General features: G+C 38.3%; 2 protein-coding genes and 1 long non-coding RNA gene across 19 annotated transcripts; 1 reads left to right on the top strand and 2 right to left on the bottom strand.

Annotated features, from left to right (window-relative positions):
- Positions 1-1376: 1376 nt before the first annotated feature.
- Positions 1377-10190, bottom strand: Eny2 (ENY2, transcription and export complex 2 subunit). 2 transcript variants are annotated; one of them, NM_001130580.1, is made up of 5 exons: positions 10040-10175; positions 8693-8769; positions 5826-5896; positions 4516-4590; positions 1377-3065 (listed from the first exon to the last, which is right to left on the bottom strand). In NM_001130580.1, the coding sequence occupies exons 1-5, from the start codon at positions 10043-10045 to the stop codon at positions 2989-2991; spliced, it is 306 nt and encodes a 101-aa protein (NP_001124052.1). In that variant the 5' UTR covers positions 10046-10175; the 3' UTR covers positions 1377-2988. The 2 variants fall into 2 exon arrangements, with proteins under 2 accessions (NP_001124052.1, XP_087415189.1); XM_087559063.1 differs by having other exon boundaries at positions 2806-3065; positions 10112-10190.
- A 243-nt stretch (positions 10191-10433) lies between these two features.
- Positions 10434-57426, top strand: Nudcd1 (NudC domain containing 1). 8 transcript variants are annotated; one of them, NM_001439945.1, is given in 10 exon segments: positions 10434-10619; positions 17700-17854; positions 33223-33405; positions 33674-33854; positions 37270-37446; positions 38512-38716; positions 41514-41658; positions 44273-44398; positions 50326-50485; positions 54362-57426. In NM_001439945.1, coding segments are annotated over 10 exon segments (1740 nt in total). In that variant the 5' UTR covers positions 10434-10504; the 3' UTR covers positions 54655-57426.
- Positions 11900-25107, bottom strand: LOC148004784 (uncharacterized). Of its 9 annotated transcripts, none has more exons than XR_015624794.1 (3): positions 25025-25107; positions 24139-24412; positions 11900-12136 (listed from the first exon to the last, which is right to left on the bottom strand). It is a non-coding gene; the product is annotated as an uncharacterized LOC148004784 (long non-coding RNA). The 9 variants fall into 9 exon arrangements; XR_015624788.1 differs by having other exon boundaries at positions 11900-12139; positions 24804-25096; XR_015624795.1 differs by having other exon boundaries at positions 11900-12139; positions 25025-25086.
- Positions 57427-60948: the final 3522 nt, after the last annotated feature.

Here is a 60948-nt window from a genome sequence, read left to right as displayed (position 1 = left end):
TTTTGCTTAATACAAAATATGTAGGATTTTATAAAGTCAAATTAACACAAGCTAGGCTTCTGCAAAGGTTAGACATGTGCAGGTAAATGTCACAACACACGCACACTCTCAGGATCAATTCCAACAGCAGCTATCAAGCAGCTGTCACGGTTCTCTTGTGTTGGGTGGTACTTTCTATCAAGTTATGTAAAGTCCTATATCCAGTTACCAACCAGTCCCTGGCTTGGCACTGCTTAACCAAATGATACACTTGTAATGCCTAAAGTGATTGTATAAATGATTTAGTCGGGTCTTCTTTCTCACTATAACAGATACAGTGATGATTATATGGACCCAGTATAGGCATGGAACAAGTGTATTATGTTTCCAACACTAAGTGTGAAAGAGTGGAAACATTTCAGTGTATTCCTACTTTATATAAATCAATGAGAGCCACAAATGTTCACAAAGTTGATTTATTTACAAATACCAACGATTCTAGATTCAATCTACAAGACATTTATAAGATGCCAAAGAGAAAGGTGGTAGGGGAGTCTTAGCAGTGTTTTAAATCTAGGCTGTTATGGGCCCCAGAGGTGGCACACACCTGTCATCCCAGCACTTGGGAGGTAGAGGTAGGAGGATCAGGAATTCAAGGCTTACCTAGGCTACATAGCAAGTACAGGGAAGCCTGGACTACATGTGACCCTGTCTCAAAATGAACCAAAAACCAAAACCCAAAACAACACCCCGCCCCAATAATACTAAAAGAAAAAAAAAATATGCTCTTACCTTAAATTTCTACAAAGTATTTTCAACTTAGCTATTTTTCTCATTGTCAAGGAATTTCCAAATGTCATTTTTAAATCTTTTGGGGTATTAAAATAGTATCTTTATAAGCCTTTTTGGTTTGTTTCTATGTACAGAATTATGAAGAACTACCCCTTATTTTTACTATTTTCTGTGTACCATGTAAGAGTAATTTTTTCATAATTGGCAACAAAATGAAAATTCTTATCAATATTTTAGAACATTATAAAACTGAAACAAAATATTACCTTGGGCAAGATTTTGTGTACATATCTAGAGACCCAAATATAGTTATGTAAATGACTCAATGACATTTAAACTGATGACATTGTGTGGACAATGAACCCTTTTCTCAACTGTACCCATTTAGTAGGACTTTTGTCACGTGATCTTGTAATCCTCCCTTAGTTCATTCATTGCCTTACCCATCTTTCAGAAATGAGAACCATATAATGAACTTGTTTCCTTTCCTCCGGATGTATTAATATCCCTGTACTCCCCACTCTCAGGATACATGCTCAAGGCCATTGTGGGCTACACAGAGACAGACTTTGAGGCCAGCTGACCTATACAGGGACAGCCTATCTCAAAAATCCAAAAAGAAATCAGTGACAAGGAATTTAAACCATGGGTGTTTCAGAATATTTAAAAACTCAATCTGAACTTTGAAGGGAAAGTAGTGATAAGGTGACTTAAAGGGCTTCCTAGATGAAAGGTACCAAGGAATGGAACAATTTAATATGTTGAGGGATTTTACAAACTGGAGCGATAAATACATGCTAGATTTAGAGGGGCCTAGCTAGCATGCCGAGTTTGAATTTCATTCAGTATTGAAACATTTCAAGTGGGGGAATAAAATGATCAGACTTGAATTTCCTAAGGCCACACAGAAAAAACGGTGAGGAAGATAGTGGAGGCACGGAGGAGTCATTGCAATCACTTGGGCTGAGGAGGGCCAGAAAGGATAATCCAAGTTTATAGCTGGTCCTCAATCAATCAGCAGCAGTAACACAAAACTATGGGTGTTTCAGAAGTAATCTAGTCTCTTCCCTCCAACCTTCAGAAACAGCATTAATATTCATCTTGAGTCATCTACATCTGAGAAACCCCAATGAATAAGGAATAAAAACATGGGTAGTAATTAGGGGAGAATCTTACTACTTAAAGTATGGTCATTTAAAGGTGTTTGTGAAATATCCAAGGAAGCAGACCCACTGTTGGGGTATATGGGTAGTGAGGCTAGAAATAAGTCTGGCTGTGAGTGTTCAACATGTATCTGTTGATATCTGAAGTATGGTCAGACTCACTGCCTGGGACTCAACCAGGGAAAGCATACTGTTAGTCAGAGGACTCAAGATAAAGTCCAACAAAACATTACTTAATAGTTACATACAGCAAAAAGTACTCCACAAAATACCAGAAAGAAGTTCCTATGGTAGGAAGCAGTGTGAGGAAGGGGATGCAAAGTTCCAAGTGGTCAACATAATCACTCTGCGTCAAAGGTCACATTAATAGACAAGAGTCCGTTAGATCTGTTAATCCTGATTGATGTCAGAGTAAAGCTAATTGGCAGAGATTATTTCCCATTAAAGTTCTTTCTTGACCTCAGTTTATGGGGATGCAATTTAGAGATTCTGCTTTCAAAGTTCAGATGAGTAGAAAATGTGGTGTGCAGCCAGCTTGCAAATGTTCTGTCTTCCACTAGATGGTAATTTCTTTGAAGCATAAGGAAGGCACATACAGATTAAGTAAGACCCAGTCCTAACCCTCAGAATTTGTAACAAGTAAGAAATTAAGACGACCTACAGTACAAAGGTGGAGCATCACAGTTATCAATGTGAGGATTCAAAAGAACAAACCATATGTAGACAACCCAGAAAGGCGCCTCAGACGTTAGCACAGAGAATGACACATATAAATACTGGATTATAATAACTGCTGGCATATTTCTCTCAACATTTCTAGGCAATCAGTAATAAACAGAGTCCCATTTATTTTAAAATAAAAAATTGAAGCTTATTCATGAGATATTTATTAAAATAACACATTTAGGGAAAAAATCAATACAATGTATACATCATTACTGAAAACTGTATACCATCATACAAAAAAGGACTTTATTTTGGGAAATCAATTTCTAATTATGGCAAGTTTTACTTTCAGAAATAAATCCACAGACCAGCACATTCTAATTCCCCCTTAAAGACTGGCATGCTGAGCAAGGAATGTTCTGATTCTCTGTAGGAGCTCCTTCTTTACACTGTCAGGTACCAGGGCTGAAATACAAAATTAAACGTCAATGTGAAGACTCCAATGATCACATGAGAATTGGACTTGATGGTTTATTAAAGACTACTAATACAGGGATTTCACAGAACTCTCACGGTTGGATTAAAAAATATAAGACTTAACATCTAATGCCTAAACACATAGCTTATCAAAAAAGCTGGATATATACAAGCCCATTTGAAAATGCAAAGGCACACTGACAAATCTGCTTAGACCACACTGATGAGTCACCCTGGGATAGTCTGACTGCAATAGCATCAGAGTCAGAGAGAATTATTTTTAAAGATTTATTTATTTTATGTATATGACCTCTTCAGACACACCAGAAGAGGATATCTGATCCCATTACAGATGGTTGTGAGCCACCATGTGGTTGCTGGGAATTGAAATTAGGACCTCTGGAAGAGCAGTCAGTGCTCTTAACTGCTGAGCCATCTCTCCTGCCGGGAGTGGGAAAGGATTTTTATAGTATTGGGGGCAAGGGATTAAGGGTTACAGCCAGCCTTCTTGAGGTGGTAGCTAAATGGATCTATATATGTATACAAAACTTCACAAAACTTCTTTAAACAGAAGCTATTAGTCTGAGGCAGGGAGGGGCACATGAGGTTAGGAGGGAAGAACGGCAAAGGCAGAAATGCTGTAATTATAATCTCAGAAAACAGTCAATTTTACTGGGTGCCAATAGGCAAGGTACCAGACATAAATATATTTAAGACGAAAACGATGAAAGAGAAACAGGATCATCTTAAATAAATGATATCTAAACAATGTTAACAAATTAAAAATAGAAAAAGAAATCAAAGAAAACTAGCTTAAAGTATAAATTCATAAAATGAACAAACATTTTTCCAGAGCCATACTTGAAAAGGTTTTTCAGCTGTAAACAAGCTTTAAGAAAAAGGACCATGGGGCTTTAGAGATCCTTCTCAACAGGAATCCATATGCTGTAGTAATCTTTACACTTTTATATTCAAATGATTTTGACTGTGGCTGTAACTGATCTAATTTAGCTGCTTTCACTTCTAAGTCTTAAATATGTCTTACCATGAATTACCAAATTCTTAATTACACAATTGAGAAGACAGGCTCAATTTATTTTTAATAAGGAAAGAGATAGTAGGACAATGACTCAGGACTGGAATAAATGCTGAACTATTAATATTTAAGTGGAATCATGCCATATCTCACAGAGTTTATAAATGCTAGCTTTAGGTGACATGTCCCCAAGACCTCATGTTAAAGTGACCTGCCTTAGCAATCAACCTGAGACTGCACACTGTACGTGCTGACTTACACCTATCATCTCGTGTGTGACTCAGGCTGCCACACCAGACCGCTGGGCAACTGTGCACTTAAACAACTCCAGGATTTCGGAAAGGGTATTTTTTTTTTCTTTCCTACAAAAAGCCTGTTTCCTGATAGTTTTGTGTTCCTTACCTCTGCCTTTTGGAGTGATTTCAGCCACCAAGTCATCAACAGTAACGTGTTCTAGTCCTTTTTCTTTAATTACCTCTTATGCAAAAGCAAAAAACAAATCATATCATTTAAAATCATTATCTGTAAGAAAGATTTTCATAGAGGAAGGGTTAAAATCATGTTTTTAGAGTATAGATTGGTCTTTAAATAAAAAGAGGAAACTTTTTTCTTTTTTAATGAAAATTTATAGCTTCATATAATTAATTACAAATGAAACAAATTAATTTCCAGATTATAGACAGTCTGTTTATACTTCAACTAAATAACTTAAGCAAACAGAGAGCTGTGATTTTAGAGTACATTACAACTGGTTAGTGCCAGATCCATCTTTTATAAAAAGCTGGACCTGAACACAGTTTACTGTAATCACAGTATGGTTAAGTGTATCAAGGAAACAAAAATATTATCATTTGAATCTATTTATAACTTTATAGCCAAATTCCAATGTAGAGCTACTGTGCTCAGTTCTCTTCTCTCGCCTGGACCAAAGGAGATGACAAGGGAATGGAATCAACATTTCTGGAACCCTGCTAGCTGCTTTACAACTTTAAGTATCTACAACAACTCCTTGGTCAGCGGTGAGACAACTGAGGGATGAAGATTCATAGTGGAAAGCGAACTGCTATCTTAAAGGTTTGCATGACTTCAGTTTCCCTTTTATTAGTGCGTCACAATGTTTCCTTATAGTTAAAACAGAGTCTATTATTTTTATTTATAGAAAACATTGCAATATAAAGAAAACTCATAAAAAATACCTAGAATTTCACTATAACAAAAGTTGAGCCAGGAAAGGGGTTCATTTTAAAAGCAGGTGCAATTATCAATAATATCTACCAAAAAAAAAAAAAAAAGTAGAAAAGAAAACCCTCTCATTGTACATTTTCTACAGTAAGTTTAATTCCCTGACAACATTGTTACAAATGACACAGTTAACATTTATCAACCACCAAATGCTTATTGTATTAAGGAAAATTCTATCAGGATTACTAATGCTACTTAAAAACAAAGGAGTACATATTTTGATCTTAGAGGATCTTCAGAACTCATGCTTCATTATTGCAAAATACATGAACAATTCCTAAAATTCAGGAGTTAAGTCTAAAGACATCACTGAGAAGAAAACTCTCACCATAGTACTCAATTTCCATTTGCATAAAATGGCGCTTGAGGATTTACACTGTAGGATCTAAGCTTTATAATTTCTTATAATGGCTCCCAAACCAACCCAGTTCAGAGCAACAGAAGCAGTTTATCTAAGTGAAAGTGATTACCTTTACAGTGTGCCTTCAACTGATCCTTCCAGCCGCACTCAATTAATTTAGCTCTCAGCAACTCTTTGAGGCTGTTTAAAAAAAAAGGTTTTCAAATTAATTGAAGCAAGATACTTTAGGAAGGAACGACTAAAGCAATATACTAGTACAAACTGTTCAACTAAAAATTCCCTGCTCTCCATCCCCACACTTTAATCACGGTCTAATCCTGAGTCATTACTTAGTTTTCTGATGTTACAAAAGCTAAATTTTGTCCTTCAGGTTCCAAATCCATTCCTAACTACAGTCTTAAGCTGCCCCATTTCCATACTGCAGCAATGACATGGCAACTGTAATTTAATTAGCAGAATTTTCTTTTTTCTCAATATTGAAAATGCTGTACCAATTAAGGATACCAAGAAAAAATATTCTGCTACTCCTTTGCCATACCTATTTGTGTAAACTCAAAACCCTTAGCTGAAATTATTTCTCGGTTTAAATGTCACATCTTAAAGAAAACAGATCTGCTGTCCTTGCAAATCACTACTCTTCCACTATCTCAGAAACCCATTATGTGGTATGGTTATCCCGATCCCTTTCCCACTCTCTCCTCCTCAAAATAACAATCTCATTCTCTGGTTCGTTGGTTTAGAACTTGGAGCTATCCTTCATCTTGCTACATATCCAAAACATGAGTAAATCTTCCAGCTTCAGTTTTAAAATGCTTACCTACAATTCAAATGTTTCTCGGTCAAAAGTACCTAGTTTCAAGCACCATCTTTCCTAGTCTGAACTTAGACCTAACTTACTACATCCACTTCCTGCCTCTTCCCTTGAGTATAATATCTTCAAAATCTTCCAGTGCCTTCCCAATTGACTAAGGAGAAGGTCTGAGACTCTATTATAGACAATAAACTATTCCTTCTCCTCCTCCTCTATCTCCTCTCCCTTTAACTTCTTTTCTTCTTGGGTAAGTTTATCTTCAAACTGTGGCTATTAGAGCCCCCATTCCTCCATACTCCTTATCTCTTATCAGATACTTTATTTTTCCTGTCTAAAACGTCACCCTCCCTGCATATCCCATGCTTTATTTTTTCCCTAGCACGGCACTCTGAATCACCATGTGGCACATTACATAGTTAGAACGTGTTTCCTGCCATTAAAATGTAAGTCCCATGAAATTAGACTTTACTGTATGTATCCTGGACACCTAACAGAGAATGGCACATGACAGGCACTGCATGAATAAGAGAGAAAACCGTAATTCTCTAAGCACAAGAATACTATTTGCACACACCCCAGCACAGCATCTGATATCTCTTTCTTCACATGGAGGTCTGTTTCTCCTTTCCATTTTGAAAAAATATACAAGTATGTCCTCCTTTCCATTTTTGCTTCTTTTTACCTTCACCCCCATCACCTTTCTCACTCATTTTTCTACCATCTGTCTTGGTCCCTTCAGATCTACACTCACACTGACAGAGTAGTATCCCTACAATGACAATGTAACCTAGTCACTTCTTTCCAAAAATCGTTACTAATTCCCATTATCCAGACATAAAGACAGAAACACATACTTTTGTAAGCAGGGCACTCAGTTTTCTGCTCTGTAATAGGAAAAACCCAGCAAACACTATTGTGTCATTCTCCCTATATAAATCTGGACAAGGTTCTTATAATGTGAAATATGACCTGGGCAAGGCTGAGCATAACTTGCCTATTACCTAAGCAAGATGGTAATCAAGTGAGGCTCTTTGCTGAGATAGGTACTCTGAGCTGGTGGAATGTAAATTTGGAACTGCTAATCTCTGCCACCTGTGGGTAGGGCCTGTTTGAGAATAAAGACAACAAAGACGAAAGCAGAGCTGAGAGAGGAAAAGACACATCTTGCAATAATATCTAAGTGCCTGGACTCAATGATGTAAACAAAATCCTCCAATCTGCAGTATCTTAACTAGATGGGTTTAAACACTTCCATTGGTCATAACAGTTCTGAAATTCAGTATTCTTCTACAGTCAGAATTTTTCCACCACAATCCATACTCCTGTATACTGCTCCAGCTGCAAGCTCTCCCACTTTTCCTATATTCTGCAGTTCGCAGAGCATTATCAGGTAGGTACCAAAGCCCTGACTGCAGATCCTGTTGCCTAGACCATCCTTTCCCTCTGTGGCCTAAGGAACTACTGATTTTCTTCCACCCGAGGCGACCGAAATTCTTTTATTACTGAAATATACTCAGACCCCTCCAGGTAAAATGGGAAAGATTCATTCCTCTGTTCCTGTGTAGATAGATACGTTCCTTTTGTCCACTGCTCTGGAAGCCTTTCTGTTTCTTTCTCAGCCCTTTCTTTAGACATTTGCTCCTTAAATTAGGTTATGATCATAGCATTATAGAGTGGGTATATAAAGATATTTCTGTCATGGAGCATGGATTACACTGAGGACTATAAGCTAATGGAGTAGGTAGTGGATACAAGAGCTGGAATTTGAAGACACAAACTGAATATTAAAATAAGAGGAACAAGAAAGTCCTTCAGAAAATGGAGCACATGCTGCTCCAGTGTTAAGAGCCTGAGGTAACTAAAAGTAGTTCTATATTAAAACCTGGGTAACATTCTCCAGCTGTAGATATCTGTCTATGCTGTCTCTTCTCCACATTGTTACAAATGCTTTAGCAGTGTCATTTATTGCTTATCTTTGTCTATGACTCTTCCAAATCTTGTAATGCTGATTCAAACTATTATAGATCTTAAAAGTAGAAACTCTGATAATCTTTACTTTTCTATAATTCCTTCTGGATATGCTTTGGCCCTTGACACTTGAAATTCCTCCGATATAATTATTAAAGATGGTGAAACCTAATGCAGTGATACAATTTACTACTCACCGTTCTCTTTCTCCAGTTTCTATTAACTTTTGGTTAATCGCTGCTCTCATCTGCGCATCTTTGTTCATCTTGCTAACCTGGACATCGACATGCATTTTGAGATACATAATATTTAGAAAAGTGTTTCCCTCTAAGTCCTCTCTAGACAATCATCCTAACACATTGAACATTACAATAAGGAAGGGATGATAATTTCAAGTACCTTAGATGGTGTTATTCTTAGTATTATTTCCTGATTCCCAATTCCCATCCCTCATAAGCTCTTTACTGTTTTTTTTTTTAAGGGAATAACACTATCATAATACCATTAAGAACTTATGTACCTAAAACTGAGCAAATTTAACCCCCCAAACTTGCTCTAATGACACAATTCCATTTTACAGATGAGAACACTGAGGCACAGAGACAGAATGTGAAGTCAGGTACTTGGACACTAGGAGTCCCATCTTATTTAACTGTACATTAATAACTGACTACTGTTCATTTCTGCACCCTAACTCATTCAAATTTTGGGAGAGCCATATATAGTATACACACTAATAAAAGACAGCATTACGAAAAGTGAAATAAGATAATGTGATTTACTCATCAATTACAATTTATGGGGAATTACAACTGCTACCCTACCACGAATTTCAAATTAGTCTTTGAGAAATTCTCCATTTTAAATAAAAACGGCCAACCAATGCCAAAATCAGTGTAGGCAGGGAAAAAGCAAGGCTAACTTATGAGAGCATTTTTGCCACTTAAAAGTTTAAGATACAATCAGGTTAAAGTTAATGTTTTCCTACTTAATGTCACTAACTTGAGTACTTTTGTAATTTCCCGTCTTGTCTGTATGAAAACTCAGACTATAAAGAATTTTCAGAGTTGAACTACGCCAAGAGGCGGGTGAACGGAGGGTTAATAACTAGGCAACGCTTTACTTCTGTAGTTGGGGCTTAACATTTTGAAAATAACTGCAAAAGTTTAGACCGTACCATACCAAGAACAGCAAAACTTCGTCTCGTCTTGGCCCCTAAAACCACGGGTAGTGACCTTGGGCAAGTCACTTAATTCCTAAAGGCCTCAGTTTTCTCACTGGTAAAACAAGGGCGCTAGGGAATCCCTCCCAGTTCTGACATTCTTTGGGAAAATGAAACACGCCGGAGACAGCTGGAGAGGCGGGAGGGGAGGAGCCAGAAAACAAAGCGAAGACTGGCTCCAGGCCAACTCCAGCAGCACGCCCTGTCGGAGAGCCCTACAGGCCCGCGAGCGCGGGTCGGGGAAGCTAACGAAAGACAGCACATCGAAAGGAGCCTGGGCTGGGCCCGGGTCCCGGCCCTGAGGACCACGGGCATAGCTCACCACCATCACCGCGGGCGAGGGCCGTCCCTTCCCAGCGACGAAATGACCCTTGCGCTGACGACCGTTACCTACCACACTCTTCAGCTGCCCGGACTTAGACCCTCAGTAGCTCGGGCACCTAAGCACACAGAAAGCTAGACCACGCATTTCCGGGGCGGGATCTGGCCACCCTGCCTATAATGTGAGAATTCAACTAGCGCGGGCCGCCTTCTGGTCGCTCGGCCCTCTGGGTAGGGAAGTCCAGAGTCTGCTAAGTGGCGAGTGTTCGGTTGTCAGAACACTACATTCCCCAGCATGCAACGGAGTCAGCTTTCTCACGGACACTACATTTCCCAGAAAAGATGTGGCGCCGCAGAGTCCTCTGGGATGGGAACCACGCCGCTCTCCCAGCCTCAGTTCCAGGAGTGAAGCGCGAACCTTTCAACAAGAGCTTTATTGATTCTCTTGCTTGGATCCGGCAACGCGATGGAGGCGGCTAATTGCTCCCTGCGGGTGAAAAGACCCCTGCTGGATCCCCGCTTCGAGGGCTACAAGCTATCGCTCGAGCCTCTGCCCTGCTACCAGCTGGAGCTTGATGCAGGTGGGATCGGCGGCACCCTCTCGCACCCGGTTCCTTCTCGTTTAGGCTGCCATTGGCGCAACCCTCTGTCACTCCGGCTAGCCAGTCACGTCCTGTCGGTCTGCACCTAGAGCGGCCGTCCACGCGGGGACCCCAGGATGCCCCCATTTCTTTCCGCGCTTTAGCAGCGGGACTGTGGACTGGCCTAGGCATCTGTAGCTCAGGCTTAGATGTTTTCTGCCCATACATCTCTGGCCCTTGCTACGAAGGTTCAGGTTGTCCTTCCCTCCCAAACCACCTTTTGTAAACGTGTCCGCTGAGAAGCCACACCTCCTTGGAAAATCCCCAACTACCTTTTTTTTTCTTCTGACGCAGAAACATTTCTTGGAGAGAAAATTTTCCACATTCAGTTAGCAGTTTTAAGTATCCTGATACATAGAACAACGCCACAATTTATCGAGGGAAAGTGATTTAGTGCGCTTACTGCTCTTGCTTATTTATTTGTAACTTTCTAGAGGCTATTCGCCTTTTTACAACGTTAAGAATTGTAGTTTTGTTAACCAAAGTGTCCAGAGATTCGTGTTTTTAAATACAGCCCTCTGTAGATTCTGATTTTGATACACGTTTTCCATGGGTTGCACTTTGAGAAATAGTGATCTAGAGGTGTTAGTCAATAATGTATTAAGCATTCCCTATGTATCTATCTGTGTATCTTTTCTATAGATACAAAGGAGTCTGCATCCTTGACTGTCCTGGCACTTGCTGTGTAGTCCCGACTGGCCCAGAACTAACAGATGTCCTCTGTGCTGGGATTAAAGGCATATACCACCAAGCAGCCCAACAAATGCTTGTTTTTCTAAGTTTGTTTCTTAAGTATAGAAGTAATTATTGTGGGCCTGTTTTGTGTTTTCTTCACGATGATTAGGTGATTGGCACAATCATGAGTGCCTAACATATCATAATTCATTCAGGAATAAACATCTATTACAGTATGGGCAGGTAGGAACATGACCAAGTGTAAATGGTCTAACGGAGTATGCTTTCTCAAATTGTCTGGAGATCTGGTAAAGCTTCCAGGAGGAGTTGATGACTGAGTTGAGTTGTGAAGGATAGGCTGGTAACTGATGGCTGGTATAAGAGGAGAGGAGCTTCCAGGAGAGGAGCTTCCTTCTTTTTCCTCTTGGCATTTTTGTTGCTTTTGTTTCTGTCAATAAATGACCCCGCCATGTTCAGTTGGCCAAGTCATTGGAAATAAAACACAAAGGACCAAACCCTAATGGGCCAAACCAGAAGGTACTCACAAATGTGCAGGTCAGCAGGTCTTCCTCACTGCTTATTCATGTGTCTTTGCTCAGGTACGGGCCGGTCGAGGCAGGTCTAGTCATCCTGATTCCACCATCTACACCATTTGCTGGCTCTTTGCTTGCTCCAGCATTTGTCAGATGATCTTGACTTGAGTCTTCCACAGGCTGCTTGCAGGAAGTCAAGTCACAGTGCACATGCTGTTTCAGTGGCTTTAAAACAAATTTCCACATGTTCTACTGGGCAAAGCAAATTAAATAATCAAGTCAGGAACTGCTGTTGGCAGACCCTAGCTGAGGGTATAGATCCAGAGTGCTAAAAGTTGGGACAGTGAAAGTCTAGGAAGTTAGCAATTACTCCGTGTCAATGTGAAATCAAGGTACTAAACAGGTATCATTCCCAGGTTTCCTTGGGCCTTTGTGTAACCCCCTCCCTGCTCACACGTAGTCAGGCAGTGAGAATGCTTACTCTCATCCCGATGTCTCTTTATTTAGTGCCACCATAAAATGGTGCTGCCCCCATTAAGGTCTAGATAGTCTCACATAGGTTTTCTCAGAGGCATATCCACTACATGATTTGGAATCCTATGAAGTTGACAGCCAAGATTAGAGCTGTCTACTTCTGCAAATTTCATTTTCTGTACAGCTGTAAATGCATTTCATATGTGTGTATGTGTGTAGTGTTCCTTTATTCCTTCATCTGTTGATGAACATCTAGATTGATTCTGTTTCCTAGCTTCTGTGAACACAGCAGCGGTGAAGGTGAGTGGACAGAGATCTCAGTGGTAGGATAGAGACCCCTTTAAATATATGCCCAAAAGTATAGCTGCTGGGTCATAGGCTTTGGAGAAACCTCCATATTGATCTCCGTAATGGCTATAAGTAGTTTAAATTTCCGCTAGCAGTAAAAAGGGATCATCGGTATATGTTGTCCTCTCATTTCTTATGCATGACACTGAATCTCAAAGTAGGTTTAATTAGCTTTTTTCCTGATTGGTAAGGATGTGAAGCACTTGGAAGCTATGCAGTGAGGTGTGTTTTAGTTTTTGTAGTTTTTTCTTGTTGTTATATATAGTTGGCTATTAGCCTTTTGCCTGAAGTAGAGCCGCTGAAGAGCTTTCATTCTGTAGTCTGTCCTTTCATTCTGTTAATAGTTTCTTTGGTGTTCTGAAACATTTTAATTTTACATCATCCCATTTCTTAGTTCCTATGGGTACTTCCTGTGCTGATAAAGTTTTGTTCAAAGTTTTTTTCTGCCTATATCTTGCAGTGTAAGCCCTTTAATTTCTTATAGCCATTTCAGTATTTCAGGTTTTAAATTAAGATCTTTAATGGAGTTTGAAATGGTTTTTATGCAGAGTGAATGTAGGCAGTAATTTAGGGGTGAGAGCCTTATCTGTTCCCATTCTACCACACAAATAATTGACACAAAGTTCTATTAAGATTATTAACAAGCTTTAAGCACTATATCTGAGCAGATTTTTGTCTATTCTAACTTTCTAAGCCATAGGTTCAGTGTAACTTGCAGTCTGAGTTTTCCTGGCTTACTCTGTTCTGTATGTGCTCTCATGACGAATCCCTTGGCCACCTGCTCATCCTGACTCCTCCTGGACCCTCTGCTCAGGAACAGTTCTTTCTCTTCCTCCCCCCCCCCCCACACCTCTCTTTTTGGACTCTCTCCCTGGGATCAGAAGCGCCGCCTTCTCTTCCAGGTCATATGCTGGTCAGCTCTTTATTAGCCAATCAGAGATAATTAGAGAACATTCTTTATCAAAGATTGATAGAAGAGATAGTTCAATAATCATGACAGTGCCATCATTTGGATTGTAACTAGATCTCTGGGCACAGAAATCAGCTTCTGAATACAGAGGACACAAGACACCTCCTCTCTCCCCCCCCAAAGCCCCCCCCAAAAACAAACAAACAAACAAACAAACAAAAAACCCAACAACAAAAAAACCTAAAAACCAAAACAGGTTTGATTTCATATTCAAGTAGGTGACAAATTTGTCAGTAGCATTTGTTAGATAAGCTGTCTTTTTTCCAGTTACATCTTTGACACCTGTCTTAGTCAGGGTTTCTGTTCCTGCACAAACCTCATGACCAAGAAGCAAGTTGGGGGGAAAGGGTTTATTCAGCTTACTTCCATGCTGCTCATCACCAAAGGAAGTCAGGACTAGAACTTAAGCAGGTCAGGAAGCAGGAGCTGATGTAGAGACTGTGGAGGGATGTTTCTTACTGGCTTGCTTCCCCTGGCTTGCTCAGCTTGCTCTCTTATAGAACTCAAGACCACCAGCCCAGGGACAGCACCACCCACAATAGGCTGGGTCCTCCCCCCTTGATCACTAATTGAGAAAATGCCCTACAGCTGGGTCTCATGAAGGGATTTCCACAACTGAGGCTCCTTTTTCTGTGATAACTCTGGCTTGGGTCAAGTTGACACACAAAACTAGCCAGTATAACACCTTTGTGCAAACTTAGGTGGTCATAGCTGTAAGGATTGATTTTTGGTCTCTCACCTGTTCGTTTGGTCTCACTGTCTGCCTTCATGCTGACATCATGCTCTCTCTGTTATTATGTCTATAAAATACGGTCAGGTATTTGAATCCTCCAGTAATATGGCAGCTTAGAATTGCTTTATGTGTGGTCTTAGGCATTTCCAGGTGAGTTTTTGTGTTCTTCTACTTCTATAAAGATTGCCATGGGAATCTTAAGGAGGATTGCTGTGAATCTATAGAATAATTTTGGTGATATAGCCATTCTTACAATATTAATTCATCCAGCCCATGATCATGGATGGTGTTTTCATCATCTTATATCTTCCTTGATTTACTTTTTAAACGGGGTTATGTTCAAATAGGGAAAAGGTTAAGAAACTTCTGGTTTGGATAAAGAAGTTATGGCTTTTTTTTTTTTTTAAGTTTTTTTTTTTTTTTTTTTTTTTGGTTCTTTTTTTCGGAGCTGGGGACCGAACCCAGGGCCTTGCGCTTCCTAGGCAAGCGCTTTACCACTGAGCTAAATCCCCAACCCCGAAGTTATGGCTTTTTATCGTCTAATATCACTGCTGCTTTGGGCTATTATGTTCAGACATGCTTCCTGCATTATTAAGTTCCATCCACACAGTGGTGCTAGAAAACCAGCAGTTGGTTACTGTTTCTGTCTTATTTAGTGGAGTATATATTTTTAAAAATAAATACTTCCTTAAACTAAAGGAGGCGTCTCCACAGCCCCATCAATGTGCTCATAATCTTAGGATTTTGCTTGTGACATCTGAAATGTTTCTAAGCCTCAGCCGCCTCTCACTTGGATGACCTCGGCTCCCCCTCATTTGAGTGACCTCAGTGGCTTCTTAATGGTTTTGCCCCTTTTCTGCTGCAATCTATTTTCCAGATCATGTTTTTTACATACTGTCTCAGGACTCAAATCTGAACCTTACTCTCCTGTTTGGAAACCTATGAATTCCTACTTATTTCCTTTATAAAGGAAGAAATGAGGATGATATCTCTTATAATCGGTTTCTGTGCTCATTCTCCAGCTGCATTCACTTGCAGCTGTTCTCGGTACGTAGTCTTGTACTTTGCAAATTAGTAGTGGTTTGACACAGTCTGGAGTCACCTGAGAAGGAAATCACAGTAAGGAGTGGATTGCTTAAGTTGGCCTGTGGGTGTGGTTGTGAAACTTTTGATTATGAATTTATTTATTGTAGTTCAGTTCACTTAATTGCCATGGGAAGATATACCTTGAATATGGTGGCCCCATCTAATGGGTTGGGCCCTGGCTTGAGTGACAGGGATAGATGAATTTTCACACCAAGTGTGTATTGATTCTCTGTGTTCCTGACCATGGATGTGAATAGTGGCTTTATGTTTCTTCATTGACTTCCCTAGCAGTGATAGGTGGTGACCTGGAATTGTGACACAAATACTCTTTCTTCCCTAAGTTACTTTTGTTAGGGTTTTATCACAATGGCAGGACAGCTAGGACTGCTAGTATGAATGCGTGTTTTTTATTTCCACCTTTTTCCTGTCTTTGCTTAGAAGGGATATTATGGAAGGTTCTATTTCTTTAATTAATTTTTTCTTCTTGGCTCTGTCCTGGAAAGCTTTTGTTAATCTCCTGAGTAGGTCAGTTCTCTTCCATATATCCTCATGGTTTAACAGTTTAATTATGTTAAATTTATTTTACAACATGATTGTTTGACTAGTGCCCTTCTGCTTTGCTTGAGGGGTGTGGTTATATATTATTTGAGACACAGAACTTGCTGGTCTCTAACTCACAGAGTTCCATGCACCTCTGCCTCCCGAGTGCTGGGATTAAAGGTGTGCACCACCACACCTGGCCCATTATCCTTTTTCTTACCAGATCCTAAGTTCTTAGAAGGTAGAGTATGTTCTCTTTATGTATCACTGGTGTGATTGATGCTTATTAAAAGACTTGCTAAATAAATAAGTGAGTAAATATGTAAGCCAGGACTCAGGCAAGCACTGAAACTAGGAAAAGCGGGGCTGGAGAAATGGCTCAGCAGATAAGAACATGTATTGTTCATGCAGAGGGTTCAGTGCCAGGAGCCTGAATGGTGGCCTACAAGCATCTGTAACCACAGTCTAAAGGATCGGATGCCTTTTCTGGCCACAGGCACTAGACATGCAAGTGCTACCCATACATTCGTGCACATGAACACATATACAAAATAAAATTTAAGAAAAAAATTAACAGTAGATGATATTCTTGGTGGTTTTTATTCTCAACTTGACATAATTGAGAGTTTTCCAGAAGAGGGCATCTCAGTTGAAGTATTGACCATATCATATTGGCCTGCAGCCCTGTGTGTGAAGATTTGTCTTTATTGTTGATTGATGTGGGAAGACCCAGTCTACCTTAGAAAGAGCCACCCCTGGTCAGACGTTTAATGGTATATGTATACAGAAGCACAGGTCAGAGGAAGGCAACAACATTCCTCCATGGTGTCTACTTCAGTTTCTGTTTGAGTTCTTGTCCTGACTACCCTCAGTGACGAACTGTAAACTAGATGCCAAAGCTGGAATTAACCCCTCCCTCTCTGAGGTTGCTTTTGGTTATGGTATTTGGAATAGCAACAGAATGCAAATTATAGAAATAGGTAAAGAAGAAAATTGTTGCATTGAGAATAGAATTAAAGTAAGTTTTATATTAATGTAACATGTAGGCTCAGTGACACTTAATATTTCTTGTTACAACATTAATTAATTGTACAACATGAGCAGTCCTGAGCTGCAAGAGTTTGGAACTGTACCAATAGTACAGTGTGAAGGAGAGACCATATTTTGCCAATTCAGAATTAGGAAAACAGCTAATGTTTTGGTTGTGAGAGTGTATTCTATACATAGAAAAGTTCGAGTACATCCTAACTATGATATTGTTTTATTTCATATAATTGGGAAAGATGGAGTATGATGCTGAACTTACCTATTTGTGTTTATACACAATTTTCTAACTGTATAATCAATAAAGACACTATGTTTTTCATTATGTGTGATAAAGATGTTTTAAAAAGCATAAAAACACTTTATCAATAGTCACTTGTTTGCCCATAAGATGTCTACTTTTGTAATTAAAATTGTAGAAATGAATAAAAGAAAAGGATTGTGCTACAAAAGCCCTACCTGTTGTAGCCTCTGCAGTTGGCATTGACTGGTTTCTGTGCCCTGTAGGCATTCTGCAGAAAGTAATGATCTGAGATGCAAGATTTGATGACTATGTTTATATTTATACATACATATAGATATATGTGAATATATTTTTATATATATTTGTCTTTCAGCTGTGGCAGAAGTAAAACTTCGGGATGACCAGTATACATTGGAACACATGCATGCTTTTGGAATGTATAATTATCTGCACTGTGATGCCTGGTACCAAGACAGTGTCTACTACATTGATAACCTTGGAAGAATTATGAACTTAACAGTGATGCTGGTAAGAGACACATGCAGAGTGTAAGGACAGAGCTCATCCTGTTTTTCTTACTCTTTAATGTCTGAATCTGATGTCCAGGTAGTCAAGGTGCACAGACCTTTGCAATGTGGAAGTCTGTCATCAAACTGTGTTAGGCTCCCTTCTGCTTACCTCAGTTATAACTTTTATCTTCTTGTTTTATTGTAATCTCCTTCACCCATCCATTTCCACTTGTATGGTATATCCTCAATATAATAATAGATTTCTTCTTTTCCATTTTAGTTGGTGTTTACACTATGTTTTTGAACTATGTTAACATTTAGGTTTGGTTATTTATGTTGATCCCTTTTATATTATGAAATATTCTTTTTTTTTTCCCTTTAGGTCTTAGAAATAGTTTTGCCTTCAAATCTTGTTTGCCTTATATTAATACAGTCATAACTGATTTAAAAACTGATATCCTGGCCCAGGGAAAATTTTCAGTCAGTAATATTCCTTCTGTTTCTATGTTGTGGAATAATTTGATGAGTATTAACATTAATTGTTCTTTGAAAGCCTGTGCTAAAACCTCACCAGGATCTGAGTTCTGTATCTAGAGTCTATATTGCAAGCCCTGGTGGGGATAGCAGTCACTTGTAGTCTCAACTCTGATAAGTCAGAGATAAGCACATCCCTGGAGCTTGCAGTAGTGGACAGAGCTAGAAGAACATCACCAGAGGTTGACCTCTAGGTTCCATGTACATACAAACACGAGTACTTGTATGTGCATATGCACAGGAACACACACAAAGTGTGTGTTTTCTGTTTTTTTTTAAATATATCAGTATTATTTTACTTTAAAAGGGTTAAAGTGTATCTCATAAATAACTAGTAGTTAATTTGGATAATGGTTTGTCAATCTTATTGATTTTTCTCAAAAAAAAAACCCAACTCTTTGTTCCATTGACCCTTGGTATTGTTTTTGTTGTTGTTTGTTTTGCTTGTTGTATTTGTTTCTGTTTTTCTGAGTTCAGGAATCGATTATCAATAATAATTCTGTGATTGATTATTTCCTGCTATTAACTCCTTTTGGGTGTGATTATTTCTTCTTCTTCTTCTTCTTCTTCTTCTTCTTCTTCTTCTTCTTCTTCTTCTTCTTCTTCTTCTTCTTCTTCTTCTTCTTCTTTTCTCCTTCTCCTTCTCCTTCTCCTTCTCCTTCCTTCTCCTTCTCCTTCCTTCTCCTTCTCCTTCTCCTTCTCCTTCTCCTTCTCCTTCTCCTTCTCCTTCTCCTTCTTCTTCTTCTTCTTCTTCTTTTTTTGTTACAGAGCTTTTAGGTGTGTTATTCAGTTTCTAGTATTAGATTTCTCTTTCTCTTTTTTTTTAATGTAGGCACTTAGTGCTAAGAATTTGCCTTTTAGAAATGCCTTCATTTAAATCACAAAAATCAGTAGCCTTCCTATATACAAATGATAAACAGATTAAGAAAGAAATCAGGTAAGTACCTTTTATAGTAGCCTCAAATAATATTAAATGTCCTGAGATAACTAACAAAGCATGTAAACATTTATTTGATAAAATCTTTGAGTCTTTGAAGAAAGAAATTGAAAATGATATCAAAATAGAAAGATTTCCTATGCTCATGAGTTAGTAGGATTCAAACACAATTCTTCACAGATCTTGAAAAGACAGTATTAGCTTTATATGGACACGCATACACACACACACACACACACACACACACACACACACACACACACACACACACACAAAACAAAAAACAAAAAACCCAGGATAACTAAACAATACTTAATGATAAAAGGAGTGCAGGAGGTATCATCATTCCTGATTTTAAGTTGTACTATAGAGCTATAGTAATAAAAACAGCATGGTACTGGCACAAAACAGACACCAATAGAATAGAATAGAAGACCCAGACATAAGTACATACACATATGGACACAAGGCAGCATCTTCAGTAAACCATGCTGCTCAAACTGTCTACATGTAGAAGAACCCAGATATTTATCACCCTGTACAAAACTCCAAAGACCTCAACATAAAACCAAATACATGAGATCTGATAGACGAGAAAGTTGGACAATAGCCTTGAACTCTCTGGGACAGTAAAAGACTTTTTGAACAGGACACAGTTAACACAGGCACTAATATCAACAATTAATATATGGGACCTCATGAAATTGAAGTTTCTGCACTATAAAGGACATTGTCCCTTGGAACAAAATGGCAGTGTATACAATGGGAAAAGATTTCTGCCGACTACACATCTGATATAGGGCTGTGATAGATAGTTTTATGTCAACTTGACAACAAGCTAAAGTCATCAGAGAGGAAACCGCAATTTAAAAAAGGCTCCATTAATCAAACTGTAGCAAGCCTGTAGTTAGTTAGTTAGTTAGTTAGTTTTCTTAGTTACTGATTGGAGATGGTTCAGCCCATTGTATGTGTTGCCATCCCTGGGTGGGAAGTTCTAAATTCTATAGGAAATCAGAATGAGCAGGCAAGTAAGAACTCCTTTGGCCTCTTCCCACCAGGTTCCTGCTCTGCTTGAGTTCCTGAATTCCTTTGATGATAAAATGTAATGTGAAGACATAAGCCAAATGAACCCTTTCCCAGGTTATTTTGGTTATGGTATTTCATCACAGCAATAATACCCTAACTAGGACAAAGACTAATATTTCAAAATATGTAAAGAACTAAAGAAACTAGCTATCAAGAAAACAATTAACACAATTATCAATGCGACACACAGCTAAACAGAATCCTTAAAAGTGGAAACTGAAATGGCTGAGAAACGTTAAAAGAAGTGTTCAGTATCCTTCCCCATCAGGGAGATGCAAACCAGACTGCTTTGAGATTTTATCTTTACACACAGCAGAATGGCCAAGATAATAAAAACTGACAGCTCATGCTGGCAAGGATGTGGAGTGAGGAAAACACTCATCCATTGCTGATGGGAATGCAGTTGTACAAGCACTATGGAAGTCAGTGTGGCGGTTCCTCAGGAAGATGGGAATCTATCTACCTTAAGATCTGTCTGTGACTAGAGACGATTGTCCATGCGCCCAAAGGATGCTCCATCCTACTGCAAGGACATTTTTCTCAACCATGTTCATTGCTGCTCTATTGATAATAGCCATGAATTGGAAACAACTTAGATGTCTCTCAATAGAATGAAGAAAGAAAATGTGGTACACTTATATAATGGAGTATTATATTAATTAAATATATAAAACCATTAAATTAATAAAACCATTAGTTTCACAGGTAAATGGATAGAACTAGAAAAAAATCATCTTGAATGAGGTATCCCAGATTGGGAAAGATAAGTATATGTACTTGCTTATTTGCAGATAGTGACTGTTAACCAAACTATAATCTATAGAACCACAGGGGTTAGGCATAGAGTAAGGGACCAGGAGGGACAGATAGATCTCCTTAAAAGTGGGAAAGAGAATAAAATGGTTGCATATGGATGGTAGAGGCTGGAATGGGAGGATCAACTTGGGAAGAGAGAAGGGTATGAGGGAAGGAATACTGGGAGAGAGTGGTAAAATTAAGGGACATTTGAAGGGTAGTATAGAAACCTAATACAACAGAAATTTCTTAAAATATATACGTACATGGAGGTGATCAAATCACCAAGTAATGGGGGAGACAAAGACCCAACTGGCCATCTCTTTTCACCAAATGATGCTTTTAGTATGGAACTTGGGTTATATCTAATTGAGTTGTAAGTCAAAGGGGGCCCTCGGGAACCCCCATAAACCCAGGCTGTTGCCAAGACTAGATTGCTCTCCACAAATTGACAGAAAGTCCCTGTTGCTGAAAACAGCACCTACAGAACTCACTGAACATGGGAAAGTCGAGCTGGCGCCCAAAGACAGTCTTCACCCATATGGCTATATTAATGTCTTTTGATAGGAAGGTACTTTGTATGCTGCCAAAGGAGAAACATAATATTAATCTAGCCACAAACCCTTTGATCTACAGTGGCGTTCTGCCTGTGTAATATGCTATGTAGTGGTGACACAAAGCTTGAAGGAGTGACCAACCAATGTCTGGTTTGACTTATGGCCCACTCCATGAGATGGAACCTATACTTGATATTGCTTGGGTGACCAAGAATGTGAGACCAGATAGCCTCAACCCAGGGACCTCGGATAAAACCAAATACCATTGTCCTTAAAAAAAAAAAGTAATCATAAAATGGCTCCTAGTGACATTCCACTATTCTCATAGATCAGTGCCTTGCTCAGCCATCATGAGAGAAGCTTCCCCTTGTAGCAGATGGGAACAAACACAGAGACCTACAGCTATATATTACACAGAAAGACAGGCCTTGGAACACACAGCCCTGAAAGGGATCTCTATCAGATTCTTCTCCTCAGGGCATAGGAACCCCTGAGGAAAAGGAAGCTGAAAGAGTACAAGAGCCACAGGGCATGGAGGACACTGAGAAAGCAAGGCCCTCTAAAGCAGCCTGAGCAAAACTGCTCTGATGTCGCAGACACTGAGGCAGCACATCTGGGCCTGCACAGGTCTGCATCAGGTCCCTGTTAGGGCTTCCAGTTTCGCGTTTTTAAGGGATTCCTGAGTGCAATAAGAGAGTGTGTCTTCTGCCTTCATTTGGGCTTTTTTCCTCTTGTTTGTTTGGTCTATATATCTAGTTATAATATGGTTTTTGTTGTTGTTGTTTTTGGTTTTTTTGGTTTTTTTTCCAGAGCTGAGGACCGAACCCAGGGCCTTGCGCTTGGTAGGCAAGCGCTCTATCACTGAGCTAAATCCCCAACCCATATGTTTTTTTTTTATCTTACTATGATTATTTTATTATTATTCCTTAGAAGCCTATTTGCCTTTTAATGAAAGACAGAAGGGCAGTAGATCTGGATGGGAAGGGAGGAAGGAGGAAATAGGAGAAGAGGAAGGAGAAACGATAACCAAGTATACTATGTGAGAAAAACAGACACTTTTTTCAATAAAAGGGGAAAAAGTGAATATTTAAAAAAAATAGTTAGTTCTTGAGTCTTTTTACCCAGTATGACAATCTTTCAACTAGATGGCTCAGTACATTCATATTTAATTATCTTGAGTTTTATGTTGACCTTCCAATCTGTACTCTGATTCTTTGTTCTTTAGTGTGTTTCTCTTTTTTACCTCTAGGAGGAAAGCAAACCCAAGAAGCTTAGTCAGTGCTTGTCATTTACCTATTTCTTTAAAAAGAAAAAGTGCATGTGGGTGTACACAGCGTGAGGGTGTGCTCCTCCGCAGGCCCATGTTCACACCGAGGTTGATGTCACAATGCTGCTCCTCACCAGCTTTGGTGGCTCACACCTTGAATGTCAGAACTTGGAGCGTGGATTCAGGTGATCTCTGTGGGTTCAAGGCCAGCCTCGTCTACATAGTGAGTTTCAGAACAGCCAAGGCCGTATCGTGAGGCACTGACTCAGAAGAGGAAAGTGGTGCTCTTCCATCATTTCCCTACCTTACTGACACAGCGTCTGTCAGGGCACCTGAAGCCCGATGTTTAGGCTAGACAGAATGGCCAGGGAGCCCCCATCTGTCTGTTTCCCAGTGCTGGTATTGCAGGCACCTCTGTGCCCGGATTTCACATAGGTACTAAGTATCTGAACCAACTGAGCACAGTTGCTCAGTCCATACTTTTCCCTAAAAATTTATTTGGAATTTCCTGTTTTATGTCCAAACATGGCAGCATTATGATTTATATTGGTTAGTGTAGAGATCATGGTCCATACCTCCATGGATGATTTTACTTCTGTCATAAAAACATACAATCAATCGATCACTTTTGCTTCTCTCATATTTTGATCTATTTGTATCATAAATTTCTTCAAGTAAATGCCTTATGTTAATTTACTGAGCCACCACCAAGTCATAGATATGTTAACGACTCTGACTGTTCTCTGCTCCTTGTGTCCTCCTTTGTACTGCCCCTACAGTATTATCTGTTTAATTGGCTGTCTCATTTAAATCTATTTAGCAGTTACTTCATGGTAAGGCATGGTGTTTGGTATGTAACTTTAGAGCAGACAAAGTGCTTATATGATTTTAAAAAAAAAAAACTGCAAAGGAACTTAGCAATGTCTTCTTACCACATTTTTGCTCTGTCCTCACCAATACTCATTTCTTGTGCAAATTTTCTCATTTATTTAAAGCAAGGTGAGCATTCATACGTGTTCTTTAAAATGCAGCTGTGGTCATGGAATAGTACCCTTCCCCCATCTTGTCTTTGTGCGTGATAAGCCAGCAGTCCTAAACTGGTGCAGTCCTGAAAGCCAGTTCATTACCTGGAAGATATTTTTCATCTGGTCACATCCACGTGGCCCATGCTCTTAATCGTCACCAAGTTGCTTCCAGGTCTCCACATAAGTCTCAGTAGATCACCAGTTCATCTAAGACGCACTTGATCTCTCCCCTGCTGCCAGAACATACCATCATACCATCAGTGCTCAGATTGGAATGGGCTATAAACTCCTTTACCAGAGGTGGCAAACTTTGTCTTCAGAGCTCGATATTTTAATCTTGATAGGCGTTTGTTACAGCTATTTACTTTTTGCTTTCCTTGGGGAAATTGCAGTAATTGGGTAAAAATACAAGTATGAGTGTCTTCCAATAAAACTTTATGTATAAACACAGAAAGTGAGCTAACCTCTGGACTAGACCATGAGTCTTTAATACATTTCTGTGAAACACTATCTTCACCACATTGCTACATATGCTACTAGCTCTTATATTAGTGATTTATTTTTAAATTAACTTAGAAGAGTAACGAATTTCCGTCTGTATCTTGTTTTGATTGCTTCTCCTTCCTGCTTTACTCTTCTCTGTCCCCCTTTGCCTGCTGTACCTTTCACTATTGGGATTTCCCCATCTGCTTCCTTGGATCATCTTCCCTACTCTCCACTCCCTTAAAGCCTTCTCTAGTCACATGGGTCTCTTTCTAGTTTCTTACCTTTACCAATATTTACTCCCAGCCGGAAACACTTGGAGTCTGGGATATGTTTATCTGCACCTGAGTTATCTTGTGATACAGTTTATTCCAGTTCTCTCCATAGTTTCATAAATAGTATTGTATATGTGTTCCACATTTTCTTATCCATTCACCTGGTGGACATGTAGCTTGCTTCCATTTCCTTGCTAATGTGACAGTGTTAGCAATGGCTTTGCAAGTACCTCTGGTTTTGGCGTGTATGTCCAGAAGTGGTGTAGCTGGCTCACGGTAGTCCTGTGGCTGGTGTTTTGAGAAGCCTAACTCTGGTTTCCATGGTGACCACGATGACACCAATAGTAGATAGGATCCTGTCTCCTACTCTGTGCCAGTGTTTGCTTTCCTCACCGTGCTCCAGGTGCGTCTCTGTTTTCATCTATTCCATGTGATGTTTGTCTTTTGGTGGTGGTGGTGGTAGAAGTTCCTGCCCACATCAGCCATACAGGATAGCCATGAGCTACGATGATAGTCCTTCCCTTAATTCAGCCTTCGTGTCTGCTGGCAAGGACTCTTACCAGATAAAAGTATGGCCTGTGTGATCCACAGATGAGATTGTCTTTCTGAAATAATCATTTATACTGAATATACATTTTTAACTCTTGTCTAATAATTTCTTAAAGTTTTTATGTTGTGGCCTTTAGAATCTATGGCTACTGACTACTTTGGTGAGGAAGGTGAGAGAGCGGAGCCTCTTTAACAAACAAGGGAAGAAGCATGGTGGTTAGTGGAGGCATTGCGGTCACTTTGTCTCTCTTACACCCGTTCTCTTTCTGTAAAAGGATTCAGACGACTCATATCAGACTGCCGCTTTTGGTCTTTATCTTCTGAATAGAGTCTCTAAGGTTCTTCTTGTATTATGTGCTGAGGATCAATTTGGCCTACTTTTCACATGTGTATATGCTTAAAAACTTTCTACTGTTATTCGTCAGTAAAAAAAAAAATCACATTTCTTTGTTCCCTTTTCTCTCAAAAAATTTCTTAGTAAAGTAGAGGCAGATTGCTCTGCAGGGAATATTTTCAATAAAATCTAGTGGTTCTCCTTGAAGGGGAAGGTTTGATTAGCACTTTCCAAAAGGCTTATTGATAGCCCTTTTTCCGTTTTACTAATTTTTACCACTCAGTATGAAAAAAAAAAAACCCACACATATACATTTTCCTAGGAACCTTTAGTTTTTGAGATGAATTCATTTCCTGAGTAAAGAAATACCTTACTTCAAACATTGACTGAATGATTCCACATGGCTGGTAGGCAGAAACACAGTGATAGCATTTGGGGTGGGGAAGAACAGCAGTAAGAGGCAGAGCAGCAGAGGAGGAAGGACAGATGGAAGGACAGAGGAAGGAAGGCAGAGTGGTCAGGGCTCCCTGAGTTTGCAGCTATGTGGAGATGTCACCTCAGCAGAGATTTGAAGGATGAATGAGAATTCGTCATGCAGGAGCTGGTTGATGTACAACCTGTTTTCGTGTCACCTAAAAGGTGGAAGCAGAAAAATCACATTTCAGGGCAAACCAAGCCATATGTAAAACTCTCTAAACAAAGGAAAGAGAGGAAAAACCTTGCCTGTTGGAGAGGTGATGGGTGTTGTGGCAGCATACAAGCACATATGACAACGGTCAGGCATGATGGCTCCCTATGGACACTGTGTCCAGCTAGGTGACGTCCACAGACAGGGCCACAGCATGGTTGTCATCGCTGATGACCAGGTATTGGAGTCCATGTCTAACTTGAATCACAAATATTTGATTAGAAATCTAAAGTAAAAACTTAATTGTACCAGGAATCCATGCAAACATTGTGTACTGGTGTATTTTCCTCTGTTGGAAAACTTTCACAGAAAATAAGTTACTATAGTTATACACAGACAAATTATTTGACATGTAATTGGGACAAATACCAATACTTTAAAAATTTATTATTCTGACCTAGTTTATCCTCTCTATGGGCAAGTTAGAGAAAGTGGTTCTACGTTTTTTTAGTTATTTATTGCCTCTTATCTGTAATTTTCCTCTGTTCACTCGATCAAGTTTGAGAATGATACTGTTATTATAACAATATACATTATATTATAAAGAGGCAGGTTTGGGACTTATCTTTTTTTCACCACAATTCTGCTTCTTTCTTTGATTTTTCAAAGTCCATTTCGTCTCATAATCTCAGAGTAATTGATCAACATTAAAAACTAATTTTAAGATTCCTTTCCCAAAGACTCTGGATCAGTATGGTATGGCTGCCGGTGGCCTGGAAATTTAACATTTTATCCAGCACTCTAGGTGGTTTTCCTGGGGCCCTAGTGATGACTGAAACTTGAGAAGCCTAGAGCTGGGGAGCGGAATACTGTAACATTTTTCTCATCAGCAACAGCATAAATCAGCTATTTCTCCTTACTGCCCTTTGAGAGCATGTGAAGATTGCAGACCACTAATTAGATACCAACTTTTTTCCTATGGCTGCTGTAAAATTAGTGCCCTGTTCAGTCTGCAAAATGGCAGAATGGGCAACGTGGCAGGCTGAGGAGCTCTGCAGTTTTAGGTTCACACACTGCCTTCCTGTAACTGAGGAGCCAGCAGATGGCAGCAGTTGAGTGCTGCTCTACCTAGGTATCCACTACAAGCAGGTTTAACAGTGGGCTTGCAATATTTAAACTCTGAGAAAATGTGCTTAGGGCTTAGAAAATGCCATGGGGTGGGTTGAGCGGGTGGATAGGAGAACCATTTTATTTGCTGCTACTGATCAATTTAAGAAAGTTTGTTGTTTCTCAGTATTTAGAATATTTCCATCATAGCAAACTCCAATTTACTCGAAAAGCTATCTTGTTTTCTCCAATAACAAGAACACTATTCTATGTAGTATCCTTAAAATTTGTAATATCAAGCCTTCATAGGACCAAGGGCCTCTGCTCCCACTGATGCCCAACAAAGCCATCCTCTGGTACATATGCAGCTAGAGCCATGGGTCTGTCCATATGTACTCTTTGGTTGGTGGTTTAGTCCCTGGTACCTCTGGGGGATCTGTTTGGTTGATGTTGTTTTTTCTATGGGTTGCAAAATCCCTTCAGCTCCTACAGTCTTTTCTCTACTCTTCCATTGGGGACCGGTTCTCAGACCAATGGTTGCCTGCTAGCATCCACCACTGTATTTGTCAGGCTCTGCAGGACCCTCTCAGGAGACTAAGGCTCTTGTCAGCCTGCACTTCTTGCCATCCACAATAATGTCTGGTTTTGGTGACTGTATATGGGATAGATCTCCAGGTGGGGCACTCTCTGGATGGCCTTTCCTTCAGTCTCTGCTCCACACTTTGTCTCCATATTTCCTCCTGTGAGTATTTTGTTCCCTCTTCTAAGAACGACTGAAACATCCACACTTTGGTCTTCCTTTTTCTTGAGCTTCATGTGGTCTGTAAATTGTATCTTGAGTATTCCAAGCTTTTAGGCTAATATCCACTTATTAGTGAGTGCATACCATGTGTTTTCTTTTGTCATTGGGTTACCTTACTCAGGATGATATTTTCTAGTTCCATCCATTTGCCTAAGAATTTCATGAAGTTATTGTTTTTAATAGCTGAGTAGTAGCTGAGTTGTGTAGATGTACCACATTTTCTGTATCCATTCCTTTATTGAAGAACATCTGGGTTCCTTCCAGTTTCTGGCTATTATAAATAAGGCTGCTATGAGCATAGTGGAGCATGTGTCTTTGTTATATGTTGGAGCATCTTTGAGTGTATGCCTAGGAGTGGTATAGCTGGGGCCTCACCTAGTGCTATGTCCAGTTTTCTAAGGTTCCTCCAGAATGATGTCTAGATTGGTTGTACCAGCTTGCAGTGCCACCAAGAATGGAGGAGTGTTCCTCTTTTTCCACATCCTCACCAGCGTTCTCGCAACCTGAGTTTTTTATCTTAGACACTCTGATTGGTGTGAGGTGGAATCTCAGGGTTGTTTTCATTTGTATTTCCCTGATGACTTAGGATGTTGAACATTTCTCTGGGTGCTTCTCAGCCATTGGATATTCCTCAGTTGGGAATTGTGTTTAGCTCTGTACCCCATTTTTAATAGGGTTACTTGGTTCCCTAGAGTCTAGTTTCTTGAGTTCTTTGTATATTTTGGATATTAGCCCTTTATTGGATATAGGATTGGTAAAAATCTTTCCCCAATTTGTTGGTCCTAATGACACTGTCCTTTGCCTTACAGAAACTTTATGATTTCATGAAGTCCCATTTGTCGATTCTTGATCTTAGAGCATAAGCCATTGGTGTTTTGTTCAGGAAAATTTCTCCAGTGCCCATGTGTTCGAGATTCTTCTTCACTTTTTCTTCTATTAGTTTTAGTGTATCTGGTTTGATGTGGAGGTCCTTGATCCACTTGGACTTAAGCTTTGTAAAGGAGATAAGAATGGATCACTTTGCATTCTTCTACATACTGATCTCCAGTTGAAGCAGTACCATTTTTTGAATTTAGCTCCTTTTTCAAAGATCAAGTGACCATAGGTGTGTGGGTTCATTTCTGGGTCTTCAATTCTGTTCCACTGATCTACCTGCCTGTCTCTGTACCATTACCATACAGTTTTTATCACTGTTGCTCTGTAATACTGCTTGAGTTCAGGGATAGTGATTCCCCCAGAAGTTCTTTTATTGTTGAGAATAGTTTTCACTATCCTGAATTTTTTTTTTTTTTGGTATTCCAAATGAATTTGTAAATTGATCTTTCTAACTCTATGAAGAATTGGATTGGAATTTTGATGGGGATTGCGTTGGATCTGTAGATTGCTTTTGGCAAGATGGCCAGTTTTACAATATTAATCCTGCCAGTCCATGAGCATAGGAGATCTTTCCATCTTCTGAGGTCTGCTTCAATTTCTTTCTTCAGAGACTTGAAGTTCTTGTCATACAGATCTTTCACTTGCTTGGTTAGAGTCACCCTGAGGTATTTTATGTTGTTTGTGAGTATTGTGAATGGTGTCATTTCCCTAATTTCTTTCTCAGCCTATTCATCCATTGAATAGACAAAGGCTACTGATTTGATTAAGTTAATTTTATATCCAGCCACTTTGCTGAAGTTGTTTATCAGCTGTAGGCATTCTCTGGTGGGATTTTTGGGGTCACTTAAATATACTCTCATATCATCTGCATATAGTGATATTTTGACTTGTTCTTTTCCAATTCATATCCCTTTGATCTCCTTTTGTTGTCTAATTGCTCTGGCTAGGACTTCGAGTACTATATTGAATAGATAGGGACAGCCTTGTCTTATTCCTGATTTTAGTGTGATTGCTTCAAGTTTCTCCTCATTTAGTTTGATGTTGGTTACTGGCTTGCTGTATATTGCTTTTACTATTATTAGGTATGGGCCTTGAATTCCTGATCTTTCCAAGACTTTAACATGAAGGGGTGTTGAATTCTGTCAGATGCTTTCTCAGCATCTAATGAGATGAATGAACATGTGGTCTTTTTATTTGAGTTTGTTTATATAGTGAATTATGTTAATGGATTTTCGTATATTGAACCATCTCTGCATCGTATATTGAAGCTTACTTGATCATGATTGTTGATTGTTTTGATGTGTTCTTGGATTTGGTTTGCAAGAATTTTCTTGATTATTTTTACATTGATATTCATAATGGAAAGTGGTCTGAAGTAATCTTTCTTTGTTGGGTCTCTGTAGTTTAGGTATAAGCGTAACTGTGACTTCATAGAACGAATTGGGAAGTGTCCTTCTGTAATAGTTTGAAGAGTATTTGTATTAGGTCTTCTTTGAAGGTCTGATAGAATTCTGCACTAAACTCATCTGGTCCTGGACTTTTTTTTGGTTGAGAGACTTTAGTGACAGCCCACCTGAAAGCTCTAGAAGAAAAAGAAGCAAATTCATCCAAGAGGCGCAGAGGGCAGGAAATAATCAAACTCAGGACTGAAATCAACCAAATAGAAACAAAAAAGACTATACAAAGAATCAACAAAACCAGGAGCTGGCTAGTTGAGAAAATCAACAAGGTAGATAAACCCTTATCCAGACTAACCAGAGGGCACTGAGACAGTATCCAAATTAACAAAATCAGAAATGAAACTGAAGATATAACAACAGAAACTGTAGAAATAGCAAAAAAATTCTCAGATCATACTACAAAAGCCTATACTCAAGAAAACTGGAAAATCTGGATCAAGTGGACAATTTTTTAGACAGATACCAGGTACCAAAGTTAAATTTGGATCAGAAACCATCTAAACAGTCTCATAACCCTGGGATTTCATTTTTAGACATGTATCATGTGGTCATGCCTTAAAAAAAAAGTTATAACTACCTTTTAATCCCGATCAATGCTAGCAGGCTGTCTCTTGATCTGAAGCTCAGCTTATTTGTAACAGTTCATTAGGTAATGGGGACCTAGTTATTTAAGGTGAAAGAAGAAGAAAAAGAGAGGGGTAAAATCTGAAAATAAAAATCTGAAAATAGAAATGTTTAATACAGCATTAAAAGGTTCGATTTACTTAGACATTGATCAAGCTAAATTGAGTATGAATGTGTGTTCTTAAAGCTTTATACTAATAGAAATAGAAAAAGATTCAGAAATAAAGGTAATGTTTAACAGTAGAGATGCTTTTTTTTTCTTTGCTTCCTTTTAAGGGGTAAAATTCTAACAATACTGACTGGTGGCATCCTGCACAGGTTTTCCTTGAGTATGTTTTTATTCTTGAGTTTTTCTATAAACTCAAGAATAAATGTGTATGTATCAAAACAATAACAAATACTTTATTCATTCTGTTTTTAGCTGTAATTATAAGAACCCTCAATCTAATTTAATAGATATATGCTATTGAATGCTTATTGACTATTTATAATATCATCAATCTGTAATATATCAACATTAAGACGTGTATTACATCTTATTGGTATAGCGGTTCTTAACTGAAATCATGATATGTTTGTCTAATGAAAACTGAATGTAGTAAATGCAATCAAAGAGAATGTTTAGGATGTGATATCAGGAAATTGCAATAAGATCTGAAATACTACTTGTTTTGAAAAATGGAGAAAATGGTTTCTTTTCTAGAAGATATGATAAAGAGAAACAATATTAACCATGCACAGCATTAAGTGGGCTTGGAATCTTGGCCCCATACTAGTGGAGTTTCATTCAGATTTATCCACTTGAACCTCTCTTCTTAAACTGGGGTTAACGATTGCAGCTTCATAGGTTTGGTGATGTCTGTATAAGAGAGTGGAAATTAAAAATGTAGTTCCTTGTTGACTATTAAATTTGCCAACACAGTTTCAGGGCTGCAAATCAACAGCGAATTATTGCCTCACGGCAATTTTCTAACATCCTTGAACATGGCTGCCTTACTTTCTGTGAGGAAAGGGAAAGTGGGTGGAACCTGGAACTGGAAATGTCATTGTTGAAAAGTGCGGCTACTTTAAAACTGGACGAAATTCTAAAGCAGCAGTGTTTTTGTTTTCATTTTATCTTTTAATCCAAGTGTGGGAGACATGGTATGGTTTAAGTTAGTTAATTTTGGCTTCAGGTTTATGTACTTGAGTATCTTAATTATTTTATTAGGTATTGCACAGATTTATGTGATAATTATACTTCTATTAACTTCAGTCATGTTCAGCCATTTATTTAAATGAAAACAGCCCAAACCACTTACTTTTATATGATTTAACAGTGGTTGTCTAGTTTAGCCTTCCTTTTTAATGGTGGTTCACTAGAAGTCTGGAGGGCCATGCAGTGAAAGGACAAATACCTTTGCTTTGAAACATTTACTTGGTGCAATTTTATTTTACTTTGTCTTATTAGTATTTTTAATTTATAAATGTTATACAAATTACTTGGTACAGAACAAAAATAGCGACATATTTGAGTCAAAAGGGCAAAATTTGCCTTTATCCCAATTCTCTCAGCCCCTAGTCGTGCTATAATCTTATTTCCTTTCTCATATTAAGCACTATTAGGTGTCTTTTTATAATTTACTGGGATCATCAAGGGTGTAAGGAGCAGTCTCCCTGATGGTTTCTCATGGGAAACTTGGCCTCAGGTAAAGAATGCTGTTTCAACATGGCTCATTAGAATGCTGTTATTGTTGGAAGCCCGCAGTTCTTTGCCATGCAGGTCTCTGTGTAACATTCCTGTCTAATCATCACCATAGTGTGAACGTCATTACGGCATGTAACCTAAGAAAGCAAAAGTGGTGACGTAAAGGACTTTGTGTTGCATGTCACATGTCCCATTTAATGTACTTTCTTTGTTAGAAGAGAATCGGTACACTTTATACTCAAAGGAAGGGAAATAGGCCCAGTTTTTGAATACAAAAGAGTTGGCTGTACTGTAGGTATTTATTTTGTGTTTGTATCAGGACTAGGAAGGGATTTATTGATGATCCTTGGTTTCTTTCTAGGACACTGCCTTAGGAAAACCCCGAGAGGTGTTCCGCCTTCCTACAGATGTGACAGCATGTGACAATCGTCTTTGTGCATCTCTCCATTTCACATCCCCTTCCTGGGTTACCTTGTCAGACGGAACTGGAAGACTGTATGTCATTGGAACAGGTGACCGAGGACACAGTCCTGAAAAATGGGAGGTGTGTTGGTTTACATTGTTCTTTGTAAGCCTTGTGAGGAGTCCAGGCGTATATAAATTAGAGGAGGAGCCATTTACCACCTTTTTAAGTGTGCTTTGTTAAGTGCCCCCCTTTTCCTTCGTTATTCTAGGGAGTCGCTTCAGTTCTGTTCATTCTGTTCAAATATCCTGCTATTTCTTTGTATTGTTTGTTTGTTTTATTAAGAGTGCTGATTGTATTTCTGTTTTATAAACCATGCATTTAAAATATGTGATTATTTTCCCTATAGATTATGTTTAATGAAGAGCTTGGGAATCCTTTTATTATAATTCACAGTATCTCATTGCTGAAAGCTGAAGAACATTCAGTGGCTATCCTGCTTCTTCGAATAGAGAAGGAGGAATTGGACATGAAAGGAAGTGGTTTCTATGTATCTTTGGAGTGGGTCATTGTCAGTAAGAAGAAAGAAGGTAAGCAGGATTCTGAACCTCTAGCTTACCTTCACTGCTGGGCTCCAAATGCTGTGTTTACTGCTTGCTTCTCGAGCAGTGTAATAAGTTATACTACTTAAGGGCTATAATGTACTCTATGACTAACCGTGCATTTCATTTAAAAGAAGACATGACATAAACTTTGGAGACCATACAATATATCATTTTATCATAGCTAAAAGTTTATACCTAAAAATTCATATATATGAACATGAATATAGATAAGTAGGAGTTGTGTAATTTTCTTTCTGTGAGACATGTATAAACTTTGTCAGACTAGACATAGCATGGACAACAGACCAGAGTGAGAGCCATGCATAGCTTAGGGAGGCACTGACTTTATTCGGGCTGTGTACAAGAACATCAAGGATTGTTACTTGCAGGAGCCTGGGTGGTTCAGCACTAAGAAGCCCATCCTGCACTGATAACAAACTCACAGAACTTTCTTCCTGGAGCTTTGCACAGCCCTCAGCACTCCCAGGAGAGTCCACTCTCTGTTATACCGTCTATCACTCTGTTATATTGTCTATAACCTGTGACGGCCTTTAAGTTTGTAACATTCAGAAAGATCCTATACCTTGTTTCATTCCCAAGTCAGATGAACCTCTCTTTCTAACTAAGGATATGTTTCAATATGGAAGAAATAGCTACTTAACAGAACTGGTAAATTTTAATGTAATTTGAATATAAGAACTGAAGATGCAGTGGGTTTCTTTATTTTGTTCAACCTTGTCTTTTGTGTCTATGTTCTATAAAACTTTTCTTATTCATGTCTGTAAAAAAGTCTTAAAACTTGTTCAGTTTGAACCTGTCAGAGTTCCACCATGTCATTAAAAAGTAGCTTCTTGTGTACTACTGAAACTCCTTAGTGGGGACTTCCTGCTCCTTGGAAGACACAGCTTAGTGTACAGGATGTATCTAGTGTTCTTTCTCTCCAGCGCTCTCTCTGTTTCTCTGATTGGGAGCTAAGGGAGTTTGCTTGTCTTTGTTTGTTTGTGTTTTCCATTTTAGCATTGTCCCACTGCTCTTCCTTCTTCACTTAGCAGTAAATTAATTCAACTGACATTCTTCATCACTGTGAAACACCAAACCAAACCAAAAAGACATTCTTTACCTTGCTGCTAATTTACATCTCAAATACAGGCATTGATACTTGTATCCTAGAAGGAATGATCACCGTAAGAAATGTTTGTGTATGTTGTGCTATGTTTAAGCTGAATGCATTCGTTTTTCTGGGTGGGACTGTTTTTCTGTAACCACACAGCCTAGGTCACAGCTATCCGCTGTGCTGTTATGGCATAAAACAGCAACAGACAGTTCATGAACGGATGGGTAAGCTAGGTTCTAAAGTACTTAGGGACACTGAAGCTTAAGAACCAAGAGTTACTACAGCTATTTAACTATCCTTTTACTTGTTTCTCTACTGTTTAAAATACAAAGTCATGGTGACTCTTAGCTGTATAATACAGGTAGAGACTCAGCTTTGGGTCCTGGGTTGTAGTTTGAAGACAGGTACTTAAGGAAACAGTAGAAGTATGTTTAAGGAATGTGATTCTTAAGAGGAGAAGTCATAGTGCACTGTCCTTCTTCCTGTCCTCAACAATGTGCCTCGGTAGCTACAGGTCAGTCCATGAAACGTACCGGGTACCTGTAGACATCTGCAGCAGTGTAGACATCCGCAGCAGTGTAGACATCCCCAGCAGTGTAGACATCCACAGCAGTGTAGACATCTCCAGCAGCTCTGCCGTCACAGCCCCTCCTCGCCATCCCTCTCCTCAGTTGAACAACCACTCTCAGATTTACATTTCTTTTTTCTCCTAGGATTCTTATTTGTGGAAGTCAGCAATTGCTCTTTTTAGTATCTTGTTTTCCCCAATTACTAATAGAAACGTGTTCTTTTAAAATAACTTCATTCCTTTTTTTCTTTTTTTTTCGGAGCTGGGGACCGAACCCAGGGCCTTGCGCTTGCTGGCAAGCGCTCTACCACTCAGCTAAATCCCCAACCCTTAAAATAACTTCATGTTCCTTCACTCTCAAATAATCCAAAAAACTCCAAAATAAACAAAAGATAACAAAAAGACAAAAACACTAACCATAATAAACAAAAACAAAACAATCCCCCTCCTATACACATGTAAAAACATACTTGACTTTTTAAATGTGTATTTTGGGGACAGATACTGGTCACCTACTCCTAAGTGAGAGGTCTGTCCCGCAGTATGTTTGGAATATCTAGTGACACTGCACTGGAAACAACCAACCGGCATCAAGTGTAGATTTCCTCTTAGTTAGAAGTGGGACTAGGCATACACTTCACTCCCACTTGCCTGTGCTAGGATTTTTCCTGGCACAACCTGTGTAGGTGGTGTGTGCTGTTAGTCTGAGTTCATAGGTGCATTAGCCCTGTTAGGTCTGTAGAGACTGCTTCCTCAGGCCTCCTCTATCTGCTCTGCACAGTCTTCCCACCTCCTCTTCTACCTCGATCCCTGAGCCGAGAGGAAGAGTTTGATAGACACATCCCATTTAGGGCCGAGTTCTCCAAGACCTCTCAACATCTGCACACTACCCAATCTACAACAAGAAGGAGCTTCTCTGATGAGGGTTGAGGGGTGCAGTGAACAGGATCCCAGCCAACTGCTGTGGCTGTGGGGTTCTTTTATCAGAAGTGTTGCAAGTATGTGGAAAACAATATCTTCATAAGAAAATAAATTTACTAAAACCTTAAAATAGAGTTAAATTGATATTTATAGTAAAGGCTGTATGTGTTTATTACTTTATTACTGATTGTAATATTCATGTAGTTCTAATTTGGTATATAAAACCAACTATTATAAAAATATTTATTTTAAGAAACCCTCTTTACCAGTTGCTCCAGCAAGAGAAAGCTAATTCATTCTGTACTTCCCATCATTCTCAAATAGTGTCACAAACCTGCTGGCAAAGTAATCAGTCACTTAGAAGGAAGGTCTAGACCTAATTCTCCAGTGGAACTTATGCCGGTTGGACATGTTTTATGTGTGTGTCATCCACTGGGATTAGCCACTAGGTACATGTGTCGAAGTAGCTGAGTTAAAGCTAGTGACTACTGCACTGGACAGTACATATTAGAACAAATTTCATTAAAATTAGTTTTTTTAAAGTAGGGACTTGTTTGAGGACAATGAAGTTCTCAGGGGTGTGTGTGTGTGTGTGTGCGCGTGCGTGCGTGCGTGCGTGTATGCACACCAGAGGACAACTATGGGTGTTGGTTTTCTACTGTGTTGGTCTTCAGTTTGGAACTTGTCATCAGGCTTGGTGGCAAGAGCATTGAACTGCCTAGGGGCCTAAGTTGTCAATTTCTTATTCTTAGCAAAAGATACTTTAAATGTTGCTTTTCACATTTATTTCCCTACAGATAGTAAAAAGTATGAAATTACAAAGCATCATGTTCTCCGTGGAAAGTCAGTGCCACATTATGCTGCGATTGAACCTAATGGAAATGGTCTAATGATTGCATCTTACAAGTCCTTCAAGGTTGTTTCAGTAGATCAGGATCTTGAAGAGAGTATGGACCGGCCAGAGAAAATCAAAGGTAATTTAACTGTTGGGGGAGCTCATTGTGCATATGTACATATATACGTCTGTCTGCTTTGTCTTCCCTCCAAGATACGTTATGGGTTCCAGAAGGGAATAATAGCTGCTTTCTCTTAGTTTTCTGTCATACCCCGACCTGCACATGTTCTCTGGAGGATACTGTCTGAATCATGTAGCCTGGTTTACCTTCCTAATTTTGTAATTGTCTGGTGTTTTAGAAATTGCAGTTGGCTTAAACATGATTCCCTGTTTAATATGGATTAAATAATGGTTATATTAGCCCTGAGCAAGTCAATGTAATGATATTCTTATAAAATAAGATCTAATATGCATATTCTTACCTTCATACTAAACTGACAGTTCCTTGAATGACTGCATTTCTGGATGTTGAGTGAATAAGAAAATGTCATACCTTAGATACCCATAGTCAAAATGGTCTGAGACAGGCTCATGGTGGGGAAGGGGGCTTGCCTAGCATATGCAAAACCCCAAGTTTAACCTTCGCCATAATAGAACAAGGAAAAATATAAATGTTAATGTACTTCCCATGATGAGGGGATTAAGAAATTCTGGATTTTCCTTAATTTGTTTTCATTAAAACACATTAATTTTATAGGTTTCTCTCATCCTCATTGTCTATCAGAAGTTAACCTTTATGTGGTTACATTGAATAAACAGATATGTTCTCATTTCAGAGAGACAGTGGTGTGTGTGTGTGTGTGTGTGTGTGTGTGTGTGTGTGTGTGTGTGTGTGTGTGTGTTAAATAAGAGGCAGATGAAGTGGAGGGGCAGAGAGGCAGAAAGTGAAGTAACAAAGGAAGAGATGGCTGTCAGTATTCATGAGTGTCCGTCTCTCAATGCATTGTGTGAACATGAAAGAGGAAAATACTTGTATTTGTTACAATTCTTTGAAGTCAGTGTCTTTATAATTTGCATATTGTGTGAGAGAGATTATCTCTAGACAATATTGATTTAGATAGGTGTTCTCTTAGAGATCTAGGATATAATATTCTGTCATGTCTAAGTTTTATTATTACATAATGCCTTTTCCTCTTCCCAGTAGAACCTCTGTATTACTGGCAGCAAACTGAGGATGATTTGACAGTAACAGTAAGGCTTCCAGAAGGCAGTACTAAGGACGATATTCAAATACAGTTTTTGCCTGATAACATCAACATTAAGCTGAAGGATATCCAGGTTGTGGAAGGAAAACTCTATTCATCTATTGATCACGAAGGCAGCACATGGACGATTAAAGAGAATGATGGGTATTTTTATACTTTACTTTTGAAATTTTATTTCTTACGACTTCACGTTTTCCTTTTTATCTCTCTCCAAGTAGGTACCTTGAAGATGAATATAATAGTTCCATCTATATTGATGATTTCTCAGATAAAGAGGCTGAACTATATTAAAATGCATTTGTAGTTAAGATTAAAGATGTTGCTATGCTTGCCTGTTTTTCATTATCAGCTGTAGATATGAGGTAATAAAAGGTGAAACTATTTGCTTATTTTAACTTGTATTCTTAAAAGGTTGTAGTAGAAATAAATTTTAAGTTTAATTTGCTTACGATATAATACAATCCCATTGTCTAAATGTATTTAAGGTTTATAAACGGTTGTGGCATAAGAAAATTCCCTCCAACAGTCCCACCAGTCTCAGGTGTGTCTCCCCTCTAGCTGCTGTTACTAGCTTCCTTCCAGAGGCATCTCATGTTTATTCTGCTAAATACTCTGTTTTGTTTTCAAGGAAAATTTTCTGCTATATACTATACATGACTATAAATCTTGTTTTTTGCATTTGTAGCAGTAAATTTTAGATATTTTTCTATACATATTTTCAACACTTTATTCTTACTTGGTAAAGTCATTTAAAGCAGTTAGGCTTCTGTTATTGAACAGTTAGTATATTTCCAATATTTTGCTGCAATGACTAATTATCTATGTTATTTTGTATGTATAGAAAGATAAATCCCTTCATGTATAGAATTAATATCTCTTTCAGAATTTTGAAACAAACTTTACTTAAATATAAATTGATCATTTATGGCTCTTTTTTGTTGTCTGTGTTTGCAACACACAAAAAAATTAAATCATAAAAGAAGTACATGATAATTGAACTTCATCTAAAATGTTTCTGCCCTTCAGAATTGACAAGTGAGGTCAAATGTGGTGGTGCATGCCTTGGTGAATCTGAGCGTTTGGTCAATCTGAGCTTTTGTGAGTCTGAGGTGAATCTGGATTACATGAGACTATCTCCAAAAGCCAAGATCAATCTTGAAAAATTGAAATTTTATGCTCATCTAAAAGCATACTTTAAAAAAATATTAAGAGACGACACTAGAAGATGAAAAGGTGCTCACGGGTCAGGAGAATTACCATAATATGAATGGCCATCTTACCAAAAGCAGTCTATTGATTCAGCACAATCTTCATTAAAACTCTAACACAATTCTTTACAGACTGTGAAAAAACAACACCTAACTTCATACAGAAAAACAAACAACCCAGGACATCTAAAACAATCCTGTATAATTAAAGAACTTCAGGAGGCATCATCATCCATGATTTTAAGGTCTTCTACAGAACTATAGACAGACACAGACAGATAGACAGACAGATAATAAAAGTAAGGCATGAACAGTTAAGAAAATATTTATATAAAAGACTTACATTTTCAGTGCTTGAAAGCACTATAAATTCCTAAGATAACCTAGGACCTTAGGATGTATTCAGTTAGTATGAGACTTGCTTAGCATATACTAATGTACTGATTTTTTTTATGGTCGTTATAATATATGGAAAACAATTATCTTCGAAGTTCTTTTAAAAGTACTTTATATTTCCTCTTTTGTTTATCATGTTTATGGGTATGTAAAAGTCTTGAGGCTAGCATTTAAAATTGGCTGTTAAAAAGTAGTAAATAAAATTGATAGCTAGAACATGCTGTTGAATAAAATGCTTTTCTAGCTTCTGATTTTGTCCATACTTGGAGCATGGACATAAAGATAGAACTTTATTTCATTTTTTTAAGCAATCAATGAGGTAAAACATGAAGTGTCTGAGCTAACCCCTACCACATGGTAAAGCATTAGGCAAATGTGAGCTAATATTGTTTTTATTATCATCTTCAGCACATTAGTGAATTCCTTAGAGTATATAACTAAGTCTGAGCATCTTTCATTGTAGTGATGATTTTCATTGTTAATAATAATGACTTTTATTACATAACTGATAGTATTTTACATAGGCTCTTAGTTACAGAAATTTCTAAATGCTATAATGATGAATTTGTGATAACTGCCTTTTAAAAGAATAGTTGATAATTTTGCATGTTCTATTTGATAATCGCAGTAATTGTTGCTTGAGGAATTGTTTGCTTGGGGTTGCGTTCCAGGGTGAGTTAGTATGGTGGACATTTATCAGAAATGGCTTGTGGAAAAGATTCTTTCCTGTGAAAATGACACAGATGGCCTACCACCTGAGTTTCTTCTCCCATACAAAGAACGTGGGCCAATGCTTCCTCTTCTGGCCATGGCCTGCTCTGACTCTTCCTTTCCCTGACCTTCAGGTCTCTGGCAGGGTCTGCTGAGTACATTTGAAGTTTCTGTTTAACAGTTTGAATGCATAGAATTAGATTTAGCACAAGTTATACAGACTACATAAAGTAATTTTTTTTTGAAATTCCTACATTTGTTTTCAGTTCTTTAAAAATCCACATTTTAAAAATTAACATTGACATTAACTTAACTTGCCCCGTCTTTGATTAAAATTATATACTAAGCCGATTAGTTTATGGTAGTTTATGGTTGTTGAACCAAACATTCTTTAGATACCAGATAGCCAAATATCTACTTCTTCTCTCTTCTTCCTTTCTAGTCTTCCTCTCCCCTTCCTATCTCTCCTTTTAATATGTTCTTCTCACTATATAGCCTCTCGTGTCCTCGAATACTTGATTTCTTCTTGTCTGAGCATATTGACTGCTGGGGTACTGGAATGCAATACCACATCTAATTTAAATGTTCAGTGTTTAATGTAGCATGTTTCTCATTTAATGTTTTAGCTTGGAGATTTCTTTGATTAAGAAGAATGAAGGACTGATGTGGCCTGAGCTGGTGGTTGGTGATAAACAAGGGGAACTTATAAGAGACCCTGCCCAATGTGCTGCAATAGCAGAGCGCTTGATGCACCTGACCTCTGACGAACTGGTAAGCCATTACATGGTAAGGTGCTTCCCAAGAGTCTAGAATATCTTATATGAAGATTATGCAACTCAAACATTAGTTTGCCTTCCTTAATATAAGTGATACAGATCAATAATTATCTACCTAATTAATGTTTTAATATGGATTGAAGTCTAATATTTATATAGTTTATTCTGAAGGTATACAAAAATGTGAAGGCATATTTTTCATGGTGTATATATGTAGATATGTTTCTTGACATTGGATGGATATCTTCATCTCAGTCAGCAAAGCCTCTCATCTGCTTTGCTCTATCCCATATCACACTGCCGATGGCTTCTCTCTGAGTCTGGCAACAATCTCTCTACCCATCTGGTTCCCAAGGCAGGCTGTTACCATGCCAGACACACACATCCCAATTCCGTGGCAGCCCTACTGTCTCCAGCCACCACATACTCTCTTGAACTTAAATCACCACATGAAAGAATACACGACACAATAACCTCTGATCCAGTTGATAATATATAATTGCCCACTTAGACATACAGAGCCCTGTACACATCCATCCCTTAAGAATATTCATAACAACCTGTAAGTGTGCAGAGAGGAATCTTAACATCCGCCTCCATGCTCTCTCGGCTGCTCTCCTTTTTCGCTCCAGTCTCCTCCTCTCTAAAACTTTTCTCCCGCCCATCCTTCCTCTTGTCCAATGATAGACCTCATTCTATCTTATACCTGACTTCTTCTGTATGACATCATCCTACATAAAATATTGAAAATGAATGTTTTTGCAAAGAGAAGTATGGCCCAAATAGAGAACACAAGTTTCATCTTGCTGAGAGTCGTTAACAATGTCGGGAATTATGGGAATTGATATGTCAGGCTTGAGAGTGATTTCGTAGCCTTTTTTGCAAAAGCCTTATTCCATAGGCTCATCATTGGGCAGATTTTATTTTGACTAGCTTTGATGAGAATATATAATTGTGACACTGAAAGAGATTGTAGATAATTAAGCTGAACTCCTTTTAAGTTTGATTGTTTCAAAAGAACAATGATATTCACGGGAAAGTTAATGTTTTTTGTTTTGAAAAATACAGAAATATGACCTTGTTTTCAACACCTGATAGCAGTGAACTTGGGGAATGGGAAATAGTAAATTGCTCCATTTCTCAACTTTTGGAAAATGTCTATCCACTTTTGATATCTAGATAATACTTAGATCCTAAAATGACTAGGGAAATCTTCCTCCATCATGGGAGAGAATATGTAAATATACTATTACTGTTATGTTGTAGCATCTGAACTTTCAGTTCTCATTTTTGAAAATTTTTAACTATTCACCTTAATACATGGAGTGTTGTATTAACTATCGGTTTCTATTGACTTTCAGCTTTTACCTTCTTAATTACTGCATTTATCTCTCTCTTTTGTTTACTTTGAACTGTTTGTTTCTCTGCTTTTTGAGGTAGCTTAGACAATCAATTTTTAAAATAACTTATTTAATGTGCATACTTTTGTTTTGATGAATGTGTGTGTGTGTGCGCGCATGCGCGTGCACCTATGTATGTATTAGGTGGCTGTCTTTAATATCATTTCTCTCTTCAAAAGTATTTTAATTACAACTTAAGAACTATATAATATATCCATTCCTTTCTCTTTGTATTATTAGCGTTTTATTCCTGTCTGCTGTACCTCATTTTTTTTTTTTTGCTTTAATCAGTTTTTTGAAGAAGAGCAAAGTGATAAAATAGGTCCTTTAACACATGCACATATTCCTCATTTCCTCTGGTTTGCACTTATATTGAGTCAGCAGTCCATTTCTTCTTTTCCCTCCTTGAAGAATGAGTGCCTCATACTGCAGTGTAAGTATGCTGGCGATTAATTCTCCCAGCTTTGGTTAGTAAGTGTTTTGTTGTTTTCCTTCTCGCAGTTACTTTGGTCAGAAGTATAAGTCTGTGGTAGCAGTCTTTGTTTGTTTTGTAAAACGCTGTATTTTACTTGGCTTGCATAGCTTGTAAGAGAAGTTGGTTATTTGTATCCTTTCTCTGGCATGCAAAGTATTTTCTCCTGAGTGCTTTTACTATCTTCTCTTTATTACTACTTTTTAGCAATCTCATTACTCTGACTTGTTATACTCTGACTTTTTAAAAATACACCAATTTCTGATGCTCTGCAGTGTTCAGTTTGTTCTACCCCTGTACCTGCATGGGTTAATTACCTAGCTATCTCATGGTCTTTTCTATTCATGCTTCGCATATTCATATGGAGACATTCGTTTAGGTTCTTTTTTTTCTGGCTTCCTATCACAACATCTTCAATTTTGTTTTCATCTTGAGTTTATATAATATAGTTATAATAGCTAAGAGCTTGTTGTTGCTGGCTGGTTGGTTGGTTTTAGTGTCTTTGGAACAGGACTCTAGTCTAGATTGGACACAATCTATGTACCCTAGGCTGGCTTTGAAGTCATGGTGGTCCTTCTGCCTCAAACATTTGAGTTCAGGGATCGCAGGCTTGAAACAGTATGTCCAACTGTTGTAATGTCCTTTCCGACTAAATCTGTCATTTTAACAATATTTTTAAGGATGAATAAATATTTCGAATTATTTGATGTATTACATACTTTTTGTTTTGGCTTAAGAATCCAAATCCAGATAAAGAAAAACCTCCTTGTAATGCTCAAGAATTAGAAGAATGTGATATTTTCTTTGAAGAGAGCTCCAGTTTATGCAGATTTGATGGCAATACATTAAAAACAACTCATGTGGTAAGTTCTTGATAATAGGAATTCTGAACTGTTGTAGATAATAAGAAATTTGGCAGATGAAAATTGAATGAAATATATGTTTTGCAAAAATAGTTTGATTAAAAGTTAGTGGGTGTGACAAATCTTAACACTCCATGAAGTAGCCCCATTTCCATATTACCATATTCAGGAAAATAAAGGCATGTTGTTTGAATTCTGTTTTATATTGACATATTTCAGGCTTTTCCCTCTGCCTACTTTATGTATATAGTTATAAACCTATTACATATAGTAACTTTCTCCAAATCTGTTTCTGACACTGCATTGAGAAGTAAACATCTTCTCTTGTTATTAATACCTTTAAAAATGATATTTGTGTATGTGTGTGAATGAATGTATGTGTGTATGTGCACTTACGTCCCTGTACTTGTGTGTGTATGTGTGTGTGTGTGTGTGTGTGTGTGTGTGTGTGTGTGTGTGTGTGTGTGTGTGTGTGCACAACTCCCCGCATGGGTGCATGAATGTCCAGACGAGGGCAGAAAGAGGATCAGATCCCTGAAAGCTGAGATTACAGCATTTACAGATGCCAGGTTGGTTATGTGGTACTGAAATCCAAACGTTGGTCCTTATGCAGCGAGTGCTTTGAAGTGCTGAACCAATTCTCCTGGTACCTTTAGTTAAACTACTATTCATTATGCTACCATTTTAAAATATCGTGTTCCATGAAGCCTTTTAATATTCAGAAATCTTTAATGAAGAATTGCAAAGTCAAATTAGTCATAGACTAAGGCTCTTGAAACTGAAACTGGCTTCTAACATGCAGCCTCATAGCAATGTTGCCCACCTTTGCCTGCCTTGTTGTGCTTTACCTGCACCTTCTGTGTTGGTGTCAGACATCCAGTTCTTAAAACCTGCAATTTGTCAATTACGTCAAATAAAATGAATCGCCATGAAAAAATAGGATTTCAGTGATTGTGACTCAAATGAGAAAAACCATGGTTGTCATTTATTCATCCCATTCAGACTTTATTATTTTTAATATATGAGGGAAAGTTTTGTGAATATTTTCTGTTTATTTATATTTTTAATCTTAGGAGAAGATTAGCAAACTGATTTATTCGTGTCATCATTAAGTGCTCACTCTAGATTCTCCTGACTCCTCGGTCTTTCTTTCCATTGAGAGAATTCAAACATGACACAGAAGATAGTGTGGATGATAGGATGCACTGCAGATGAGAGCAGCGTTTTCAAGGCCAAAGAGTAGCTGGTAGTTTTTTTATTCTCCTTTGCTTTAGGACAGCCAAGTATAAAACATTTTTGGCACTGAATTCATTTTGTACCATTCATTTAGTACATTATTATGTTTCTATTAGAATAGTTTGATGAAATTCGATGTCAGTTATGATTTATATCACTAAACATCAAATGTGTTCAGTTTTGAGACTGGAAAAATTAGGGTCTTTTCCTTTATATTTCTAAGTAGAAATTATTATCTTAGGGATTTGTATAAAATTTTACAAGTCTATTTCTGTCATTTCATTTTATATCACCTAGGTAATTATACCATCCTAGCTTACGGTCATGGAAAAAAGTCAATAATATAGGTAATTTACTAAATGAGTGCTCAAAGAAAATGGAAGAGGATTGTATAAAACTTCCATTTTCAGTTTAAAATGTAAAACCGTGAACTTACTGTATAACCTAACACTCAGAAGTCACAGGATATGGATTACCATATTTGAAATAGCACCACATAGGGAAACTAGGGTACTTGCCTCATAGCTACTATAAAGTGGGTTGTTGAAGAGAATATAGTTTGGTAATGAAGAATACAAGTTTGGAAACACATCCGTATTTAAATTGTAGCCACTATATTCATTACTTCCTTAACTTATATAGCTCTGCTCCTTAAATTTGAATTTTTTCATTTATGAAGTGGATAGTAGTTTTACTTCTTAGATAATGAAGATCAAAAAAGTGGGGAATAGAGATCTTCTGAGTATTTTATAGATTTCATTGGTGTACTGAATAGAATTGAAAATTCAAGTTTTGATCTGGTTTCCCAATGAAGAAATTTTATTCTTGAATAGATAAATAAAATTCTTTTCTTGGTAGTAGTTTTCAGTTTAATTGGTTAGTAACAGTGAGGATTCTTTGAATTTCTTCATTCTGACTTAAAATCTTCAGAAGTCTAATTGCTTGGTGTTCCTAAGAAGACTATCAGCTGACTACTTCACATTTTCTTGATAATATTTTACTCTAATTATAGTCTTCAGCATTAAATCGACCTTATCTACAGTGAATGTGAAAATACAGATAATATGGATTTTTTTCTTATTGGACAAAAGATTTATTGAATTAAGGTAGTCAGATATATCTTTGGTACTAACAAGGAATGAGTTTCTATGAAATAAGTTGTCTAGATTAATTTTTCACATATAATACAAAACCTATATTTAAAGCCCTGTCAGTAATCTTACTCAAATCTTTTATTTGCTCAATGTTGTATATAGAGCATCCTGAAGAACGTAACCTTCCCCGCATAGCGACAATGTGACCATCAGTTACCATACCATCTATTTCTATAGATGCCCATAGAGACATTTGAGGTAATTGGCATTTATTGCCTCTACAATAGGTTGCCTCAGCCTGCTCTTCAGATGCTTTCTTCTCATTGCAGCTGCCTCGCTGTATTCTTCGTACTACTAATAAACTATTGATTGGTACCTCTTGCTGACAATATATCGGCCCACTGCTGTCATCTTTTTTTTTTGTTATACTCCCAGTTTACTTTTGTCTACAGTTATAAAGTCTGTGAAATTTTATTTAGAACCAGGATATAGCATTTTCTGTTGAAAACTGTGATTTATGCTTCCTATACCTGACTAAGGATAAAGAAATATCTGGGCACTGAAACCAGAGCTTTATATGCAAATGCTGTGTCAGTAAACTACACTCAATAGCCCTTCTAATTATGTTTGGGACTCTGGAGCCCTTTAAACATTTAAACTAAGGAATCGCTTTCTCAGCAGCTCATGAGTCCTAGAGGAATTTCGTATTGAGTATAGATGACATCCAGCACAGGTAGAGACACCCCTTCAGAAAGGAAAATTTATATCATCACATGTCACATCACTTAAGCTTCCATATGAAGAAAAGAACAAACACTAGTCAAAACAGAAAGGAATTGTAGAGTTGATTTTCTTCATCAGTTAAGATAGCCCATAGCATGTTTGCTGTGTTGCTGAAAGTACAGAAGGGTGGATGAGATGGATGATGTGGGAAAGGGTGGGTATCCGCGTGTGGAGAGCAGAACAGACAGTCCAGAAACCTGTGTGCACCAGTGACCCTGGAACCCTCCAGCAACGTTCTTTAAGAAGTTGGTTGTTAGATATTCCATGTAAAGTCTGTGGTCTTTCTAACTGTAAAGTGGACTATAGTATTCTCTTACTTAAGTATAGAGTCTTGGAAAATACTTTTAAAGGAAACAGACTTTAGAGACAAGACAGACTTTCACTTCTCAAGATTCTCAAGATACTTAGTAACATGGTGACTATCTTGGGTTACTGTTACTATTAAAATGTGGCCTGAATTAGTGGCAAAAAAAAAAAAAAATCTGGTGTCACTGAGTGTTAGAAGTCCTAAAATGGCTTGTCAGGTCTATCTGTCTGTCTGTATTGCTTTCTGACGTTCTGGGGGAGGATTCCTTCCATGCCTCTCTCCTTTCTAAAGGTTGCTTACATTACTTGGCTCTTAGTCCCATCCCTTTAGCCACATGACCAGCAGTGTAGAATCCTGTAGTCACCCTCCTTTTCTGCACTTCTGTTCTTTATGTTCGTGACATTCTCTCCTCCCTCTTACAAGGAAACTTAAGAATACATTGGGTTCACTCAGATAATCCAGGGTAGTCACACCATCTGAAAATCCTAAATATATCTTTTTATTATCTAAAGAAATGTTCAGAAGTTCCAGAGACCTATAGTGTGGGTGGTCTGGATGACAGTGTTTAGCCTACACACCCAACAACAGTAATGTAGCAGTATATTTTACTGAAATATACTACTGAAAGAAAGAATGTTTAGAGTTCTGGATCTCCTAGGACTGTGAGAATAAGTATTCCAGGAACAGGTGATGATTGGTCTGTCTAGGGGAATAAGCAGAGTGTGGAAGAAGACAGGAGGAGTCAGAACAGGTAGAGTGTGGAGTTTCTGGGCTTGTAATCAGTAGCACGTTGACATACTGTGTAGCACATGTATAGATCAGTAAGTGGCAGAAGAGGAAGTGTCCAGTCAGAGCAGGAGCTTGTGCCAAGAGACTGCCACCTGCATGCTCTAATTTGCACAGCTGAACTCTCTCATGCTTATCCCTTTAGGTGATGGTTTATGCTCATTTCTTCCTTTCGCACTGTGGTCTAGTCATGCGCAGGAGGCTGGTGGATGAGTTAGCTACAGAATTAGTGATGTTAATTCTCACTTTGCTCATGAAAGTAGGCATATTTTATGAAAATCCTGTTGCAGTTCACCCATGCATTACCTCTGTCGGGTTTGTCCTTCTGGGAAAGCCCTCGGGAATCCAGAGGAACAGCCGAGATGAGCAAGAACTGAAGCAGGGCTGGATCCATTGAGGCTTTCATAACAGACCTACTCTTTAGAACGACTTGGAAAACAAGTCTTACGTGGCCACTGACAGGCCATAGCAAGGGAAAGAAGAAATGAGGTGGTGAGAACACGCCAGCCCATCCTTGCTGTGTGGAGTTTGCTCCTGGCCTACCTAAAACTCCTGCTTTCCTGTGTTTTTCTCATGAAGTGGGAAGCTTTGCCTTTGGAGTCTGAGAGCCCAGGTTGCCTTAGGGAACCAATGATCCTCCCAGTACAGCCTTTCAGGACTTTACTGCCAGAGTACAAGTCAGGTCTCAGCTTCTCAGCCAACATTTTGTTCTGTTGGACTGTGAAATGTATAGAATCAAGTTATCATTTATCATACTAGACACCCTAAGTTTAACCTTAAACCTAGCACCTACATTTGATGTTATTTCTGTTGATATCGAAAGCTCTTAATAATGAGATGGCTGATGAAGACTATGGCTGCAACCTAGCTCTACTAAAGCAGCTTCCTGTAAGTGGGATCCAACTATGAGTCTCAAATGATTGTTTTTGTAGTAGAATGAGATCCTCAAGCATCAGTATTGCCATAACAGCTACTAACAATATTGTTGTTATTAATACTGTAATTCAGGAGCACAGTGGAGTAATTGGTAGGTAGATCTGAGATTCTATCCAATATTGTGTCTTTCCCTTACAGGCTAGAACCAATTACTCAAACTCTCAAAGCTGTACTTTCAGCTATTACATGAAGATAACAGCTCGTCATGAGCTGGGGAGATTAATACTTAGCCCATGCCTGTTAAAAGAGTATACCCACAAGTTGTAGTACTGTTACTTATTCTTGGTAATATTCACAAGTTAACATTTGTAAGTTTAACATTTATATTCTGTGGTTTAAAACTGTTCTTTTTGTCCTTTTGGTACTTTCATGTCATATGTTAAACTAACTACTAACCTTAAGGGATAGCTGGCATATTGGTTGAGAACAAAGATTTCATATCTACAGCTTAAAACCACCCTCACTTTGGACAAGCTAAGTCACAGTGCACCACTGCTTACTTGAGCTTTAAATGAATGTAAACAGAAACATCTCTTTCAGGAGTTTTCTGAAGAATCAACCCAGTTAAGTCCTCAAAATGTAGAACAAGCAAGACATGGTAAATGGTACAGGTGTAAAATTCTAGGCTGAGACAAGAGAATTACCAAGTACAAGGCTGGCTTGAACTGTATACTTGGAAGAATGAAGGGAAAAAAAGTTAGTTTAAGATAATTGGAGATGATGGTGTATGTCAGTTATTTTCATTTATTACTAGCTTTCGGCTAAATTTATCTTTGTCACTTTAGGTGAATCTTGGCAGCAACCAGTACCTGTTCTCAGTCATTGTGGACCCTAAAGAAATGCCGTGCTTCTGTCTGCGCCATGATGTGGATGCTCTCCTCTGGCAACCACACTGCAGCCAGCAGGATGACATGTGGGAGCACATTGCAACCTTCAATGCTCTAGGTAGGCAGCATTCTCCCCAGTAGCATTTCCTGTATGCCCAAGGAGTCGTCATCTTAAAACTGCCTTTTCATTTGAGCCCTTCATTGATTACATTACCTTCATTGGTTCATGCTATGGTTTGGTCTTCTGTGCTCCCTTAAACTGTCAGACTAGAAAGAAGAAGCTGTTCTGACAGTTGCACAGAAGACACTACAGAAAGCACATGGAAGTGGCAGTGTAACCATGTGACTGTGTCTCATCAGCTGTTTTTATACGTCAGTATTAGCAGGAGCTTTGCTGTTGCCATACAGCAACTTGTATTTAAATCTCTTCAAAGTACTCTTCAAAACCATCACTCAGGTGCTGTACAGTCATGCCCACTGTTTAGGGAAGACATACTTCATTGAACTAAAGTGCAAAGGAATCCACGCCTGGCGGTGCACACTTGCATTCCCACTGCCTGAGGAGGAAGCAGGAGGCACAAGTCTGAGGCTAGCCACAGTTAACGTAGCAAAAGTCTGACTCAAAGTCCAAGCCACAGTGAAAGCAAGAGGCCATGGTAGTGAGACAGTCATGAAAAGGACATGCACAAATGGAATGTATTTGCTAAAGAAGAAAATGCTTGTTTTAAAACTACACCTTGAAAAAATTGTAAAGTATAACTATAGACTGTGCTGTTATTGATTTTATGTAATATTTTATGGGAGTTGTGTTATGTGAATTAGCAATAGTTATTGCTTTATTTAAAGCTTATTTTAAACTGGCAGCAAAAATGTGTTGTGGTATTATATTAATCCACTCTATAGTTCCTGGGGAGTGCACACACGCTTCTAGCTATTGCCCCAATGTTGTGGATTCCTGAAAGGCACACATGCACAGCCTTATATCTTACATACCTTAAACAGCTCAGTGGCTGGGCCACTGCCTAACTCCATGTGGCTAACACACACTCCCTCTGATACTCCTGAGTTAATACTTACTAAATCGATATTTTATCTTTGCTGCCCTGGACCCTGCTGGGCAGTCCTCCTAGAGCCACTTCCCCTGCACCTACTTGTCAGCCGTCTCACCCTCCTGCACCTTTCTGGTGTGGACTGTCTCCTATGTTCTCCTCATAGTGGGATCCCCTCTTCCTCCCTCCTTGGTCACTGCCTAGGAATCCCAACCTACTGGTAACTTTATTAACCAATCAGAACCAATTGGGGATAGACTTCCTTTAGTCCTACATGCAGGACACTGCAAACAAGTTTTTGGGTAACATAATTAGCATGAGAACACAAGTTACTATAGCAAAAATGTAAAATTGTAGGTTTTAAAGGCTGTTTATGTAAAACTCTAATTGATGATGAAATGTGTCACTTAGCGCTTATAGCTAAACTGCCTCATAGAGACTCTAAGTATAACATGAAATACTAAGAGATTTGATGGATTAATTAACCACATTATTTCAACCTTTACTGTATTTCCTATTTTGTAATTATCTTCTTTCCTTAAGGAAGAACTAAGTTCTTCCAGGTTGCTTTTAGATGCAGAGTCTTGCGCATCTTTTGAGATGGAAATCTCAAAACGCTCTGGCAAATGAACTGTTGAATCAATTTTATATTAGCTAGTACTCAAGTTATTATGTATATTACTGTTGGAGTTTCCTGTACAGTTAATGTTCATCTACTCAAATAGAGCCCTCTATCTTCACATCCTACCTAATATTTTAAAAGCAGTGTTGATCCGCTTGTTCCTCATGACTTTTGTCACTTTGTAGAATATATAGAGACATATATGTAAATATATAAATATTCATGTACATATTTAAATCTAGTTTGCATGAGAAAATTGATTTTTTTGTCTCCTTCCTTATATTTCCTCTTCCTACATTGCCATCTTTTAGTTACCTTTTCATATCTCTGTACTTACATACATTTGTGTGATAGTGCATGTGAGTGAGTGTGTGTGTGAGAGTGTCTGCATGTGCGTGCATGCGTGTGTGTGTATGTGTGTGTGTGTGTGTTTATGTAGAGTCTGTATGTGAAAGAATGCATGATGTATTTGTCTGAGTCTGACTGATTTCATTAACATCGTAATGTCCATTCATATCCATTCCCTTGTGGTTTATAATTTTGTTCTTTATAGGTGAATATGCAAGTGTGTATCACACTTCCTTTATGTATTCATCTGCTGATGGGTATCTAAGCTAATTCTACATCTTTACTTGTGTAAATAGTGCTGTCCTGGGTGCAAGCATCTCTGGATTCTTCCATTCTATGACCAAGCTAAACTGGGTCATATGGCAGTGGTGTCTTTTCAATCGTACTGGTTTCTGTCTTGTCTGTACCAGTGCACACTCCCATCAGCACCATTCTTCTCAACATTTATTGTCCTTTCTTTTCTCAGGAACAGCCATCCTGAGTAACTCAGGTAGAATGTCAATGTAGATCTAATTTGAATTTTCACATTAACATGCTGAACATTTTTCTAAATGTACAAGACCTTTGTGCTTCATCTTGAGAAAGTTACCTGTTCATTCCATCACCCGTTTATACACTGAACTGTTTGCTTTGGCATAATTCAGTGAGTTCTTTATATATTCTTGATATAAAATCTCTCAGAAATACAGAAAGCAAAGAGAGTCTTGCATTCTGTAGGCTGCCTTCTCAGCTCCCTTGTTTCCTGACTGTGCATTACCTTTTTACTTCTGCACAGTACAGTATGTGAGTTTTGGGGTAGTCTTTCCCCAAAAGGCCTTTCTTTTGCTTGTCAATTGTTACCGCTTGTTTTTCTCTACTAGTTTCAGAATCTCAGGTCTTAAAAGTTTTTGATCAACTTTGAAGTGATTCCTCTCCATGTGGATATCCTGTTTCCCAGTACGACTTGTTACAAAGGCTGTAGAATGTCTAATGTTTGTTAGTGACAGTGTCTCTGTTTGCTCATGCTCTTAGGTGACCCCTGTGAAAGGGTCATTCCACTCCCAAAGGTGCCTGACCCACACCATGGGTTGAGAAACTCCACTTCACACCATTCCATTTGTCTGTATGTCCGTTTTTGTGTCTATACTATGCTGCCTTTGTTCTGTGGCTCAGTAGTATGACTTGAGATCAATAACTACCATAGTAACCCTAGCCATTACCTTTTGCTTAGGATTCCCTTGGCTATCTTGGGTCTTTTATGTTTCCATGAGTTTTAGGATTATATTGCCCATTTCTCTAAAGAATGTCATTAAAATTTATATGAGGATTTTTTTTAAACTGTAAACTACTTTCACTAATATAGCTATCTTCATGCAGATCCATCGGCATAGGAGGGAGGCTTTTGTATAATGTGGAGCTGTTTTGCTTTGTTTTTGTTTTTTAATTTGTCATTGTATTCCTAGGGTTACTTTTTTATTTTTTAAAACTATGGATTAAAGTTTTTATGTATTTGGTATTTAAGACTTTAGATTTTTTTTAGGGCTGGAGCGATGGCTCAGTGGTGAAGAGCACTGACTGCTCTTCCAGAGGTCCTGAGTTCAAATCCCAGCAACCACATGGTGTCTCACAGCCATCTGTAATCAGATGCCCTATTCTGGTGTGTCTGAAGACAGCTACAGTGTATAATAAGACTTTAGATTTTTATTATTTTATTGTACAGAGTTAAACAGAAGTCTAATGTGCTTTTGTTGATGAGCAGAAGCCGTGTTTGTGCCTTAGGAATTAAAGTTATATTTTTGCATGTCTTAGAAGAAACTGTGGATCACTGTTATTAATGATGCTGAATTCATCCATTGTTGGCTGTTAGTCGTTAATGGTATTTGTGTGACTTCCATATTTAAATTTGTGATGAATACCATGGAATATTAAGTGTTAAATTGTGATTTTTCTCTCTTCAGTCTGACAGATATGTTTTTTTTTCTTGTATTTTTGGCAGGTTATGTGCAAGCATCAAAGAGAGACAAGAAGTTTTTTGCGTGTGCTCCAAATTACTCATACGCAGCGCTGTGTGAGTGCCTTCGCCGAGTGTTCATCTACCGGCAGCCCACCCCCATGTCCACAGTGCTGTACAACAGAAAGGAGGGCAGGCATGTGGGGCAGGTTGCTAAGCAGCAAGTCACAAGCCTAGAAACCAATGATCCCATTTTAGGCTTTCAGGCAACAAATGAGAGGTTATTTGTTCTCACTACCAAAAATCTCTTTTTAATAAAAGTAAATACGGAGAATTAATCTTACAACATTTGGCTAAAAGGTATTCAATAGTACCTGGAGGGCAGAACAGTTGTACTATAACTTGATAAGTTTTGGCATGTTGAATAAGAATATCTTTTATGAAGTTTTATTTTTAAAGGATACTGGAGATGTATTGAATAGATTATAAATCTATAAAAGCTGTAGGATAGATGAAGCTACAGGTTTAGAGAACACTGGCTTCTGTAAAAATATGGTGATCTTGGCAAATACAGTTATTTTTTAAAACCTTAGGATCCAATCTCAACTTTTATATGAAACATGTACAATTCAGTGTTGAAAAATAAAAATATTTATCATGTACTTAGCTCATTGTTTAGATTGGTACGGTTGTTTCGGTAGTAGTATTTTAAAATACTGAGTATTTTAAAAGTATATTAATGGGCTGAAATCTGCATACAGAATTGCTTTGCGTCTGCATAGAGTTGTAAGAATATAGCAGTTCTGACAAAATTTGGTTATAAACCTTGTTTCATAGTAAGCAGACATTTATGTATTTTCTCTACCACATTGGAAAAGGTTATACATTTTCCATTATTGTATAACAAATTCCACAAAACTCAGGTGTCTACGAGTTTATTCCAGCACATGGGAAACTAAAGCTGGAACGTTACCAGATCAAGGCCATCCTGGGCCACATAGCAAGACCTTGTCTCAAAACAGAAACAACATAGGGCTTATGGATTTCATGGTTCTCTGAGTTGTCTCTTGTCCTCTAGTAGTCTAAACTCTGCTTCCGACCATGATACTGAAACATCCTCTAAAAGCAAACCAGGGTGAAAGAGTTTGCTAGCTTTGTTTCTCATTTTTGCTAAAAAATATGGACAAAATGAGTCCCAGGGCCAACTCTAAACAGACAGCAGGTCTGTGGCACATTAGAGTCCTTGTTGGGATAGTCGTATAGGATAGATATTAATGCATTTGTCTCACTAAGTTCCCCTTACTTTTCCAACAGTTTATTCTATCTATACATCAATTTTTTCTCCACAAATAAAATCTGTGGTTCAGACTTCTCCAATCCTGTGGATTGTTCTGTTTTTATTTTTACATTACCATTAGAGATCATGAACCCTCACATGTACTCAAGAACTCAAATTGGCAGAAAATAGAGATAAAGGATTATATTGTGGACAATATCTGTAGTAATGTGTATTTGGCTATCTGGAACAAATACTTGACCAAATTAGATTTAAAAAGTATTTGTTCTGAGGAGATAGCTCTATTTATTAGTAAAGTGCTTGCCAAATACACATAAGGACCCAAGTTTAGATCCCTGTTACCCACATTAAATATGAATACATAAAAAAGGAAAGAAAAGAAAAACAAGTAGACATAGCTGTATGTTTCACAGCACTAAGCCACAGACACAGAGAGATCATTGCTGGCCACACAGTTTATCAGAATTAGTGAACTCCAGGTTCTGTGAGACCCCATCTCATCAGAGAAAGTGTAGAATGAGCAAAGCACTTGATGTCAATATTTGACCTTCACATGCATTCATATTGTTTTAGTGGGGTTTTTACTGCTGTGAACAGATTACATGACCACGGCAACTCTTATAAGAACAAAATTTAATTGGGGCTGGCTTACAAGTTCAGAGGTTCAGTTCATTATCATGAAGATAGGAACACAGGAACGTCTAGGTAGGCATGGTGCAGAAGAAACTGTGGGTTCTACAACTTCATCTGAAGGCTGCTATGAGGTTACTGGCTCCCAGGCACCTAGGAGAAGGGTCTTAAAGACCACACCCACAGTGACACGCCTACTCCAACAAGGCCACTCTTTCTAATAGTGCCACTCTCTGGGCCCAGCATATACAAACCATCACACATACATATGTGCGCATAGACTCATTAACATATATATAGATACATATATATGTAATATATATGTATGTGATATAAATATCTCACATACACACACACACACACACATTTAGCCAGTATTTAACTGGTTATTTTTAGTTAGGTCGTATTGACGTAAGTTTAACTCTGTTGGTGCTATTTTGACTAGGTTCACTGTTTGGAGGAAGTTCTCACTATGTAGCCCAGGCTGGCCTAGAATTCCTTGTTACATTTTTCTTACCTTAGCATTCTAAAATTCCTAAACCAGAGCACCCAGCACCCAGTTTCAATTTAATTTTGACTGAATTTTAATTTTAGTGGATATGACTTCTTGAATTCATTCCCCAGCACAGAGAGTGAGACTTAAAGGAAGGAAAGAGGTAAGGAAGGCCAGCAGTCTTGAGAGACAAAAGAGTAAGAAAAAGAGGAAATCTACATCGAAATTCTATTAAGTCAGTGGTAGAGCAGTTATCTACCAGTATAGATCATTGAGCATGGTCCCTCCTTTTATAATCAGCCTATACACAAACTTAGAACTCTGAATAGTAGTCAAAAGAATGGGATTGGAGATCGCAGCTTAAAAGATCCCAAGATTACTACCATTTGTGAGGGTTTCTAATAAAGAACAAAGGAGCTTCAACCTCTTCCCTTCAGAGTTAATCCAAGTGAGCCTTTCAGTCACCTGGTAAGGGAGTAGGGGTCCAGAAAGCCCTCTGTTCTAGGGACTCAAAGAAATAGTATAAAATATGCCTAAAAACTCAGGGCAGTACAATAGTCTAGAGAGGCCATTGCTTGCCTGCCCACTTTCACCTTCAACATCCCTGCCCTCCTAGCTGCTTTGGTCCTTGCTCTTCTTATCCTCAAGACCAGCCCTTTTTGTCTTGTAATAAACTCTGCCTGTCTTCTACACTGCGTTTCGTGTGTGTCTTGTCTGGATACTTTCTACAGAGTTGAAAGCCCTGTGTGTTGGTGCCCAGTGCTGTAAACTGAGTAAGTAATTCAGCTCTTTGTCAGAATGCAGTTTTGCAATGAGCAATTTAATGGCCTAATATTATTTTAGAACAATCCCTCCCTGTTTAGAATAAAGATGTATGGTTTGGCTATAGGGAAATTGTGAACATTTTCAAGATTAAAAGGTTCTGCCAACTTTACTTTCTGTATCCCTCTTGGTGTCACAGAATGTGCATTATCATATATATATATACACACACATATATATATACATACATATATAATGTATATACATATCTCATATATATATCTTTGAGAAGTATATTTGGGAATGAGTTAAAAAATCTTATTCATAAACTCAGAAATAGAACAAGTGTGGAGGGTATAGTTGTAGACACACCCACACACAATTCAACGTGAAGTCAGGCCTCTTTTAAAAACATAGAAAAACTGGCCTAAACTGACTTGGGCAAAAAGAAGCATAGTAATTCATATTACCAAGAAGTCCAAAAACAGAGCTGAACACTGGCAGGTGGTAGATGACATTATCAAGGCCTGTTTTCTCTTACAACCACTGAGTTCCATCTCTCAGTTGGCTATATATTGTGAAAAGTTTTTCCATAGTGCACTGACAAATAATACGTCTTTAAATACCATCACTGTCATATCCAATAAATTTTTGTTACAAAGATTATAGCAAATACTTATTGTGAACCTAAATGGGTCAAGTGCCCACTTGAGTAAATCACGGTCATCATGGTTTTTGCATTTGCACAGTACCCACTGGCTTATTTTTAGTGATATTCTCTATACTGCTGCCAAGAACGGATCCAGTCACATACAGATACAACATGGAGTTAGAAATGATAGAATGGCTTCCCATGTAAAGGATGCTCAAAATACAGAAAATGTATACTGAGAAGCCATTGCATTATAAGAAAAGTTAGTAAAAATGGAAATTTAACAAACTAGGATTATCTGGAGATAATTAGAATTTTGATAAATTTTAATACCTAACTTAAAATGATTTAACAGCTACTAAAAGTTGACTGAGATTCAAAAGAAAAATGTAATTCAAGAAACAAAGCTTTTTGATGGGTGGTGGTGGCACACACCATTAATCCCAGAACTTGGGAGCACTCTGGAGGTAGGCGGATCTCTGAGTTCAGGACAAGCCTGTACTACAGAGTCCAGGATAGCAAGAACTATACTTTTTATGTTGTCCTTGGAACACTGATTGATAGCTATCTGAAACCTTGAATCTGTCTTGAGAAACCAGAGGTTTGGGGCAGGGAAATAAAAACACAATGCTTTTCAAAATGGAAGCTGTTAAACAACACGTATGTGCAGTCACAACTGCTCCCTAGAGATGGTCACCTCCACTCTCACTACAAGCACTGAAACCTTTGATTGACCTGTGCTCAGAGACTTGAGACATCATCAGAATTCACTTAGAGGCATTGCCATTTTGTTCATGGAGTCTTTGTTGTGTCCTATGTTTTCTATCCTTTCTTAGCCTTCAGTGTCCCATGTAAGCTCCCAATTTTCTGTCTTTCATGGGACACCGGTTGATAGCTATCCAAATCCCTGAACTATCTTCTCAATTGCTGTTCTTAAGATCTCTCTTCTTCACTAAAGGAAGTTTTTTTTTTAACTTTTGTGTTATCATTTGAACTGATTAACATACAATATGCTGCACGATTAAATTGGGAAATTAAATATATGTTGATCACACAGTCCTTTACCTGCCATATAGTTTCTAAGCCTGTAGATGTAGTTTTGTTGAAACCAAAACATATTCATCTATTAAAAAGTTCCCCAAATGCAGCATGTTGGGGGCTCCTTTAATCTACAAAAAGAGAAAGTGTATTTTTGTAAGACTTTGATTGATGGCCAGCCCCCTGTAGAAGTTACCTACAGGTAGCTTCCGAACTTGTCCTCAGCTTTAATCAGGCTCAAGCTCCCTTCCTGGCCAATATACATCTCTCTGTCCATGATTTTGTCCCGATTAAGGCTGCTTTCTTTGGCCCATTTCCCACTTACTCAACTCTGCTTCCCTCTCACAGACTGTAAATCTGCTTCCATTCTCTCTCACTGTAAATCCATAGTGTAGTAAGCAATAACCTGGATGTTAAGTTGTCTTGAAATCTCTTCTGCATAACATTGTAGCCCTTTGCTTTTGAATTTACCCTCATCCAATGTTACAGTGCACAGGTAAACGTTTCTTTGTAATGGTTGGTTTTAGTGTCAACTTGTCACAGTGTAGAATCACCTCCATAGAGAGCCCCAGCTGAAGGACTAAGCCACTTGGTGTGTAAAGACAGATCCCCTTCAGCTAGCCAACCAGATAGGAAAGGGCATTACAGAAGGAAGTGTGTCTTGCCAGCTGTTTGCTCCCTCGGCCTTCCTGATTGCTCTCTTGTTGGTCCTGCTCTTTGTTCCTTGCTGAAAGTAGAATCAGCATTTCCAAGCTTTCGTCCTGGACTAGCAACCAGTGGCTCTCCAGAAACTTCCTAGGCTTCCAGTACCAGACTGGGCCTATTGAGACACTGTGCTTGGTAGACTTGAGTAACTACTGGTCACTCTCCCTTAGTGGAGAGAGCTATTCTGGGACTATTCCAACTGTTGAGTTGCCCAGCCTCAAGGACTGACGGCTATGTTCTCGGCATCTGAGATGTCGTCACTTGGCTATCATTACTATTTAAAAGCTTAATTAATATCTGCTATATATATCCATCTTGATTCAGATATGTGTATATATTGATCCTGTTCCTCTAGAGAACCTGAATGATACACCGTGATGAGCCTCTTTCAGAATCTGTGCCCTTCTCACCCAGTAACTCCTTGCATTTCAATTTGCATTGCAGTCTCCTGGACTCCCACCAGATGGCCCATAAGCTCTGCTTCCCTATCTTAACATTCTAGGTCTTGTCTAAACCACAGCTCCAAACTCCTTAACATTAATTCCACAAACCAATGAACCATGTTTATCACAGCAGCATCTCCTCTTTGCAGTAACAATTTTGTATATAATTATTTTTCTCCCCACTGGGACAAGAAACAACTGAAGGAGGATAGGTTTTGTGCTGTAGACTAGGAGATACAGGCTGTTATTATACAGACCTGGAGGAGCAGGAGCAGCAATTAAATGTAGAGCAGAAGGATGCCCACGTTGGGGTAGACCAGGAAACAGATGGGAATCTTGGTGTTCATCTGGATTTCTCCTTTTCTGCTTTTCTTGGGCCTGTCATGGGATGATGCTGCATATGTAAATGTGGATCCTCTCTCTTCAGCCACCCATCTTTGGAAACCCTCAAAGGGTTTTGATTCTAGGTGATTCTGAATCTAGCCTTTGGCAATGAAGATAGTCAAAGGTATTTGGGGGACAAGAGTGTTCATGATAGACTAATAAAATACAGAACGTATGAGAGGGGAGTACCAAAAGTTAAGTCTAGAATTTTAAGTTATGGTGTTCAAG

Source organism: Rattus norvegicus, chromosome 7 (assembly GCF_021556685.1).
Source record: "Rattus norvegicus strain SHRSP/BbbUtx chromosome 7, alternate assembly SHRSP_T2T, whole genome shotgun sequence".
NCBI classification, from domain to species: domain Eukaryota; kingdom Metazoa; phylum Chordata; class Mammalia; order Rodentia; family Muridae; genus Rattus; species Rattus norvegicus.
Note: the sequence above shows the minus strand (reverse complement) of the source record. Positions and strands in the feature narration are given on the sequence as shown.

Excerpts from the sequence above, each read along its gene's own strand:
- Eny2 (NM_001130580.1), bottom strand. Across the intron at positions 5,897-8,692 it reads GAAACTGGAGAAAGAGAACG|CCTCAAAGAGTTGCTGAGAG; the intron begins GTGAGTAGTAAA and ends TTTTTTAAACAG. Across the intron at positions 4,591-5,825 it reads GTTGAAGGCACACTGTAAAG|AGGTAATTAAAGAAAAAGGA; the intron begins GTAATCACTTTC and ends CTTTTGCATAAG.